The following is a 72,089-nucleotide window of genomic DNA, read 5'->3' on the forward strand; positions in this document are numbered from 1 at the left end:
GGATTGCTTTCTAATTATTAATAGATCTTAACCAGTGTCAGGACTTTCAAGGGCTTTTTGTTCCTCTCTTTCTTCATGCGTTCAATACTTTTATTACACATAATTTATGGACATCTATGGTGATTTCTTTGCCTGTGCAGATTGGATAGGTTGTTAACGCCATCTGGTGAGAATCTCTTTACTATTTTGTATGTTCCATGTTCCTGCAGCGCCACATTACGCTGTGCCTATTCATACAATGCGTTGTCTTTGTAATAATGGACAAGTCCTCCAGATAACAAGAGACGCCCTTTATAACCACTCTCCAAGAGAGGAAACTCCTGGAGATGAGACCTCCCGTCCCCTAACACAGAATGACCTAGTAGGGCACAGGGATCGCATGGACGGTTTATATTCTATTTATCTTTGTGCCAGAATGGCTTTTTTTGTGTGGAGTCCTAAGGAAGTTTATGTTCTTTAATAAATCTTTCTGTTGCATCGAGAGACTTTGTACCTGTATGAACGCTGCCAGCTGCCTGAAAGTGAGCAGATCCCTACAATGAGTTATATCATTTCCCATCTGACACTTTTATTAAAGTCATTTTCAGCCCTTTCTTTGTAGTTATTTGCTTTCTGACACAATTTACAGGGGCACTCAATGTCTGGCAACAATTACAAGGGCATTCAATATCTGAGAACATTCATTGGGTTCTCTAGGTCTGGTACTGTTAACCGGGGCATTCTCTGGCAAATACTGTTAACGGGGGCATTCTATTGTGATACTGTTAACCGCGGGGCATTCTCTGGCAAATACTGTTAACGGGGGGCATTCTGTTGTGATACTGTTAACTGGGGCATTCTATTGTGATACTGTTAACGGGGGCATTCTATTGTGATACTGTTAAGGGGGCATTCTATTGTGATACTGTTAACGGGGGCATTCTATTGTGATACTGTTAAGGGGGCATTATATTGTGATACTGTTAACGGGCATTCTATTGTGACATTTAACGGGGGCATTATATTGTGATATTGTATTGTGATATTGTTAATGGGGGTTTTATACCGTGATATTGTTAACGGGGGCATTCTATTGTGATACATACTGTCAACGGGGGCATTCTATTGTGATATTGTTAACGGGGGCATTATATTATACGGTCAACGGAAGCATTCTCTGGCTGATACTGTTAACGGACATTCTATTGTGATACTGTTAAAGGGGGCATTCTATTGTGATACTGTTAACGGGGGCATTCTATTGTGATACTCTTAATGGAGGCATTCTATTATGATACTGTTAATGGGGCATTCTCTCTCTGAGGCCACGGCCTCACTATCAGTATTTGGTCAGTATTCGGTCAGTATTTTTTCTCAGGTGTGGGAGCCAAAACCAGGTGAGGAACAATCAGAGAGAAGGTTTATTAGAAACAAGTCACCAATTCTGCATTTACTCCTGAGAAAAAATATTGACCGAATACTGATAGTGGGGCCGTGGCCTGATACTGTTGATAGGAGCATTCAATTGTGATACTGTTAACGGGCATTCTATTATGACACTGTTAACGGGCGTTCTATTATGACGCTGTTAACGGGCATTCTATTATGACACTGTTACGGGGATATTGTATTATGATACTGTTAACAGGGCATTCTCTCTCTCTGATACTGTTAATGGGGGCATTCTATTGTGATACTGTTAATGGGGGGCATTCATTGGCTCCTCATTTGTATCTATAGACAATCAGTGTCCCCCATGATAAACGATACTTACATTGGGCAGTGATAACTGGTCTGAACTATTAGAATCGTGGCCATAATTGCTGCGTGTAAACAATATTAGTAAAGTAGTGCACCCAATGTATAACAGTGTCACTTTTTGTTACTGAAAAAAAAGTTGAAGAAACCAGCTTCCAAAAGTGCAAATATTTATTGAAGCAAATCCACGCAGTTTAAAAATTTCAACTACCTCTTGAAGCTCATCAAGAGAATGCCAAGAGTGTGCAAAGCAGTCATCAAAGCAAAAGGTGGCTACTTTGAAGAACCTAGAATATAAGACATATTTTCAGTTGTTTCACACTTTTTTGTCAAGTATATAATTCCACATGTGTGAATTCATAGTTTTGATGCCTTCAGTGTGAATTTACAATTTTCATAGTCATGAAAATACAGAAAAATCTTTAAATGAGAACGTGTGTCCAAACTTTTGGTTTGTACTGTATATATATAAAAAAAGTTAGTGCATATCATTTTTGGGCATGTGTTTTACCAAGGTCTTAACTCTTTAAATCCCATTTTATCAAGAGCTTTGCAAACATAGTAAAACATGTATTAACATTAAAAAATAATCTGAATGAATCCAATTTAAAAAAAAAAAAATAAATTTTCCAATGTCATGTATAAAATTCATATGTCAGTAAAAAACTTTCTTCTTTTTTTTTTCCCCTTTTTTCTTTCTCTTTCCTTTCCTTTCTCCTTCTCTCTCTTCCCCTTTCCTTTCTCCTTCTCTCTCTTCACCTTTCTTCCCCCTTTAAAATATATATATATATATATACACACACACTGTGTTCCAAATTATTATTCAAATAATATTTTCTCCGATTTTCCCAAATTACCTATATGAATTGCAGTCATTGTAATTTTCCAGTCAAATAACTATTAGAGTACAATTTTGTACAAACTGCCTATGATAACAGTATATTTTTTAAAAAATAAAACACTCAAACTGCACTCAAAATGCATGTTCCAAATTATTATGCACAGCAGAGTTTTCAACTTTTTCATTTTAATAAAGAACAAAAAAATGGTCATTTTTGAAATTATAAGCATTAGCAGGTTTTTACAAACTGAAATCAAACAGTTTTCAACTCAAAACTTTATTCTAGGTGTTGTTACATTTGCACATAGGACCCTTTGTTCGAAAGGAGCTTCTGAACTCTCTCGTCCATTGAATTTGTCAGGTTTTTGATGGTTTCTGCTTCAATTGTTTTGCATGAGGACAGAATACCCTCCCAGAGCTGTTGCTTAGATGTGAACTGCCACCCGCCATCATAGACCCTCCTTTTGATGATGCTCCAGAGGTTCTCAATGGGGTTGAGGTCAGGGAAGCATGGGGGCCACACCATAAGTTTGTCCCCTTTTATGCCCATAGCAGCCAGAGATGCAGATGTGTTATGTGCAGCATGAGACAGGGCATTATCATGCATGAAAATGATCTTGCTGCGGAATGCACGGTTCTTCTTCTTGAACCATGGCAGGAAGTGCTGTTTGAGAAACTCAACATACATTATGGAGTTCATCTTTACCCCTTCAGGGATCCTAAAGGGGCCGACAATCTCTTTCCCCATGATTCCTGCCCAAAACATTACTCCACCTCCTCCTTGTTGGTGCCGTAGCCGTGTTTGCATGGGGTGTCCATCAACCAGCCATCCTCCACTCCATCCATCTGGACCATCGAGCGTTGCACAGCACTCATCGGTGAACAAAACAGTTTTGAAGTCAGCCTTCATGTATTGTTTGGCCCACTGGAGCCGTTTCTGCTTGTGTACAGTGGATAGAGGAGGTCAACAGGATGGCTTACGCACAGCTGCAAACCTCTGAAGGACCCTGCATCTTGTTGTTCGGGGGACGTTGGAGGCACCAGCAGCTTCAAAAACTTGTCTGCTGCTATGACAAGGCTTTTTTGCCGCTGCTCTTTTAACCTGACGTAATTGCCTGTAGGAAAGAGTCCTCAATTTTCCCTTATCAGCACGCACACGTGTGTACTGTGAATCAGCTACATACTTCTTGATTGTGCGATGATCACGATGAAGTGTCTTGGCAATGTTGATTGTAGTCATGCCTTGACCTAAACACTCCACAATTTGTTGCTTCTCAGCAGCCGACACATCCTTTTTCTTTCCCATTTTGGCAGAAAATGTAGGCTGCTTAATAATGTGGGACAGCCTTCTTAAGTAGTCTTGCCTTTCATTGGACACACCTGCCAAACTAATTAGCACAGCTGTCTGCAATTGCTTACAGTGATATAAAGAGCCCTGACACACATCACCATCAATGAGTTTAACTCACAAACAAAAAAATTCTTACCTTATTGTCACGCTGTCTCTGTATACTGGAGGTAGGGGCCTAAGCTGACCCTAAGCTGGGGCCCTGACTAATCCCTCAACCTGGAGGTACTGTTAAAGGTACAGAGGTCCAGGCCGCCAGCGTAACCCCTACCTCCTGAAGATCCCTACACCTCAGTAATCTAGTCCTGAGAAGGACCCCGATCACAACCAAAGGGAACAAGAAATAATATGCCCAAACACAGTATTTAGACGAACGAGACAGTACAAGGGAAAAACCAAAACCACCTTGCATACAACTACTCAACTACAACAGAGGGAAAACCAACGGGAAAGGAGATAAATGATAAAGCGAGGAAAGGGAAAAAACTCTTCCAAATACACTTATCTCAGCAACTCCAAACACCACGATCCGCTCTGTCAGTCTGAATGAAATGCTTTCACCGACACCTCCCAAACAGACCAGCAGGTATATGAAGGAGTCTCACTACAGAAGTATTGATTGCAGCTGGGCGAGGCTGGACCTCAACTAGCCCAGAGAGAGAGAATTAACTCCCTCACTGCCGAGAAACACAAAGCACCAACAAGTCAGCTGCGAGAAGTCAGGCTGTGTACTCGTGACGATCTTCGTGGCAACACACCCGTGACACTTATCACTCCTAAACACTTTTTGCATAATAATTTGGAACACAGTGTATATAAACTGTGTTCTAATATTCCATTTTTGGCATTGTACCTGTGGCCATTCATGCGGGCACGCAATGGTTGTGTAGTGCGGCCCACATATTGTAGTCCACAGGCACAGGTAATCACATATATGACATAGTCCTTATCACATGTTAAATTCTGTGTGATTTCATATGTCTCTCCAGTGCTGTAGGATGTAACGGATCTGCTATTATGTCCAATGATGTTACAACTACAGCATTTCTTAGAATCACATCTATACACCCTTGATTTTACATCCATATGTGTTTTAGAGAATTTTTTCTCTTTATTTATTAGTTTTTGTCCCTCGTTCGATGTTTTTCTGAGTTGCTTGGTGCTATAATATTCTTAACTGTATGACCCCTTTTAAAAATGATCCCGGGCTTCTCTGGTATACTATTTTTTAAAAATGGATCGTTCTTCAACAGATACCAATATTTGTTTAAAATATTTCTTATTTGGATGTTGTCACTGTTGAAGGCAGTAATAAAATTATATCGCCACTTCCCACTATTTTCCTCCCCTTTGTCATTTGTTTTTTGATATTCTTTAACCCCTTTCCTGCTGAGGCATTCATCCTGATTTTTTTCTAAATTGGATCTAAATGCCCCCATAACAAGTTTTTTAGGGAATTTTTTATCCATAAATCTATTATACAATATTTTAGATTGTTCTATATAGTCTTTATCATTGGTATTATTTCTTCTGATACGGCGAAACTGACTAAAAGGAATATTTTGTTTCCATTTAGGATCATGGGAACTGCGATAATCCAAAGAGCTGTTAGTATCAGTTTTTAAAAAAAAAAAGTTTTTGTAATGATTTTATTGTTTTGATGGCTAACTTCTAGGTCCAAAAAAATTATTTTTTCTTTGTTTAACTCTGCAGAGAAGGAGATCCCCCAGGTATTCATGTTCATTGCTCTAATGAACTCTCATGCCGCCTTCTCTTCACCCTTCCAAAATAGGATCAGATTGTCTTATAGCGGCGATAATATATAATATGATGGCAATAGGGCGGCTGGCAAATAGGCTATGTGGACTCGAAGTTCCCCATAAACAAATTTGCAAAACTTGGGGCTCCCCTAGTCCCCATTGCGGTGCCAAGCCGCTGTATATACTGATGTTCCTGAAAGGTGAACACATTATGCTCCAAAATGAACTTTAGACCATCCAACAAAAACACCCTTTGTTTTTCTGGCATATCAGTTATTTTTGATCAATAATATGCAACTGATTGTATACCCAAATCATGCTCTATATTAGAGTAGAGTGCATTAACATCCATGGTTATAAATATGCAGTCTTCCTCCCATATTACATTTCTTTTTTTTTAAATCAGATACATTTTTATTCATTAAAAGATAGCATAATAAAATACATCTTCAGTACAATAATTTCACATTTTCTTATTATCAAAAGGAACCCCTCACCCACCCTCCCTCCCCTTTTACGGACGACAATAAACCCTTATCGTTATATAACATATGTTTCAACATCTTATAATCATTACAATGTATTTTATAATGCAATGTAGTCATCGAATTCTTTCCTCCAAAAGCATTATCTTTAACACACCTTCCATGGTGCCCATAGGTTGTCACTGAGTTTGGCGTTTTTCCTTTTTAAATAAATTTTTTCCTCCATTCCTACCACATACTCCACCTGCCTTATATACTCCTGTTTAGAGGGAGGCTCCGGTCGCACCCAATATCTAGCTATTACTTTCCTAGCTGCATATAAGAGTCTGGCAATTGCCAGTTTTGTGACATCATTCCCCACATGTTCTTCCACATATCCCAGCAACCAAACTACTGGATCCCTAGGAATTATACAGTGATATCGTCCTTCAATTAGGCCTGTTACTTCAGACCAATAATTTGCAAGCCTTGGGCAACTCCACATAACATGTAATATATCAGTATTTTCTGACCCACATCTCGGGCATTCCGAATTCTCCCGTGCCCCTATCCTGAACAAAAAATCGGGTGATCTATATGCTCTATGTACAAGAAGTAACTGGGACATTCTGGCAGGTTCATTTAGAGACAACTTAGGAATATATTCCAAAATGGACTCCCACCTGTCAGTTTCAATGGTACCAACATCTGCTTCCCACCTCTCCCTCGCCAAAACAGGATATTTCAATAGAAAGGTGTGAAGCAGATCAGCATACACCCTAGATATGACGCCTGCTGTACATCCCCCCATACAAATATAGTCAATAACAATATCCTTTTGAACAGACAGGTTCTTGATTTTCCTTTGCTTAATAAACGCATGTTTAACCTGTGTATACTGATAACTGTGTCCGTCTAATAAATTAAATTCCTCTTTCAGCATCTCTAAGGTTTTGATGTTTTGATTATCCATCAGTTGGTAGATGTACTGTATACCCCTTACCACCCATCCTCTCAGCTCTCCTATCTTATAAAATTCACCTAAATTTTCGTTATCCCTAATAGGAGTATACATAGATATTCCCAATATACCTCTAATCCTCTTCACCCTCATCCACAGTTTATGGACTAAGCCACATGTCGGGTATGACCTGCCTTTCTTCCCAAAAAGTCCCGACTCTAGGCCCACCACCAATGGACTCTTTTTAAGATGAGCTTCCAAAACCGCCTGGATAGTTCCCTTAACCGCCTTCAGAGCCCACCCTCTAATATGCTGGGACTGTGCTGCCAAGAAGTATATCCACAGGTTTGGTAAGGCGAGACCCCCCTCTTCTTTCGGCCTCTGGAGAGTCTCCAGCTTAATCCTGGGTTGTCCTCCACCCCAAACCAGATCCCTAAATATTGAATTAATACGCTGGAACACCGACCGAGGGATCCACACAGGGGAGTTATGTAAAACATATAGCAATTTGGGCATCAGCACCATTTTAAGAAGATTGGTGCGTCCCACCACCGAGAGGCGCATTTTGCTCCACGTAGATGCTTTATCTTTTGATTTCCCAATTATCGAGTATACATTCAACTGAAGGTATTCCTTTACTGGTAGTGATATTGTAATTCCAAGATATTTAAACTCTCGTACTAATTTAAGTTGTGTACGTTCCACCTGTTCAACATCTAAGCCATCCAGGGTATCTATTTCCATAATATGAGATTTATCCCAATTAATTTGTAACCCAGATAACAGGCCAAATCTATTGATGACAGCTATTGCACCATGTAATGACGCTTGAGGGTCCTGTAGGAATAATAAAATATCATCTGCGTACAACGCTATCTTCTCCTCAACCATTCCATACCGAAATCCCTTTACCACGTCTGACTGTCTCATTAGGGAAGCCAATGGCTCTATAGCCATGGCAAATAACAGGGGGAGAGAGGGCAGCCCTGCCTGGTTCCTCTTGTCATATCAAATTTATCTGATCGTTCCCCATTTACTCTTATTCTAGCTACAGGGCGCGTATACAATAACTTTTTACCCAGGCCACAAAAACCGGACCAAATCCCATCAGCTGGAGAAGTCGCCAGAGATAGCTCCACTCCACACTATCAAAGGCTTTCCGTGTGTCCAGTGAGACTACAACTCTATGCCCATCATTGTCAGCGGCCAATTGCATGTTAACAAATTATCGCCTCAAGCTAATGGCCGTTGATCTATCCGGCATAAAACCTGACTGATCTGAGTGTATAATACTAGAAACTACACGGCTTAATCGGTTAGACAGTACTTTAGCTAAGATTTTGATATCAGCCGGTAGTAGAGATATGGGTCTATACGAATCTGGCTGTGTCCGGTCCTTATCTGCCTTGGGCAAAACCACTACTGTAGCCTCCCGCATTGACTCCGGTAATTCTCCCACCTCCAGGGCCTCCAGAAACACATCTTTCAATTTTGGCAATAATATATCTCTAAGATGTTTATAAAATTCTGTTGGAAGGCCATCTGCTCCTGGGGCTTTATAATTTGCCATTGAAGCCAGAGCCTCCTCCATCTCCTCCGCCGTCAGGGGGCCTTCCAAGCTATCCCTAGCCTCCTCACTAAGTTTAGATATCTGGGTTCCCCTTAAGGATTGGTCTATGTCATCTCCCTTATTACTTAACTTAGAATGATATAGATCACCAGAGAAGTCCCTAAACACCTTCAAGATATCTCGCGTTTCAGTGACTAAGGTGCCAGTTGGATCCAGGAGACCGTATATATATACCAGTTCTCTCTGCGCTGCCGCTATAATAGACAACAGGTGGCCAACTTTTTCACCTTCTTCATAAAAGGCAATTTTTTGAAATTCCCTCTTTTTTCCCCACTGGCTAGAAATATTTTATCCACCCCTTTTTGAGCTTCTCTCATGATTTGTTGCGCCTCTACGGTGGGGTTAAGCACCAATTCCTCCTCTGCCCTCTTCAGCGCAGCCAATGCCTCTCTTTCCTCCATTCTGTTCTGATTTTTAACTCTGGAAATATCTCGAATCAGCAAACCCCTAACATATGCCTTCATTGTGTCCCACACAGTTCCTATGGCTGTACTCCCCACGTTATTCTGGAAGAATTCCTCCACTTCTCCTGCTATTTTCTGAATATCCACCGTTTCCAGCCAAACTGGGTGAACCTTCCATTCCTTCCGCCCACCGCCCCCACATATACCGGACCTCAGCTCTACCAACAATGGACAATGATCAGAAAGTATCCTAGGTAGATATTCAATATGTATAACTTTTTGGTCAATCATCCCATTTCCAAGGGCTAGGTCTATTCTAGACATAGAGCCGTGTGTCGAAGAGTAGCACGAGTATGTCCTCACTCCCACATGTCTCAGTCTCCACAAATCTATCAGGCCCACCTCTGATACATACTTAGCAAAGGGTGTCTCCTCCTCTCCGTCATTTCTTTACGAATGCCTATTAGTTTTATCGCAAATTTTATTCATTATGTTGTTAACATCCCCAATCAGTAACATAGGAATCCCTATCCAATGCCTCGTGAGCTCTATAATCTCCAGCAGTTTCGTCCCAGTATATGGCGGTGGAAAGTACACTGCCACCACACAATATAATTTGCCATAAAGTCTGCAAACTAGAAAAACTTATTGCCCGTCTTTATCTATTTTAATCTCAACCTCCTCGAACGGAGTCCCCGCATGCACCAGGATAGAAACCCCCCTTGCATATGCAGAATAGGTAGAATGGTATGCTCTTTGGACCCACTTCCTCGCTAAAAAAACAATTTTGTCCCTTGTCAAGTGTGTTTCCATAAGGCAGATAAAGGAGGGTCCTTGAGCCGTAATATTTTGGAGAATCGTGGCTCGTCTCTTACGGTCCGCCAAACCATGTACGTTCCAGCTTAATACCTTAACCATACCCGCCATTGTTTATCAGATTCAATATCTGTGTATATAACCACATCATACAGTGCCTCCCATGCCGTCCGCCACCCCCACCCGTCTCCTTCCCCCACCCGTCTCCTTCCCCCTCACATACCCCAAACTAAAATCACTTCTAACTCTTTTAACCATCCCTGTCACCCCCAATCCTCCTCCCAATTTGTCGTTCCATTCTCTCTCTCTGTCCGAGAGTGGAATGAAACCGGCCTATTCCACCAGATGATTCCTCCCGCCTAAACTTCAAATAGACAAAAAACCGAATGAATTCCCCAAGGTCTCTCCCGCCTTATGGAAAACATATTAGATAACAGGTATATAAACTGTATGCGTCACCAGCACATCACCTTCATCCAGAATCAAATTTGTAGCCTGCAACAAGCAGTTAAATGCAGTCGAAAAAGGACTGCAAATGATAAGTATAAACACAAGCACAAAACATATATTCTGCCTCTCTTCAGCTGTCTTTGTATTCCGCACTCTTCTAGAGTTCTTTTCAATCCAGTCCAGAGCTTCTTCTGGAGATTGCAGAGAGTGTACTCTACCCAGTGCAACCAGTCTCAGCTTGGCCGGATACATCATAGAATACGCAAGTCCCATGTCTCTCAGTTTTTTCTTTACATCTCTGAAACTCATATTTAGTTTTTGCACCGTGGGTGAATAGTCTGAATAAAACGAGATATCTTGACCATCTATTGTTAACTCCTTAGTCTTTCTCGCCATACGCAGGATAGTGTCTCTGTCTCTATAATTTAAGATCCTCGCCAACATGGCTCGGGGAGCTGCTCCTGGAGGCTGGGGTCTCAGTGGAACTCTATGAGCTCGCTCTACAACAAAGACTTTTGATAGTTTATCAGCTCCAAATTTTTCCAACAGCAAATTCTCAATAAATTCTGTGGGGTTTGATCCTTCTGCTTTTTCCGGGACCCCCACTATCCTGACATTATTACGTCTCGACCTGTTTTCCAAATCGTCGTTTTTAGCAATGACATCAGTTAACAGCTTGTCCTGCTTTTTTTGAGCAGCTTGCACAGATATTATGGTGTCTTCAGCCGTGCTCACGCTTTCCTCTACCTCTCCTGTGCGGACATCAGCTTTCTGCATGGCAGCTTTAATATTAGTAATTTCTGCTTGCACTCCAGTAACCTGCTTTGACAGCTTAGTAAGCGTTTGTTTGCAATACGACACCACAGTGAACACATCTTTCAAAGTGGGTTCCCCCACATCAGGATCAACATCAGACTCCACATTTTTAGCCTGCTCATCATCTCCAGAGCCATCAGCCTCACCGTCCACTGTATCTATTGTACTCTCCTGGTCCTCTATATCATTTTCTGCCCCAGCCTCCCCCTCTGAGATTCCAGCTTTATTATCACTTGCTTCCACCCTCGCAAACTTCTCCAGGCATGCAGCTGCCGACATCCTCCTGGAGCACTCTGTGTTCTCTCTGGCCGTCTCCTTCTGAGGTACGGCGCCATCTTGGCCCCTACCTCCTCTTCCAGGGCCGGGATCCAGCTGCCTGGTGCGGGTCATTACGGCAGTCCTGCTTGTCGGGAACGCTCCCCAGGGCGACAGGAGACCCTCCCCCAGGATCCAGCGGTATTTCAAAGGCTTTGCGGTGCCCTGGCTCAGCGCACACAGCTACGGTCGGCGGGAGAGTTCCAGACCGCGTCCTCTCACATCGCTGGCTAGGCCACACCCCCCCCATATTACATTTCTACGTTCTGTGATAAGTTGACTAGAATCTAGCAGGAAAGATGGTAATTTCTTTACCTGTTCTTGTAAGAACAGATCTATGTAGTGTGACAGGTAACAGGTCAGAGATCCTATGCCTGATATAACTGGGCGCCCTGGTGGATTCAATAGGTCTTTATGGACTTTTGGTAGATGATAAAATAGGGCCTTATTTGGATGTTTATTTGTTAAAAATCGTTTTTCTTTTCTATTTAAAATGTTTTGTTTGAAGGCATTATTAATCAGGCTGTCATAATCCTCCTTAAAAATTTTTATGGGATCTATATCCAATTTCCCATAATATCTCTCATCCGAGAGTATATTGTATGCCTCTCTTAAGTAATCGGCACGATTTTGTATGACGATTCCTCCACCCTTATCAGCTTCCCTAATCACTGTTTCTTTATTCTCTTTTAACTGTTTAATTGCAATTTTTTCATCTCTAGAAATATTCTTTTTTCGTGGGTGTTTTTTTCTACGTACGGCTTTTCCTTTTAACAGTTTATTTTCTATCTTTTTATTTCCAGCTATATCTTTTTCTAGGTTCCGGAACTCTTCCGAAACTAGTGAGTAGAACGTATTCAAATTACTGCCACGATGATGCGTGGGGTTAAAACTTGATTTAGAACAAATATTTTTATGTACACAATTTGTTACTTTTGTCCTATCTGTTTCATCTGTAACCTCATTCCCATTTTGTTCTTTATAACCTGTTGTACGTTTTAGAATGGCAAAATGTCGTGCAAGTGTCAATTTACGCACATAACTGTTCAAATCAATGAATAGATCAAATGCATTTGCCCTCTGTGTCTTACAGAAGCCCAATCCTTTTTGTAGAATGCTTTTCTCAGATTCTTTTAATGAGTAATTGGATAGATTAAATATTTTTATTGTACTGTTTATACCATCCCTTTCTTTTTTAGATCTCAGATCCATTTTAATCTTTGATTTCTTGTTTTTTAGATAGCAAGGAGTTTTTTTCTGCCCCTTTCCTCTACAACCTTTAGTTTTCTTTTTCTTTTTATGGGCTGGGTAAGTTGTGGATGAAAATACTTCGTAATTAAATTTTTTGTCTTGTTTTTTTATTGGAGCGGCTCTTATAGAGTTGCTCTCTATCACAGGCAAAATTGTTTCTGTAGATGGTGCAGATCTCGGGACTATTTCTAAAAAAGAAATATTAGAATTAGCTGGAGAGGGAGAAGGTGCTTGCGTAACTGTGGTAAATAAATTGGAAGGTTCAGTAGTGTTGTGCACCGTAAAAATGCTATGGTTAATATCCAGTTCTGTTGTATTACTCAAAGATAATATAAGTTCTTGTGTATGGTTTGCTAAAACCACTGAGTTCAAGGAGGGAAATGAGAAAAGTGTATTACTCAATTGTTCTCCATCATCTTGATCTTTATTATCAGCATTACAGGCACTAATTGCTTCAGGGTTTGTCTCTTGGGACTTGGAATTATACTGTTAATGGGACTACGCCCGGTGTGGAGGATATAGGTATATTCTGCTGTTTTATTGAATTGGTATTTTTATTATTGTCTCGGAGGAGGGTAGATTTTTTTGGGATAGCACCTGCCTCAAACGCAGTATATTTTCTTATTGGTTTATTCAAACCTCTCACAAATGCATTATCAGTTTTAGAATTATAAAAGGTACTTAGTCCATTAACTATTTCATTGTGTTTTTTTGTAAATTTATAATTATTTTCCACAGATGTCTCTTTATAAAAGTTGGGGAGTATTTTTTTATTTGGCACTATGTCCCCATTCCCCTTTTTTCTAGATGATGGTAAATCTGGAACTACCTTCCTATACTTTTTTAGATCAAAAAGATCCCGACGTACTTTTTCTTAGTTTTAATTTCTATTAGATTATTTTCGTACATTTCCAGGTTTATATTAGTATCTCTATTTAGAGCCTCATAGATTGAGGAAGATTTAAACTTAGATAACTCTCCAAGATCTTTCTCACATAGTTGCGCAAATTTTTTTGCTAACACACAACGTTTCTTAACCAATAGTTTCATAAGATTATACGAACAATCGTCTAAAATGTCATACCATTTTTCTGTAAAGGCATTATCCTCTTTAAAAGTGCTAGTAAAGTGGATTCTTAGACCGTTTGGAATTATTTTTGCTGTAGACAGATTTCTAAAAAATCAGCGTACAGCTGGTGTCTGATTTCACTTTTCATATTCTTCTCCAAGCTGAAGAAAAGTCTCGAGATGTTTTTCTTAGTCTATTCATCAACATTGATAAGTGGAGTTTTATTTCCATCCTTTTTGGTATCCGTCAAAATAAGTGTTGATAGAATGTTTTTTCTCCTTTCAATTCTATTTTGGAAATGCTCCATACTAGATATCGCTGCTCCCTTCTTTCTATGGATACCAAGGAAGCCTCCCTCTCCTTGCTGTTTGGACTTGATCCCCGCAGCAAAGCGATAAAATATAAAATAAGAAAAGTGGAGAGAGGAGAGAGAGCGCAGAATCTAAGTGCAGAATCAAGATTCAAATATATATTAAATAAGTGCTGGTTGCACTCACCTTTTTAATGTCATAATAAACTTGTCAATAGTCCCACTGGGTGGGTTAGTTGTAGGTTCCTCCTGTTCACGGTTTGCAGTACAATCCTGGGCACTTGTGAAAGCACTCAAGGTGTTTCAATAGGAAACCACATATGTAATTATTCTCCAGGTGGTATGCGCTCCCGAAACACAGTAGGTAGGATGCGGTGATATATTGAATAACCAAATTTTATTAACGTAGCATATGACTCGCCCCCTGGGCCGTGGGGCACTCGGATCCGGGCAATAGGGGAACGATGGGGGTAGTAGTTGCTACCCGGTTCCGTGGCTCAGGGTGGTCACACCAGTGGTAGTCTGCGATGCGCTGTTGGTGTGTCCGACTACGCCACCCGTGGATTGCGGTCAGTGCGGACCGCCGCTGCCAGGTAGACCGCTGGGGCTGATGATGTATGCAGCTGGCATAGTGTGACTCCCCACGGGAAGAGTGCGGCCCCAGGGCAGTATAATGGAAGATGGGGGTGATGGTGTAGGGCGTCCCAGTACCGTTAGTGCTGGAGGAGCAAGGAGCACACAGACAACAGGTTGCAGTCCAGGGTCTTTACTAGAACAGGTGAACTGACCCACAAACAGTCCCGGCTAGGAGGGGACCTGGATGTCTGGGAGCAATTGGGAAATTGGCCCTGGTCAGGGTGAATGTGTAGGCCTACCGTGCTCTCTGCGCTCCTTCTGGCTATCTCCTCCTGGTAGGGTAACAGCCCACGGTCCCGAGCTCACCGTGTCTTCTCACCCGTATGGTTTGCAACGTGGGTTCCTTTCTACTCCCGGCCTGGTACGGCTCTGCTGGTCCCTTCTGGTGTGGCGGAGCCTCCGGGCTTCTTAGGCCAAGGAACATACAGTCCCCTGCGGACTGGTTATCTGCTGTAGGATGTGGAATCCTCACAGCCTCAGACGCCAAAGTCTGGTAAATTTGGTTCTTTATCTGCCAGGACAGGCATACTTCACCTATTGTCCCTGGCTTGTGGCTCTCCTACCGCCACACGTCCTCTTAGGGTGCAATACAACTGTCCCTCACTGCTCTGGGACACCTCTCAATCCTGAGACAGGTCGTCCAGTTCTCCCTAACCCTGCCCCCAGTTCCAGCTTTTATAGGGGCAGCCTGCTCCCCCTACTGGCCTGTGACAGGAGGTATTGCATGCTAATGTTCCCCTGACCAGAGAACCTCCCCCTTGCTCTCAGACACAGCTTTATTATATTTATGGCATCCAGGCCAGGGTGACACACATACAACGCGTTTCAGCTCTTTTGAGCCTTCTTCAGGTATTACATATAGGCTACTACTGCTTTGTGCATTTTATATATATATATATATATATATATATATATATATATATATATATAAAAGTCAGTGCATTTTTGGGCATGTGTTTTACCAAGGTCTTAACTCTTTAAATCCCATTTTATCAAGAGCTTTACAAACATGTATAAACATTAAAAACTAATCTGAATTAATCCAATTTAAAAAAATAAACAAAATAAAATTTCCAATGTCATGCATAAAATTCTTTTTTTTTTTTTAACAATGAGTTTTTATTCGAATTTTTCAAACATAACAAAGGAAAAAGGACATCAGATACATCACATACAATATTTAGTGTACAATATTGCTTCTGAGAGCAAGTAGCAAGGAAACTTTAATGTCATGAACCTGAGATACAAGAGAGGAAGGGAAGCAGGATATAAGCCAACCTCTCAATTATGGAAGGGAGAGGAGGGGGGGGGGCAGTAAACCAGGGAAGGGTATAGTCTCCAAAATGGATACCGTCAGGAATTATACATACAGAAGGAACTAAGTCCAGATTCTACAAAAGCAAGAAGTGTGGAGTAATGGTAATCATGAGCATACTATACTCAAGAATCTTGGTTATGAAAAAATGCTTTAACTTCCAGCCATGCAGACCACCGTTGTTGGGTCTTATATTTTTTTGAAACGTCCCATGACAGAATCATTTCATAGGAATTATATGAATCGACTCTCCACCAGATGTCATCCGTTGATGGCGCAGAGTGGGATTTCCACTTAGAGGCAAGGGCTAGTCTGGCCGCAGTTAATATAAAGGAACAGAGCCATCTATTTTTGTACGGGAGGTCGGTAATGCCTATGTTCAGTAAAGCTAATGCTGGATTCATTGGGATGTCAGTTCCAGCACAGTATGATAATATCTTATATACCTCCTTCCAAAAAGATATTTAATTTAGAGCAAGACCACCAAGAATGCAAGAGTGTACCTGTTTCTCCACAATTTTTCCAGCATAAAGGGGATGCTCCCTGGGATAGGTGAGCTATACGGTTTGGGGGTAAACACCAACGGAGTTGGGATTTTTTTTGCAATTTCTAGGTGGTTTATGCATGACAAACCTTTAATGGGCCAAGACAGAGCTAATTGCCATTGTTCATACGTGAATGAAGTGCCCAAATCTGATTCCCATTTAACCATGTACGGGAGCTTAGTATTGTCAGAAGGAGCATTGAGATAATTATATGCTACCGAGACACCCCTGGAGAATCTCTTCTTCCCTAAGATAAAATGTTGTATTGTGGATGGAGCCAGTCGAGACATAATTGCTGGAGAAGAGGATAAAAAACTCTTCAGTTGAATATAGGAAAAGAAAAGATTGCTGGGGAGTTGATATATGGAAGAAAGTTCATCAAACGTTTTGATAGAACTAGCTGAAAACATAGACTGCAAATTAGGAATACCGTGATCTTCCCAACGATGGAATTCGGAGAATGGGACCACCAAATCAATGCTCCTAAACGAGATATATTTTAAAGGGATGTGTATAATCCTTTTAAAAATCAACTCTCTCCGCATTTTACGAGCGTGTATCATTGTAGGGAGAGAGCAAGATTGAGACCCCGGGAGCAGAAATTCTGCTTCCAACATAAATCTAGTAGAATAAAGTTTAGTTTCTGATTTTTCCATTTGAACCCAGGAGAGATTGGACTTAGTGTCCCACCACTCTCTAAGAGCATGAATCGTGCATGCTTTATAGTAGAGGTGGATATTCGGTAGTCCCAAACCTCCCTCTCCCATTTTATAAAACAACAAAGAGCTTTGGAATCTGGGTTTTTTGCCACCCCAAATAAAACGAAATAGTAGAGCTTGGATTTCGTCTAGTTGTTTTTTTTGTATGGGAAGTGGAATACATCTTAACTGATATAGAATTTTAGGTAAAAATGTAATTTTACACGTTTGTATACGGGCTATCCAAGAAAATTCTAAAGTGCTCAGTCTTTTAAGTTCTGGTTTGATAGAGTTTAGTCATTCTGAAATATTTTTAGACTGAATTTTTAGAGGGGGATATTAGGTGAATGGAGTTTTTAGCCCACGTCAATGGCAGAATTTTTTTTAAGTCAGAAATTAATCTAGAGGGACAGCCAGTCGGGAGGGCCATTGATTTTGTGGAGTTCAATTTGTAGAGAGATACTTCTGAGAACTGAGAGAGAATGGATAGCAGTGCTCGGAGGGAAGTTTTGGGGTGTGTTACAGAAATACGCATACAGACCAATTGGGTGGGCTACGGATCCTATTTTTATTCCAGAAATATCTTCACAAGTACGAATCTTCTGCACCAAGGGCTCCGTTATCAATCCAAAAATTGCAGGTGACAACGGACAGCCCTGGCGAGTTCCATTCGAGATATGAAACCGTTTTGAGCTAAAGCCTGCTGCTAATACCTTCACACTCGGGGAGGAATATAACGCCATTATATCCTTTTGTATGTGTCCAATGAACCCAAATTTAGTCAAGACTGCTTTAAGATATCCCCAGTGTACTCGATCAAACGCTTTTTCTGCTTCCAGCGAAACGAGCACACTGGGGACTTAAGGTTTTTCTGCTCTATGGATCAAGTTTAAAACACGTCGCGTGGCGTCTCTAGTTTGTCTCCCCGGCACAAAACCCATTTGATCTGGTGCTATCAGTTGAGGAAGGACCGAATTAATTCTTTGAGCTAGGATCTTAGAGTACAATTTAAGATCTCAATTCAGTAGTGAGATAGGTCGGAAGTTCTCAGGTTTATTTGGGGGTTCGCCTTGTTTTGGAAGGGTAACTATAGTCACTTCCAAGAATAATGGATTAATTTTACCCTTGATTCTCCAGTCCAAAAATAATCGTTGTAAGTACGGGGATAACTGCTCCGAAAGCAGTTTATAAAATTCATTGGCAAAACCATCTGGCCCTGGAGTGGAGTGTAATTTAGAAGCTTTAATTGCACTTATTATTTCTCCAACCTGTATAGGTGAGTTCAAAGATTCAAGTTGGGATTGTGAGATTTTTTGTAGACCAATAGGTTTTAAAAATTGTTCTATATGTGGAGTCGAGAGATGTCGGGTGGCATGATCCGTATTCAGATTATATAACTGAGAGTAATAGTCCGCAAATGTGTTGGCAATTTCTGTTGGGTCATAAATTTTGTCCCCATTCGGCTGAAGCAAATGGTCAATCCTCCCCTTAGCAGTCAGTTTTTTCACTCTACGGGCTAATACGGCGCTTGCTCTATCCCCCAAAGCATAGTATTTTGCTTTAACACGTTTTAAATTATGCTCATAATTAAATAACAGGAGTTTCCGAAGATCATTTCTGCTTTCTAACAAAGCGCTATTAATTGCCGGAGTCTTGTTTTGTTTCTGGTTATTTTCCAAGATTTTAATTTTATTTATAAGTGATTGCACTTCGCATTCTCTGCTTTTCTTTTCTCGTGAGGCCAATTTTATACATAAACCTCTCATAAAAGCTTTTTGTGATAGCCATAAAGTCTCGTCGGAGACTTCTCCATTGTCATTAATTTCGAGAAAATGTTCCAGTTCATTAGAGAGATATTCCCTATTATGAGCAGATTTTAACAGAAAAGTGTTCAAACGCCAAGTAAATGCAGAGGATGGAGCGCCGCCATCAGCGAGTTCTAATATAATTGGGGCATGATCGGACCAGGTTATCGAACCTATATGTGAGGATTTACATAGTGATAAAGCTGTTCTATTTACTAAGAAGTAATCTATTCGAGAAAGTGATGAAAACCTAGGGGAAAAGTACGTATAGTCCCTTTCGTTGGCATGGTGATATCTCCAAACATCATGGAGAACTTCTTCTGATATAATTCCTTTTAGGTCCACCCGACCCGTAGATTGAGCTGAGTCTGTGTCTAAATCTCTAGATATAGGGGCGTTGAAGTCTCCACAAATTATCAATGGTCCCTGAATTGAATCTGCAGTATGTAGCATTTCATAAATTTATCAGTTTTGCCTGAACAGGCTTCATCAGGGGGCTAGAGCTACCACTTAAGAAACTAAAAAGCAAACATATGTAGCTCCCCCAACCAGTTTTGCCTATACAGGCTTCATCACGGGGCTAGAATTATACTGTGGGGGGAAGGCGGCACACATTACTCAATTTATGCTGTAGCAGTACCGACCCCAGGCAGCACTAGTCAGCTGCTTCAGGACCAGCCCATGGGGCATATGCCCCTCTGACCCCCAGCCCGCCCCTGTAAATAACAGTATTATAACACTATTAGTACTAAACCCTCCTATATATTCCCCCTGAGGTTCCACCACCTTCTGTACTAAATATTCTGTGACGATACATAATTGATTCAGATACACGGCTCAGATACACAGCTGCTAGATATTAATTGAATTCTTTATTAGCTTCATACAAAATATCACATGTAGAAGTTCCACAAGTCATGTGGGGCAATAGTCATGTGGCCCGGATGATGATGATGGGCCCTGGACTCATGGAGAGTCGTCCGTCAGCACTCAGAAGAGGAAAAAACCCCAGTGGAGGGTCTGCCCTTCCCCTGGGCGGTGCTGAATCATGGCAGCCTGTGCTGCCACATCATTGACTTGTCACAGCTGTCACCTCCATCTGTACCCCATCTTCATTGTGGGACTCCAGCACGCTTATAGTGATCTGCAGAAAGAGGAAACAGAACTGATCATGGAGCAGCCGAATATTACATATCAGAGACGTGCACACAATTTACTCCCAGTCACTGCCGCTTATTACACTCCTATTACCTGGATTATATTTGGTCCATGGTGATGACAGAAACACTGACACTTGTTATAGCCGCTTTGTGCTCTTTCTGAAACAAAGTAAAAGCAATAGATCAGATGCCCCCAATAATGGCAGCATGCCTCCTCCTATCATATTCATTGTGATGTCATCGAGGAGATGGTACAATCAGAGTTCCATGTACATTGTGACATCACAGTCATAATGTAGGTACGAACAAAATGAGAAAATCCCCTGCAGTAAGTAAATAAATGGTAATAGTACAAGTAAATAACATAGGGAACCTGGTCATCCCACCGCGACAAGTTGTACCCAATCAGGACGGTCACTGACTCTTTTAGTTCATCTCGCTATGTGTCAGCAGACTTCAAAATAGAGGGGGGTAGAGCAGGACCCAGACCTGACTGTTTTGCACCTGCCCGTGGAAAGCTATATGTACAAGATGCACAGCCTAAAAAGGGGAGCCATGTCTCTGTAAGAACATAGTGCAAAAAACTAAAGCAAAACCAAACAAATGAGCCGGAACCTATATTGATGTAAGTGTGATATGTATGAGCACGTTAACACTGTGGCCATTTAACCGAAAAAATAACTAAGACAAAAGCAAAATGAGCAAATACCATCCAGTAGTTGAAGACATTTCCTTAACCCTTTAAACAAGGAATTTACGTGATTTCGGGTTTGGTGAGGGCATCAAATGCGATCCATCTCTGGGCTTGGAAGTGATTTACTCGCTTCGTGCTTTTTCTGAAGCAAAAAGTAAAAACAATGAAGATCAGATGCCTCCAAAAATGGAAGCAGGCCGCCCATTATATTTATACATTCACTATATTGATGGAATTATGGAAAGTCCATGGTTACTTACTGGTGCAGACTAGTCTGTGGCCCTGGGTCGTGTCCGGTTGAAGGTTGGCGCGACCTCGTGGACTGTCATGGACTCTACATGCTGTTTATAGGCATGGAATCACTTCCTGACCTTTTTGGGGAATGCGCTGATCCTGCCGTTCTTCAGGCAGGATATTAGATGATTCCTCATCAACCGATGCCAGAACTCGGCACTGGGTTCACCGCCATCTGCCATAAGCTTATAGGCAAATGCTATGGCGAATAAGCCATAGTCATAGGAGTTCTTCTGCTGATCCACATCGATAAATCTCAGATGTTTCAGGGGCTCTTCAACCACGTCACTGTATGTGTTGATAATCTGTTCACGTATGGATTGAGACAGATTTCCAGAGTTGATGCTGTCCGCCACAAAGATTTGGCCATTTTTGTAGCAGGTGCTTAGCCAGTGCACCCTCTCCTCATCATAGTGGATTTGTACAGCATTCTTCAGTACACTATACCCTGGCACTAGAAGAGCGCAGGGGGGCTGCAGGCCATCAAAACCCTCAAACTGACTCTGTAGCAGGTCCTGGGCCATGATGACGATCTCGTCATCCATGAAGCCTTCCACCCTTTGCTCAGCAGGATGGTTAAGTGCTCTGGAGACAGGTTGTCTTTCTGGTCACAGATATTGGGCATCTCTACTTGTGGGGTATCCATCTCTGGGATTACCTCTCTGAGTAGATCAGAAAGGTTTTTTGTAGCAGCTCTCTTGGCCGGTGGCAGCATCTCAGGCTGACTGTCCTCGGAGGTTGGTATTTTTATTTTTATTTTTTTCCGGGGACTTGTTGGTTGCTGCCCCTCGTGTGCATCTTGTGCACATACTGGATTGTAAGAGGAAAGATTAGAACAGAGTATTAAGTCACCTAATACAAACAGGTGTAATACGCATCTATTATCCATATTGTAACCTTCTCTTTTAGGATATATATATCCGGCCATTCGTATAAACTACAATATATTGGGGAGTGCCGAAGCAGAAAAAAATGAACATATGGCCCATTTATAGAGAATTAGAAAAAAAAAATTTATTTAACAAAATCTTGCAGTACAGAGCTTAACCCCTTTAAAGCCCATGACGTACTAATACGCGTCAGTGACCCGTATTAGTACGTCATGGCAATCGCGCGCGCACACAGACTGTGCGGGCGCGATCGCCGCCGGGTGTCAGCTGATTGTCACAGCTGACACCCGGTACTATGTGCAGGGAGCGGTCCCTCACCGCTCCCAGCACATTAACCCCCGCAATGCTGCGATCGAAGTCGATCGCAGCATTGCGGAGGCAAGGGGAGGTGATCGCAATACTCACCTCCTATTCCGGCCTCCAGAGCTGTCTGCCGCGGCTTCCCGGGTGTTGCCATGACGAGCCGATGTCGTCATGACAACATCCGGGTCACCAGACAGCAGGAAGATTGTTTGGACATGCGCAGTGCATCTCCAAACTATCTTCTCCCTGTCCAGCGTTGACTTGCCTGCATGGCACAGGGATGGTGCTCCATCCCTATGCTGTGCAGGCGATCAGAATAAAAAAAAGTGAAAGTCCCATAGTGGGACAAAGTAAAAAAGTAAAAAAAACTCCCAAAAATTGAAAAAAATAAATAAAAAAAAATTGTAAAAATATAATAAAAAAAATAATGCACTAAAAATAAAAATATAATGTATCCATCAATAAATATTATTATGAAAAAAAAAAAAACAAACAATAAAAGTACACATATTTGGTATCGCCGCGTCCGTAACGACTTGGCCTATAAAACTGTTCCACTAGTTAACCCCTTCAGTGAATACGGTAAAAAAAAACAAAAACAAAGCAAAAAACAATGCTTTATCATCATACCGCCAAATAAAAAATGGAATAACACGCGATCAAAAAGACGAATATAAATAAAAATGGTACCGCTGAAAACGTCATCTCGTCTCGTAAAAAACAAGTCGCCATACAGCTCCATCATCCGAAAAATCAAAAAGTTACAGCTCTTAGAATAAAGCGATGCAAAAGAATAATTTTTTCTATAAAATAGCTTTTACTGTGTAAAAGCGCCAAAACATAAAAAACGATATAAATGTGGTACCGCTGTAAACGTACTGACCCGAAGAATAAAGCTACCTTATCAATTTTACCATACCCGGAGCAGAATAAAAAAATGTAAAAAAACACAATTCCTGAATTGTTGGTTTTTGTTTATTCTGCCTCCCAAAAATAGGAATAGAAAGCGATCAAAAAATGTCACGTGCCTGAAAATGGCACCAATAAAAACGTCAACTCATCCCGCGAAAAACAAGCCGTCACATGACTATCGGCCAAAATATGGCGATGCAAAAACTAGATTTTACAAAATATGTGTCTTTTAGTGTGTGACAGCTGTCAATCATAAAAACCCGATAAGATTCTGGTATCGCTGTAATCGCACCGACCCGAAGAATAAAGTAATCTCATCATTTATACTGCACGAGGAACGGCGTAAAAAATAAACGCTAGGGCTGGGGTTGGGGTTGTGCTAATGTTAGGGTTGGGGTCAGGGTTGGGCTAGGTTAGGGTTGGGGTTAGGGTTGTTTTTTTTTTTCAAAAGTAAAAAAAAAAAAGATGACGATATGGCGACTAGTGTTGAGCGCAAGTGCTCGCTACTTGAGGGTGCTTGGGTATGCACTGAGTATCGCGGGTGCTCGAGTCTCCTCCCCATATGCTTCGCGGCCAAAAAAACCTCGCGCATGTTTTTTGTGGGGTGTCTAATAACCGTGAAACATGCGGGCGGGGACTCGAGCATTTCACTTGAGCACCCGTGATACATGGTGCATACCTGAGTACCCAATGCAAACTCAAGTAGCGAGCACTTGCGCTCAAGAGTAATGACAACTTATTCAATATGATGACCTAATGTTATCAAATTCTGTGTCGTACCTCTGGGTTCAAAATGTTCACTATAACCCTTAATAAAATCCTTGAGGGGTATAGTTTCCAAAATGGGGTCACTTGTGGGGGAGCTCCACTGTTTAGGCACATCAGGGGCTCTCCAAACGCGACATGGTGTCCGCTAACAAATTGAATGGAAAATCGGCTCAAATTGTTAGCGGACACCATGTTGCGTTTGGAGAGCCTCTGTGTGCCTAAACATTGGAGCTCCCCCACAAGTGACCCCATTTTGGAAACTAGACCACCCAAGGCACCTATCTAGATGCATAGTGAGCACTTGGAACCCCCAAGTGCTTCACAAATTGATTCGTAAAAATAAAAAAGTGTTTTTTTTTCCACTTTTTCATTTTTACGAATCAATTTGTGAAGCACCTGGGGGATCCAAGTTCTCACTATGCATCTAGATAGGTGCCTTAGGGGGTCTAGTTTCCAAAATGGGGTCACTTGTGGGGGGTTTCCACTGTTTAGGCACATCAGGGGCTCTCCAAACGCAACATGGTGTCCGCTAACAATTTGAGCCGATTTTCCATTCAATTTGTTAGCGGACACCATGTCGCGTTTGGAGAGCCCCTGATGTGCCTAAACAGTGGAGCTCCCTCACAAGTTACCCCATTTTGGAAACTAGACCCCCCAAGGCACCAATCTAGATGCATAGTGAGCACTTGGAACCCTCAGGTGCTTCAGAAATTGATTCGTAAAAATGAAAAAGTGGAAAAAAAAATACTTTTTCATTTCTACGAATCAATTTGTGAAGCACCTAGGGGTTCCAAGTTCTCACTATGCATCTAGATAGGTGCCTTGGGGGCTCTAGTTTCCAAAATGGGGTCACTTGTGGGGGGTTTCCACTGTTTAGGCACATCAGGGGCTCTCCAAACGCAACATGGTGTCCGCTAATTATTCAAGCAAATTTTACAATCAAAAAGTCAAATGGCGCTCCTTCCCTTCCGAGCCCTGCCGTGCGCCCAAACAGTGGTTTTTCCCCACATATGGGGTATCTGCGTGCCCAGGGGAAATTGCACAACAAATTTTGGGGTCCATTTTTTCCTGTTACCCCTGCGAAAATAAAAAAAATTGGGTCTAAAGTAACATTTTTGTGAAAAAAGTTAAATGTTCATTTTTTTCTTCCAAATTCCAAAAATTCCTGTGAAGCACCTGAAGGGTTAATAAAGTTCTTGAATGTGGTTTTGAGCACCTTGAGTGGTGTAGCTTTTAGAATGGTGTCACTTTTGCGTATTTTCTGTCATAAAGACCTCTCAAAGTGACTTCAAATGTGATGTGGTCCCTAAAAAAATGGTTTTGTAAATTTTGTTGGAAAAATGAGAAATCGCTGGTCAACTTTTAACCCTTTAGCTCCCTAACAAAAAAAATGTTGGTTCCAAAATTGTGCTGATGTAAAGTAGACATGTGGGAAATGTTATTTATTAACTCTTTTGTGTGACATATCTCTCTGATTTAAGGGCATACAAATTCAAATTTTGAAAATTTCAAAATTATCGCCAAATTTCCGTTTTTTTCACAAATAAACGCAAGTGATATCGAAGAAATTTTACCACAATCATGAAGTACAATATGTCACGAAAAAACAGTCTCAGAATCAGGGGGATATGTTGAAGCGTTCCAGAGTAATTAGTTCATAAAGTGACAGTGGTCAGAATTGTAAAAATTTCCTGGTCATTAACATGCAAACCACCCTCGGGGGTAAAGGGGTTAAAGTGACGCGGCATGTGTCAAAAAATACATATAGAGTTTTAAAACATACTTAAAAACAAACAGGTATCACAAGAGTGTAGGTATCACATCCAAAAGGTGTCATTATATATAATATTACATCCCTTAAGATACTGAATTGGTGGATAGGGGGAGTGTAAACAACCCATCCATGTGCAAACAAAATTCAGTCCAAAAGACCATGTATATATATATAGCTCTGGATCGGCAAGATCCTCTCCACTTTCTGCAATGGTGGACGTGGAGTCAGTATCACCTACAATATAGGTTGGGCTCTTCTCACCGCTGTCTTGGCTGATGACGTTGTCTTTACGTCTTTTTTTAGCAACTGTAGAAAAACCTCGGCACACCACAAATGAATTTACTGGTTTAGTGTAGCAGTCCACAGCAAGAAACGTTTCGGTCTATACATTGGACCTTCGTCAGTGTACCACTTGCTTAGAAAAAGGACAGTGGAGAAAAGAGTGGGAAGCGTAGTATCCCAAATAGGGAATCCTTAGGCGCTGGAGTGGATTGCGTGGGGACCTTGGATTCGCGGTATCCACCGCTGATGGCTGGCCATTTTGATCAAGCGAGCTTTTGCCCTTCTGCTCCATGGGACGTTTCTGGCCTCCCTGAGCTCGCCTTAGGACACCTGCGTTACGGTTTTTTATAGCTACTGACCTGAAGCTCCTGACTGCCGTGATGATGGTGGATTTCGTTGCCAGGAAGGAATCCTTCAGCAGTGTTTTCCATTTGCAATCGGATTTCCTGAATCGGGCCAGAAGGCTAAAGCCAGTTGACTAGCAGGAAGAGAGAGCCTTGACCAGCAGCCGCTGGCCATAATGGGGACGTGCATGAATCCTCATGATGGCGTCACTTTCTTTCTTAGTTTTTCTGAAGATGCTTTCTTTCTCCTTCATATTCCTATAGCTTTGTGTATCCAATAGGGAGTCACACAAAAGACTGCCCCGTTTGTGCGCTCAGGCTTTATATAAGATTTACTCCCATTGTGATGTCATAGAGCAGATGATGACATCAGAGTTCCATGTAGATTGTGACATCACCGCCATGTCGATTTTGACATCACAGCTCCAGGCCCAGCTGCTAAGGGCACTTACTGCCATTGTGATGTCATCGAGTAGATGATGACAAAAAAAACTAAGACAAAAACAAAATGAGCAAATACCATCCAGTAGTTGAAGCCATTTCATTAACCCTATAAACAAGGAACTTTTGTAATTTCGGGTTTGGTGAGGGCATCAAATGCGATCCATCTCTGGGCTTGGAAGTGACGGCCGGATTTACTCGCTTCGCACTTTTTCTGAAACAAAAAGTAAAAACAATGATGATCAGATGCCTCCAATAATGGCAGCAGGCCCCCCCATCATATTTATACATTCTCTATATTGAGGGTATTATGGAAAGTCCATGGTTACTTACTGGTGTAGACGAGTCTGTGGCCCTTGGTCAAGTTCGGTTGAAGGTTGTGGCGATCTCGTGGTCTGTCATGGACTCTACATGCTGTTTATAGGCATGGAGTCACTTCCTGACCTTTTTGGGAAATGCGCTGATCCTGCCATTCTGCAGGCAGGATATCAGATGATTCCTCATCAACCGATGCCGGAACTCGTCTCTGGGTTCACCGCCATCTTCCATAAGAACGTGGGCAAATGCTATGGCGAATAAGCCACAGTCATAGGTAGGTCTTCTGCTGATCCACATCGATAAATCTCAGATGTTTCAGGGGCTCTTCAACCACTTCACTGTACATGTTGATAATCTGTTCACGGATGGATTGAGACAGATTTCCAGAGTTGATGCTGTCCCCCACAAAGATTTGGCCATTTTTGTAGCAGGTGCTTAGCCAGTGCACCCTCTCCTCATCATAGTGGATTTGTACAGCATTCTTCAGTACACTATACCGTGACGCAGGGGGGCTGCAGGCTATCAAAACCCTCAAACTGACTCTGCAGCAGGTCCTGGGCCATGATGACGATCTCGTCATCCAGGAAGCCTTCCTCCCCTTTGCTCAGCAGGATGGTTAAATGCTCTGGAGACAGGTTGTCCTTCTGGTCACAGAGGTGTTGTGCTGGATAGTGTTTAGGACCAACTGGAGGTGATAATTGTGAAGGTTCCTTAGTATGAACCTGCGTAGATAAGTAGGTAAGGTAAGTACTTGTGATAATGGTCAGGTCAAGTGGATAATGTTGAAATAAAGAAAGTTACTTGCTTTCAAGGAGAGCTATGTGCCAGACATTGCACATGTAAATCCCCCGTTAGAGGTAGTAAAGCGTGATTCGATCAGTCTGGCTGTATTCTAGAGAGAGTTTTCCCTGAGGGTACAGTTGTGACCTTATTGGTAGATAAGTATTTATCAGTGTGGTCAGGTCAGGTTGGTAGGTTTCGGAGCCAGTGGGGATTTGCCTGTAATGAAGAGAGGATGAGGTGTCAGAGGCAGCAGTGTGCAACACTGCAATGTAGGGCACCCAGATAAGTAAAATATAAGGCTTGGCTTTGTTGGAGGTAGCACTCTAGGAGAGATGTGCCTTAAAGTTCCTGTTATGGGTAACGGAGATTTGACAGCTTACCTCCGTTCCATGATGCTGTGGAGAGCTTTGTCTTGAGGATGCAGTGGTGGGTACGGAGATGTGTATCTTACCTCCGTTCACTTGGACTTGTCTCCTCCAGGTGAGTAGGTCAGCGGTAGAGGGGAGTGAGGAGTGGAGGAGCAGAGTCCCGGCCGGTGACTTGTGCTCCGCGATGAACTCGGGTAGTGGTGCGGCGATGGTGCAGGGCCTTTCAGGACCTGACGTGACGTGACGTCACGATCACGTGTGGCGCACGTGATTTAGTTAGATACAGTGTGGCAGAAGGACCAATTCCGACGCGTTTCGAAAGCGACGGCTTTCTTCATCAGGGATGGTGCAACTTCTGCCTGTAGTCCTTTATATAGTTGATGTCCATTAGTTTTAATTGATAAGTCCATCCTTATTGGTAGTTCACTTGATCAGTCATCGTTAGTCATTAAAAGCAAAGATTTCAATCTCAGTGTTGAGTCCGCTTGGTGTCAATATCTAAAAGTTTTCCCTCCGTGACATGCTTTTTATATAATTGCCTTTTCTCCAGTTTTTTGGTACAGTTTGTATACTCATTATCTGGGTGCCTGCTACGTTGCCCCCCATGTATTTCTGAATAATGTACAGAAAGGGGGTGTCCAGAAAAGTGTTTTTTTAATATTCCTTAGGTGTTCATTGATGCTTTTATACATGGGGCGTTTGGTACGTCCTATGTATATCTTTCCACATGGGCATTTTAAACAATAAGTAACGCCAGTTGTGGAACAAGTAATAAAGTCAGTAATGGGGTATTCTTTTTGCGGTTTTATAATAGTTCTTTGTTTGGAGGTTAATGAATGTTTGCAAGCCTTGCATTTTCTGCATGGAAAAAAGCCTTTCAGGATTTTTGTGAATATGCTGGAAGTATTGTTGTGCTTGGATGGGTTTCTTACTGATGGGGCGATTAAATTCCCCAAATTTTGAGCCTTCCTAAAAACAAATCTCTGATTTGGTGCTAATTTGCCCCCCAGAGTCTTGTCATCATTAAGTATAGCCCAATGTTTTTTCACAATTTTACGGATTAGGTGGATATTCAAATTGTGTTGTAGAATTATTAGGATATCTATAACGATTTCTTTACATGTAGGGTTGGGCTTAGCATTCTTGTCTGTTAGTAACCGGTTCCTAGGAATTTTCTGGACTTTATTTTTTGTTGATTCCAGGTAGGAGGCTTGATAGCCTTTCTCTAAGAATTTGTTTGTGAGAATGCTTGCTTCCATTTCAAAATCTTGAGGAAGTGAGCAGTTGCGGTGGAGTCTGGTATATTGGCTGCGGGGTATGTTTAATAGCCATTGGGGTAAATTGCAACTGTCCAATGGGATAAAGCTGTTTGCATCCGTTGGTTTTGAATAGTTGCGGGTCTGTATGTGCACTTTTTCTATATATACAGTACAGACCAAAAGTTTGGACACACCTTCTCATTTAAAGATTTTTCTGTATTTTCCTGACTTTGAAAATTGTACATTCACACTGAAGGCATCAAAACTATGAATTAACACATGTGGAATTATATACTTAACAAAAAAGTGTGAAACAACTGAAAATATGTATTATATTCTAGGTTCATCAAAGTAGCCATCTTTTGCTTTGATGACTGCTTTTCACACTCTTGGCATTCTCTTGATGAGCTTCAAGAGGTAGTCACTGGAAATGGTTTTCACTACACAGGTGTGCCCTGTCAGGTTTAGTAAGTGGGATTTCTTGCCTTATAAATGGGGTTGGGACCATCTTTTATGTTGTGCAGAAGTCAGGTGGATACACAGCTGATAGTCCTACTGAATAGACTGTTAGAATTTGTATTATGGCAAGAAAAAAAGCAGCAAAGTAAGGAAAAAAGAGTGGCCATTATTACTTTAAGAAATGAAGGTCAGTCAGTCCGAAAAATTGGGCAAACTTTGAATGTGTCCCCAAGTGCAGTTGCAAAAACCATCAAGGGCTACAAAGAAACTGGCTCACATGAGGACCGCCCCAGGAAAGGAAGACCAAGAGTCACCTATGCTTCTGAGGATACGTTTATCCAAGTCACCAGCCTCAGAAATCGCAGGTTAACAGCAGCTCAGATTAGAGACCAGGTCAATGCCACACAGAGTTCTAGCAGCAGACACATCTATACAACAACTGTTAAGAGGAGACTTTGTGCAGCAGGCCTTCATGGTAAACTAGCTGCTAGGAAACCACTGCTAAGGACAGGCAACAAGCAGAAGAGAATTGTTTGGGCTAAAGAACAAAAGGAATGGACATCAGACCAGTGGAAATCTGTGCTTTGGTCTGATGAGTCCAAATTTGAGATCTTTGGTTCCAACCACCGTGTCTTTGTGCGACGCAGAAAAGGTGAACGGATGGACTCTACATGCCTGGTTCCCACCGTGAAGCATGGAGGAGGAGGTGTGATGGTGTGGGGGTGTTTTGCTGGTGACACTGTTGGGGATTTATTCAAAATTGAAGGCATACTGAACCAGCATGGCTACCGCAGCATCTTGCAGCGGCATGCTATTCCATCCTTTTTGTGTTTAGTTGGACCATCATTTATTTTTCAACAGGACAATGACGACCATCATTTATTTTTCAACAGGACAATGACCCCAAACACACCTCCAGGCTGTGTAAGGGCTATTTGACCAAGAAGGAGAGTGATGGGGTGCTACGCCAGATGACCTGGCCTCCACAGTCACCAGACCTGAACCCAATCGAGATGGTTTGGGGTGAGCTGGACCGCATAGTGAAGGCAAAAGGGCCAACAAGTGCTAAGCATCTCTGGGAACTCCTTCAAGATTGTTGGAAGACCATTTCCGGTGACTACCTCTTGAAGCTCATCAAGAGAATGCCAAGAGTGTGCAAAGCAGTCATCAAAGCAAAAGGTGGCTACTTTGAAGAACTTAGAATATAAGACATATTTTCAGCTGTTTCACACTTTTTTGTTAAGTATATAATTCCACATGTGTTAATTCATAGTTTTGATGCCTTCAGTGTGAAAGTACAATTTTCAAAGTCAGGAAAATACAGAAAAATCTTTAAATGAGAAGGTGTGTCCAAACTTTTGGTCTGTACTATATGTTTAGGTCCAAAAAGTTAATTTGGTTGGGGCTGGTGTGGGATGTGAATTCAAGATGAAAGTCGTTTTTGTTGATATCTGCCAAAAAGTGATTAAGTGAATTTTGGTCACCTGACCAGATGAATAGAATATCATCGATAAATCTTTGCCAAAGGACCAGGTTCGTGTGTAGAGCTCCCCCGGGGTAGATGGCAGATTGTTCCCATCTACCCACGTATAGGATTGCGCAACTAGGAGCGAACCTGGTCCCCATAGCAGTGCCCCATTGCTGGGTGTAGTAGTGCCCGTCATGTAGGAAGAAGTTATGAGTCAGGATGAAATGCATACAGTCCTTTAAGAACAAGGTTTGCTTACTGGTGCAGACTAGTCTGTGGCCCTGGGTCGTGTCCTGTTTAAGGTTGGGGCGATCCCGTGGACTGTCATGGACTCTACATGCTGCTTATAGGCATGGAGTCACTTCTTGACCTTTTTGGGAAATGTGCTGATCCTGCCGTTCTGCAGGCAGGATATTAGATGATTCCTCATCAACTGATGCCGGAACTCGGCTCTGGGTTCACCGCCATCTGCCATAAGCTCGTAGGCAAATGCTATGGCGAATAAGCCACAGTCATAGTAGTTCTTTTGCTGATCCACATCGATAAATCTCAGATGTTTCAGTGGCTCTTCAACCACTTCACTGTATATGTTGATAATCTGTTCACGGATGGATTGAGACAGATTTCCAGAGTTGATGCTGTCTGCCACAAAGATTTGCCCATTTTTGTAGCAGGTGGTCAGCCAGTGCACCCTCTCCTCATAGTGGATTTGTACGGCATTCTTCAGTACACTATACCCTGGCACTAGAAGAGCGCAGGGGGGCTGCAGGCCATCAAAACCCTCAAACTGATTCTGTAGCAGGTCCTGGGCCATGATGACGATCTCGTCATCCAGGAAGCCTTCTTCCCCTTTGCTCAGCAGTATGGTTAAGTGCTCTGGAGACAGGTTGTCCTTCTGGTCACAGATATCGGGCATCTCTACTTGTGGGGTATCCATCTCCGGGGTTACCTCTCTGAGTAGATCAGAAACTTTTTTTGTAGCAGCTCTCTTGGCCGGTGGCAGCATCTTGGGCTGACTGTCCTCGGAGGTTGGTGTTTTTCTTTTTAGATTTTTCCGGGGAATTGTTGGTTTGTGCCCCTCGTGTGCATCTTGTGCACATACTGGATCGGCAAGATCCTCTCCACTTTCTGCAATGGTGGACGTGGAGTCAGTATCACCTACAGTGTAGGTTGGGCTCTTCTCACCGCTGTCTTGGCTGATGACGTTGTCTTTACGTCTTTTTATAGCAACTAACCTGAAGCTCCTGACTGCCATGATGATGGTGGATTTCGTTGCCAGGAAGGAATCCTTCAACAGTGTTCTCCATTTGCGTTCAGATTTCCTGAATCGGGTCAGAAGGCTATAGCCAGTTACTTGCAAGAAGAGAGAGCCTTGACCAGCATCTGCTAGCCATAATGGGGAAATCCATGAATCCTCATGATGGCGTCACTTTCTTTCTTCGTTTTTCTGAAGATGCTTTCTTTCTCCTTCGTATTCCTATAGCTTTGTGTATCCAATAAGGAGTCACACAAAAGACAGCCCCGTTTGTGTGCTCAGTCTTTATATAGCTATCAAAAAGCAGTGGCGCTGGTAGGTGGTCAATTGGGTTTGCAGCAAATTTGGAACAAGAGCTACTACTTGTCCAGATAGTGTCAACGATTGATACCAAGAGTAGAAATATGTTAGGTAAATTCGCGCTGCCCTAAAAACCAAGGTTTGGGTCAATTAAAGAACCCTAAATGAAACACTTGCTAAGTTGCATGGATCAAAGAATGTTAATTTTAAAAGGTCAGTTTCTTGAATATAGGTTTAAAAAGATAAAAACATAGAGTAAGATCATAAGACTGAAAATGGAGATAAAATTAACAAAGATAAGGATGAAATCCTGGTTGAGATCCACTTTTGTCTGATAGTTTTAGAGGGGTGCACCAATTTGTTGTGGTGGTGGGAGACTTCTGCTAGAGAGAGAAAGATAAGGAGGAGATGAGTTAGTGGATGTGGTAGTTATTGCTATTGTTGCTAAGAGTTAGGGGACCGGCGATAGTTACCTGGCGGTTTAGTGGTTCTAGTATAATCACACAGGTAGCGGGGTCATCCACGAGTGCTGCAGGAAGATGCTAGTTGAAGTCAATAGAGCATTAATTAGGTATCACATGTCACCAGTTAGAGTGGATAGTATACTGTATATACAGTTTTACTCTTTACCGGTTACTGGATTGAAAGAGGTCCTGGTTGAGGTGTTGTGCTGGATAGTGTTTAGGACCAACTGGAGGTGATAATGGTGTAGGTTCCTTAGTATGAACCTGTGAGAATGGTCAGGTCAAGTGGATAATGTTGAAATAAAGAAAGTTACTTGCTTTCAAGGAGAGCTATGTGCCAGACATTGCACATGTAAATCCCCCTTTAGAGGTAGTAAAGCGTGATTCGATCAGTCTGGCTGTATTCTAGAGAGAGTTTTCCCTAAGGGTACAGTTGCGACCTTATGGGTAGATAAGTATATGGTCAGTTCAGGTTGGTAGGTTTCTGAGCCAGTGGGGATTTGCCTGTAATGAAGAGAGGATGAGGTGTCAGAGGCAGCAGTGTGCAACACTGCAATGTAGGGCACCCAGATAAGTAACATATAAGGCTTGGCTTTGTTGGAGGTAGCACTCTAGGAGAGATGTGCCTTAAAGTTCCTGTTATGGGTAACGGAGATTTGACAGCTTACCTCCGTTCCATGATGCTGTGGAGAGCTTTGTCTTGAGGATGCAGTGGTGGGTACGGAGATGTGTATCTTACCTCCGTTCACTTGGGACTTGCCTCCTCCAGGTGAGTAGGTCAGCGGTAGAGGGGAGCGAGGAGTGGAGGAGCAGAGTCCCAGCCTGTGACTTGTGCTCCGCGATGAACTCGGGTAGTGGTGCGGCGATGCCGCAGGGCCTTTCAGGACCTGACGTGACGTCACGATCACGTGTGGAGCACGTGATTTAGTTAGATACGGTGTGGCAGAAGTACCAATTCCGACGCGTTTCGAAAGCGACAACTTTCTTCATCAGGGATGGTGCAACTTCTGCCTGTAGTCCTTTATATAGTTGATGTCCATTAGTTTTAATTGATAAGTCCATCCTTATTGGTAGTTCACTTGATCAGTCATCGTTAGTCATTAAAAGCAAAGATTTCAATCTCAGTGTTGAGTCCGTTTGGTTTCAATATCTAAAAGCTTTCCCTTCGTGACATGCTTTTTATATAATTGCCTTTTCTCCAGTTTTTTGGTACAGTTTGTATACCCATTATCTGGGTGCCTGCTACGTTGCCCCCATGTATTACTGAATAATGTACAGAAAGGGGGTGTCCAGAAAAGTGGTTTTTAATATTCCTTAGGTGTTCATTGATGCTTTTATACATGGGACGTTTGGTACGTCCTATGTATATCTTTCCACATGGGCATTTTAAACAATAAATAACGCCAGGTGTGGAACAAGTAATAAAGTCAGTAATGGGGTATTCTTTTAGCGGCGTTATAATAGTTCTTTGTTTGGAGGTTAATGAATGTTTGCAAGCCTTGCATTTTCTGCATGGAAAAAAGCCTTTCAGTTTTTTTGTGAATATGCTGGAAGTATTGTTGTGCTTGGATGGGTTTCTTACTGATGGGGCAATTAAATTCCCCAAATTTTGAGCCTTCCTAAAAACAAATCTCGGGTTTGGTGCTAATTTGCCCCCCAGAGTCTTGTCATCATTAAGTATAGCCCAATGTTTTTTCACAATTTTACGGATTAGGTGGATATTCAAATTGTGTTGTAGAATTATTAGGATATCTATAACGATTTCTTTACATGTAGGGTTGGGCTTAGCATTCTTGTCTGTTAGTAACCGGTTCCCAGGAATTTTCTGGACTTTATTTTTTGTTGATTCCAGGAAGGAGGCTTGATAGCCTTTCTCTAAGAATGATAACACCTCTATATACAGTAAATGACACAGGATCCACCATTCACAATAGGTGAGATCACAGCTCACCTCCTCCTCCTGTATAATGATTGATAACAACTCTATGTACAGTAGGTAACACAGGATCCACCATTCACAATAGGTGATATCACAACTCACCTCCTCCTCCTGTACAATGACTGATAACACGTCTATATACAGTAGATAACACAGGATCCACCATTCACAATCAGTGATATCACAGCTCACCTCCTCCTCCTGTACAATGAATGATAACATCTCTATATACAGTAGATTACACAGGATCCACCATTCACAATAGGTGATATCACAGCTCAACTCCTCATCCTGTACAATGACTGATAACACCTCTATATACAGTAGATGACACAGGGGACCCTCCATTCACAAGAGGTGATGTCACAGCTCACCTCCTCCTCCTGTACAATGACTGATGAAACCTCTATATACATTAGATAACACAGGATCCACCATTCACAATAGGTGATATCACAGCTCACCTCCTCCTCCTGTACAATGACTGATAACACCTATATATACAGTAGATAACACAGGATCCACCATTCACAATAAGTGATATCACAGCTCACATCCTCCTCCTGTACAATGACTGATAACACCTCTATATACAGAAGATAACACAGGGGACCCAACATTCACAAGCTATATAAAGCCTGAGCACACAAACGGGGCTATCTTTTGTGTGACTCCTTATTGGATAAACAAAGCTATAGGAATACGAAAGAGAAAGAAAGCATCTTCAGAAAAACGAAGAAAGAAAGTGACGCCATCATGAGGATTCATGGATTTCCCCATTATGGCTAGCGGATGCTGGTCAAGGCTCTCTCTTCTTGCAAGTAACTGGCTATAGCCTTCTGACCCGATTCAGGAAATCTGAACGCAAATGGAGAACACTGCTGAAGGATTCCTTCCTGGCAATGAAATCCACCATCATCATGGCAGTCAGGAGCTTCAGGTTAGTTGCTATAAAAAGACGTAAAGACAACGTCATCAGCCAAGACAGCGGTGAGAAGTGCGCAACCTACATTTTAGGTGATACTGACTCCACGTCCACCATTGCAGAAAGTGGAGAGGATCTTGCTGATCCAGTATGTGCACAAGATGCACACGAGGGGCAGCAACCAACAAGTCCCCGGAAAAATTTAAAAAGAAAAACACCAACCTCCGAGGACAGTCAGCCCAAGATGCTGCCACCGGCCAAGAGAGCTGCTACAAAAAAACTTTCTGATCTACTCAGAGAGGTAATCCCAGAGATGGATACCCCACAAGTAGAGATGCCCGATATCTGTGACCATAAGGACGACCTGTCTCCAGAGCACTTAACCATCCTGCTGAGCAAAGGGGAGGAAGGCTTCCTGGATGACGAGATCGTCATCATGGCCCAGGACCTGCTGCAGAGTCAGTTTGAGGGTTTTGATGGCCTGCAGCCCCCCTGCGCGAGGGTATAGTGTACTGAAGAATGCTGTACATCCAGTATGATGAGGAGAGGGTACACTGGCTAACCACCTGCTACAAAAATGGCCAAATCTTTGTGGCGGACAGCATCAACTCTGGAAATCTGTCTCAATCCATCCGTGAACAGATTATCAACATATACAGTGAAGTGGTTGAAGAGCCCCTGAAACATCTGACATTTATCGATGTGGATCAACAGAAGAACTACCTATGACTGTAGCTTATTCGCCATAGCATTTGCCCACGTTCTTATGGAAGATGGTGGTGAACCCAGAGCCGAGTTCCGGCATCGGTTGATGAGGAATCATCTGATATCCTGCTTGCAGAATGGCAGGATCAGCGCATTTCCCAAAAAGGTCAGGAATTGACTCCATGCCTATAAACAGCATGACAGTCCATGACAGTCCACGAGATCGCCACAACCTTCAACCGAACTCGACCAAGGGCCACAGACTCGTCTACACCAGTAAGTAACCATGGACTTTCAATAATACCCTCAATATAGAAAATGTATAAATATGATGGGGGGGCCTGCTGCCATTATTGGAGGCATCTGATCATCATTGTTTTTACTTTTTGTTTCAGAAAAAGCACGAAGCGAGTAAATCTGGCAGTCACTTCCAAGCCCAGAGATTGATCGCATTTGATGCCCTCACCAAACCCGAAATCACAAATGTTCCTTGTTTATAGGGTTAAGGAAATGGCTTCAACTACTGGATGGTATTTGCTCATTTTGTTTTTGTCTTAGTTTTTTTTTCATCATCTACTCGATGACATCACAATGTGAGTAAAGTGCGCTTAGCAGCTGGGCCTGGAGCTGTGATGTCAAAATCGACATGGCGGTGATGTCACAATCTACATGGAACTCTGATGTCATCATCTGCTCTATGACATCACAATGGGAGTAAATGCTATATAAAGCCTGAGCGCACAAAGGGGCTGTCTTTTGTGTGACTCTCTATTGGATACACAAAGCTATAGGAATACAAAGTTGAAAGAAAGCATCTTCAGAAAAACGAAGAAAGAAAGTGACGCCATCATGAGGCTTCATGGACGTCCCCATTATGGCCAGCAGCTGCTGGTCAAGGCTCTCTCTTCCTGCAAGTCAATTGGCTTTAGCCTTCTGACCCGATTCAGGAAATCCCATCGCAATTGGAGAACACTGCCAAAGTATTCCTTCCTGGCAACGAAATCCACCATCATCATGGCAGTCAGGAGCTTTAGGTCAGTTGCTATAAAAAGACGTAAAGACAACGTCATCAGCCAAGACAGCGGTGAGAAGAGCCCAACCTACACTGTAGGTGATACTGACTCCACGTCCACCATTGCAGAAAGTGGAGAGGATCTTGCCGATCCAGTATGTGCACAAGATGCACACGAGGGGCACAAACCAACAATTCCCCGGAAAAATCTAAAAAGAAAAACACCAACCTCCGAGGACAGTCAGCCCAAGATGCTGCCACCGGCCAAGAGAGCTGCTACAAAAAAACTTTCTGATCTACTCAGAGAGGTAACCCCGGAGATGGATACCCCACAAGTAGAGATGCCTGATATCTGTGACCAGAAGGACAACCTGTCTCCAGAGCACTTAACCATACTGCTGAGCAAAGGGGAGGAAGGCTTCCTGGATGACGAGATCGTCATCATGGCCCAGGACCTGCTACAGAATCAGTTTGAGGGTTTTGATGGCCTGCAGCCCCCCTGCGCTCTTCTAGTGCCAGGGTATAGTGTACTGAAGAATGCCGTACAAATCCACTATGATGAGAAGAGGGTGCACTGGCTAACCACCTGCTACAAAAATGGCCAAATCTTTGTGGCGGACAGCATCAACTCTGGAAATCTGTCTCAATCCATCCGTAAACAGATTATCAACATATACAGTGAAGTGTTTGAAGAGCCACTGAAACATCTGAGATTTATCAATGTGGATCAGCAAAAGAACTACTATGACTGTGGCTTATTCGCCATAGCATTTGCCTACGAGCTTATGGCAGATGGCGGTGAACCCAGAGCCGAGTTCCGGCATCGGTTGATGAGGAATCATCTAATATCCTACCTGCAGAACGGCAGGATCAGCGCATTTCCCAAAAAGGTCAGGAAGTGACTCCATGCCTATAAACAGCATGTAGAGTCCATGACAGTACACGAGATCGCCCCAACCTTAAACAGGACACGACCCAGGGCCACAGACTAGTCTGCACCAGTAAGCAAACCTTGTTCTTTTAGGACTGTATGCATTTCATCCTGACTCATAACTTCTTCCTACATGAGGGGCACTACTACTACCAGCAATGGGGCACTGCTATGGGGACCAGGTTCGCTCCCAGTTACGCAAACCTATACGTGGGTAGAGGGGAACAATCTGCCATCTACCCCGGGGAAGCTCTACACACGAACCTGGTCCTTTGGCAAAGATTTATCGATGATATTCTATTCATCTGGTCAGGTGACCAAAATTCACTTAATCACTTTTTGGCAGATATCAAGAAAAATGACTTTCATCTTGAATTCACATCCCATACCAGCCCCAACCAAATTAACTTTTTGGACCTAAACATATATAGAGAGAAAGGGCACATAGAGACCCGCACCTATTCAAAACCAACGGATGCAAACAGTTTTATCCCATTGGACAGTTGCCATTTACCCCAATGGCTATTAAACATACCCAGCAGCCAATATACCAGACTCCACCGCAACTGCTCACTTCCTCAAGATTTTGAAATGGAAGCAAGCATTCTCACAAACAAATTCTTAGAGAAAGGCTATCAAGCCTCCTTCCTGGAATCAACAAAAAATAAAGTCCAGAAAATTCCTGGGAACCGGTTACTAAAAGACAAGAATGCTAAGCCCAACCCTACATGTAAAGAAACTGTTATAGATATCCCGATAATTCTAAAATACAATTTGAATATCCACCTAATCCGTAAAATTGTGAAAAAACATTGGGATATACTTAATGATGACAAGACTCTGGGGGGCAAATTAGCACCAAACCCGAGATTTGTTTTTAGGAAGGCTCAAAATTTGGGGAATTTAATTGCCCCATCAGTAAGAAACCCATCCAAGCACAACAATACTTCCAGCATATTCACAAAAAAACTGAAAGGCTTTTTTCCATGCAGAAAATGCAAGGCTTGCAAACATTCATTAACCTCCAAACAAAGAACTATTATAACGCCGCAAAAAGAATACCCCATTACTGACTTTATTACTTGTTCCACACCTGGCGTTACTTATTGTTTAAAATGCCCATGTGGAAAGATATACATAGGACGTACCAAACGTCCCATGTATAAAAGCATCAATGAACACCTAAGGAATATTAAAAACCACTTTTCTGGACACCACCTTTCTGTACATTATTCAGAAATACATGGGGGCAACGTAGCAGGCACCCAGATAATGAGTATACAAACTGTACCAAAAAAATGAAGAAAAGGCAATTATATAAAAAGCATGTCACGGAGGGAAAGCTTTTAGATATTGAAACCAAAGGCACTCGACACTGAGATTGAAATCTTTGCTTTTAATGATTAACGATGACTGATCAAGTGAACTACAAATAAGGATGGACTTATCAATTAAAACTAATGGACATCAACTATATAAAGGACTACAGGCAGAAGTTGCACCATCCCTGATGAAGAAAGCCGTCGCTTTCGAAACACGTCGGAATTGGTCCCTCTGCCACACCGTATCTAACTAAATCACGTGCTCCACACGTGATCGTGACGTCATGTCAGGTCCTGAAAGGCCCTGCACCATCGCCGCACCACTACCCGAGTTCATCGCGGAGCACAAGTCACCAGCCGGGACTCTGCTCCTCCACTCCTCACTCCCCTCTACTGCTGACCTACTCACCTGGAGGAGGCAAGTCCAAGTGAACGAAGGTAAGATACACATCTCCGTACCCACCACTGCATCCTCAAGACAAAGCTCTCCACAGCATCATGGAACGGAGGTAAGCTGTCAAATCTCCGTTACCCATAACAGAAACTTTAAGGCACATCTCTCCTAGAGTGCTACCTCCAACAAAGCCAAGCCTTATATGTTATTTATCTGGGTGCCCTACATTGCAGTGTTGCACACTGCTGCCTCTGACACCTCATCATCTCTTCATTACAGGCGAATCCCCACTGGGTCCGAAACCTACCAACGTGACCTGACCACACTGATAAATACTTATCTACCAATAAGGTCACAACTGTACCCTCAGGGAAAACTCTCTCTAGAATACAGCCAGACTGATCGAATCACGCTTTACTACCTCTAACGGGGGATTTACATGTGCAATGTCTGGCACATAGCTCTCCTTGAAAGCAAGTAACTTTCTTTATTTCAACATTATCCACTTGACCTGACCATTATCACAAGTACTTACCTTACCTACTTATTTACGCAGGTTCATACTAAGGAACCTTCACAATTATCACCTCCAGTTGGTCCTAAACACTATCCAGCACAACACCTCTGTGACCAGAAGGACAACTTGTCTCCAGAGCACTTAACCATCCTGCTGAGCAAAGGGGAGGAAGGCTTCCTGGATGACGAGATCGTCATCATGGCCCAGGACCTGCTGCAGAGTCAGTTTGAGGGTTTTGATAGCCTGCACCCCCCTGCGTCACGGTATAGTGTACTGAAGAATGCTGTACAAATCCACTATGATGAGGAGAGGGTGCACTGGCTAACCACCTGCTACAAAAATGGCCAAATCTTTGTGGCGGACAGCATCAACTCTGGAAATCTGTCTCAATCCATCCGTGAACAGATTATCAACATATACAGTGAAGTGGTTGAAGAGCCCCTGAAACATCTGAGATTTATCGATGTGGATCAGCAGAAGAACTACCTATGACTGTGGCTTATTCGCCATAGCATTTGCCCACGTTCTTATGGAAGATGGTGGTGAACCCAGAGCCGACTTCCGGCATCGGTTGATGAGGACTCATCTGATATCCTGCCTGCAGACCGGCAGGATCAGCGCATTTCCCAAAAAGGTCAGGAAGTGACTCCATGCCTATAAACAGCATGTACAGTCCATGACAGACCACGAGATCGCCACAACCTTCAACCGAACTTGACCAAGGGCCACAGACTCGTCTACACCAGTAAGTAACCATGGACTTTCCATAATACCCTCAATATAGAGAATGTATAAATATGATGGGGGGCCTGCTGCCATTATTGGAGGCATCTGATCATCATTGTTTTTACTTTTTCTTTCAGAAAAAGCACGAAGCGAGTAAATCCGGCCGTCACTTCCAAGCCCAGAGATGGATCGCATTTGATGCCCTCACCAAACCCGAAATCACAAAAGTTCCTTGTCTAAAGGGTTAAGGAAATGGCTTCAACTACTGGATGGTATTTCCTCATTTTGTTTTTGTCTTAGTTTTTTTTTCATCATCTACTCGATGACATCACAATGGGAGTAAAAGTGCCCTTAGCAGCTGGGCCTGGAGCTGTGATGTCAAAATCGACATGGCGGTGATGTCACAATCTACATGGAACTCTGATGTCATCATCTGCTCTATGACATCACAATGGGAGTAAATGCTATATAAAGCCTGAGCGCACAAACGGGGCTGTCTTTTGTGTGACTCCCTATTGGATACACAAAGCTATAGCAATACGAAGGAGAAAGAAAGCATCTTCAGAAAAATGAAGAAAGAAAGTGACGCCATCATGAGGATTCATGGACGTCCCCATTATGGCCAGCGGCTGCTGGTCAAGGCTCTCTCTTCCTGCAAGTCAATTGGCTTTAGCCTTCTGACCCGATTCAGGAAATACCATCGCAATTGGAGAACACTGCCGAAGTATTCCTTCCTGGCAACGAAATCCACCATCATCATGGCAGTCAGGAGCTTTAGGTCAGTTGCTATAAAAAGACGTAAAGACAACGTCATCAGCCAAGACAGCGGTGAGAAGAGCCCAACCTACACTGTAGGTGATACTGACTCCACATCCACCATTGCAGAAAGTGGAGAGGATCTTGCCGATCCAGTATGTGCACAAGATGCACACGAGGGGCAGCAACCAACAAGTCCCCGGAAAAATCTAAAAAGAAAAACACCAACCTCCGAGGACAGTCAGCCCGAGATGCTGCCACCGGCCAAGAGAGCTGCTACATAAAACCTTTCTGATCTACTCAGAGAGGTAACCCCGGAGATGGAGACCCCACAAGTACAGATGCCCGATATCTGTGACCAGAAGGACAACCTATCTCCAGAGCACTTAACCATACTGCTGAGCAAAGGGGAGGAAGGCTTCCTGGATGACAAGATCGTCATCATGGCCCAGGCCCTGCTACAGAGTCAGTTTGAGGGTTTTGATTGCCTGCAGCCCCCCTGCGCTCTTCTAGTGCCAGGGTATAGTGTACTGAAAAATGCCGTACAAATCCACTATGAGGAGAGGGTGCACTGGCTGACCACCTGCTACAAAAATGGGCAAATCTTTGTGGCAGACAGCATCAACTCTGGAAATCTGTCTCAATCCATCCGTGAACAGATTATCAACATATTTTTTTTACTAAGAGAAAAACAGAGTCATCATGGTTTTTTAGAAAAAGACACATATTTTATTAACAATCAGTTAAGACAAATGTTATAATCAGAAAAACAAAAGAAAATTGATGAAGAACAAGTGAAAAGGCAAGGTGGGCAATGAATTATCCACATAAGCCCAAACAGACCTGCCCCAATATTAGATGCTATAATCAGAAGTAAGCACAACTCTTGTGGCTAAAAATAAGAGGGGATTTCTCCACGAAAATATGGAAAAACCCGCTGCACCTAGAATTTTCAACCAATACGATTAAAATAGCATAAATGATGGACCAATAATTTATCTCAATGGAATAACAAGATTGAGGGACTGTCATTAAATTTAAACGCCTAGTGGCGCCCTATAGTATAATGAAAAACAGGCATCAAGGACAGACCCATCAATTAAGGTGCAGCATGCATATTAATGTAAACTGTAGAGTTGGACAAATAAAAGAGCATCTCCACATATTCCCTCCCATCCCCCAATCACCCACTCCTACAAAATAAAAGGAGGGGAGAGTGACCTCTTAGACATTTCAACATAAAGTGCCATAAAGGGCATGACACTCAGTAAACAATGGGGGAGATGTTATTCTTACCAGGGGTGGTGGTGGTGGTGGGCAGTCAATGGGCTTTGGGACAGATAGTACGTCCCCCGACGCGCGTTTCGCGGCGATTACGGCCGCTTTCTCAAGGGGCAGTGCAGATAATGAGGGACAAGCACCCTTTTTAAATCATTAGTGCCGGTCACGTGAGCGATCACGTGACCGGTCACATGTGTGATGGGGGCATGCACTGGTGCCCTAGCGACGCGACGCCGACGCCCGCCGTAACCCGCGCCAGGCCACGCCCCCAAGCCGTCAAGACATCATCGCGCACGCGCGGGCACGCCGCTCATAGAGCGGAGGTGCCCGACCGTGCGCGGACGTCATAATGACAGCCGGAGGCGCGCCCACCAGCAGGGAGGCCGGCGCATGCGCACCACGACCCAGGGCAGCAGTGCATACAACAGAGTAAATGTACACAAGAACCAAGGAAGGCAAGGCAGGAATTAAACAGGAAATTTCCTATCATGACACCATATCCATGACAATTTATCCATCAGGCCCTTTTCTTTGTCTTTTTCCATATTTCTGTCATCCCATCCTTAAATTCTATGGAACATCTGCATCACATAATTATATTGAAATAAATGAAGATTGATCCGATAGGGTGCTAAGAGAGGAGTTATATTGTTATCTAAAAGAAAACTGAGAAATGTATACAGTTAAAAACACAAAATTGATTTAAAACCAAACAAAAAAAGAAAAAACATGAAGACAAATATAACCCCAGACAAACATATATATCCCTCGAACACAGTGAGGGTAACAGGGAGAGGGTAAATTGTATGAATTAAAATTATCCAGAAAAGACCAACATCACAAAAAGGAGGAAAAAGAGAGGGACTCATTAAGTCCACGGGGCGACAATGTCCCAAGTGTCACTATCCACTTAGCTTCAACCTGCGCCAAAATCTTTTTGACATTGCCGCCCCGTGAACCCAAATGTATCACGTCTATCCCCCGCACTTTAAAACAGCGAGGGTCGCAATTATGGACAGCCCTAAAATGCCTAGGAATACTTTTAAGTTCGCTAACATCGGTCGCTGTCCTGGCCGCACCAATGTCGCGCACGTGCTCACGCACACGTATTCTCAGTTCTCTGGAAGTAAGGCCAATATAGATTAGGGGGCAATCACATATGGCATAATAGATGACATTACTAGTGCCACATGAAATATAGTGTCTTATTTTAAAGAGTCTGTTGCCATCTGAGGACGTAAACGTGTTGCAGCGCGCGACATTGGTGCAGGCAAGACAACGACCGCAGGGAAAGGTTCCAAGGGTCGGTCCACGAGAGCCAAAGGGATTTGGTTGTGTCGGAACATAGTGGCTCGACACTAAAAAATCTTTAAGATTCTTGGCCCGTCTCGGTGTCATAAGGGGACGATCCCCAAGAATTGGTCCCAGGGAGGGGTCGGTTGCCAAAATGTCCCAATGCTTGGTCATAATCCTCCTCATATTCTCCCACTCGTGGTTATAATTCGAAATATACCGAATTTTTGCCTGTCCGGTCTCCGATCCTCTAATAACGTTGGAATATAATAAGTTGTTGCGTGGGGTTCGTCTGGCCCTGTCATATCCATGCTTGATACATCTGTTACTGTACCCACGTTGTTTAAATCTGAGCCTCAAATCCACGGCCTGACGCTCAAATCTAAGGTCAGAGGAGCAGATCCGCCTCGCCCTCAGGAATTGCCCGACGGGGACGGCCCTTATAGTGGTAGGATGGTGGGCTGTATCAGCGTGTATTAGGGCATTAACTGACGTAGACTTTCTAAAAATGTCGGTCTGGAGGCACCTCCCACCATCAACCTCCAGCTCGACATCCAGAAAGTCAATTTTAGTAGTATGAAATCTATATGTCAGTTTAATGCCCCATGTATTCTGGTTCAATTGGACCATAAATTCATCGAGCTCCTGCACCGTCCCTCGCCAAAAAAACAAAATATCATCAATATAGCGGAGCCAGCATAAAATTTGGTCCGTGGCCCCCGCGCCCTCATCGCCAAAAACTTGTCTTTCCCATGCCCCTAAAAAAAGGTTAGCATACGAGGGCGCGCAGGCCGCCCCCATCGCTGTGCCCCGCCTTTGCAGATATACTGCATCTTTAAACAAAAAATAATTATGGGTCAGGACAAATTGCAAGAGCTCGATGATTAACCCACACAAAGGGCCGCCCAGGTCGGACGCCCCGAGGAAGAGACGGACCGACTCCAGACCAATGGTATGCTCAATGCAGGTGTACAGACTTTCAACATCTGCTGTAACAAGCAAAACCCCACTGTCCAAAAGGACACCATCGACCCGCGTAAGGACGTCCGCCGTGTCTCTGATGTACGAAGGAAGCGTCTCAACAATTGGCTTCAAATAAAAGTCAATAAATCTGCATATGGGTTCACATAGACCACCCAGACCTGACACGATCGGACGTCCCGGCGGGTCGACGGGGTCCTTATGGATCTTGGGTAAAAGGTAAAGGGTCGGTGTTTTTGGAAACCGGACAGTCAGGGCCTCCACCGTTTTCTTATCTACAATCCCACCCTCACAGGCATTGGCTAAGATCAACTGGAGTGCCGCGGAGAAGGAGGTTGTGGGGTTATAACAAAGTTTGGAATAGGTGTTAGCATCCTTAAGTTGACGGAATGCTTCTTTCTCATATTTCTTGCAAGGCCAAATCACAATATTTCCCCCTTTGTCCGCTGCCTTGATTACAATGTCACTATAGGACTGCAGAGTGCTAATTGCTTTCCGTTGAGATGCTGTAAGATTGTCAAATCTCCTAGAGGTAGACAGCCTTCCAAAGTCCTCAGATACAAGCCTCGAGAAAATTTCCACGGCCGGACACAAGGACAAAGGGGGAAAGCGTGTAGATTTAGGCCTTGCACATGGGGGTAACCCACCTCGTTGGAGAGATCCTTGTTCCTGCAATAAATCCTCCAAATTTGAAATTGCCTCCTGCTCCGCAGAACTCCAGGATTCACAAGGTGCCATGCTCCTCGAGTGTAGTTTATGGAGGATGAGTTTGCGTGTAAAAAGGTGAAGGTCCTTTAAAGCTGTAAAATAATTAAAACCATTAGTGGGAGAGAAGGACAATCCCTTGCTTAGAACCTCCAACTGCTCTGCAGAGAGAACATGAGAGGACAAATTGACAACCTGTAACTCCCCCCGGGACCCACTCACCCGTTGTTGCGATGAGCCTTTGTTTTTACTAGTCTGTCGGGTCTGGACCCTTCTAGAGTTCTGTCCCAGAGCACCCGGGTTATCCAAAAATTGCGTTTTTTCGTGAGGGTCCTCCACAGACGTGGTGGATGACATAGACGTTGATCTTGATCTTGAAAAAGAGCCTCCTCTCTGTTGAGGTCGAGACCGTCTATTTGAATGTCCCCATCTATACATACGTTGTAATTGCTTATCTTGTAAATCACGTGAGAATTTCTTAGACTTAAACGTCTGGACCTCATTAGCCAGTTCCTGAGCTAGAGTTTCAATGTCTTCATTAAATTTTTTTAAAGATTCGTTAGACATCTCCTTCTTCAATATGAGCTGTAATTGCTCAATTTCGGTCTCGATTGATGTTAGAGATTTCTGGTTCATCTCAATAAGTAAGTGCATGTATCCAATTGAGCATATGTTGGAATGCTGTTCCCATCTAGTCTTGATAGAATCATCCTCTACATGAAAGGAGGGAAAGATCTGTACTCTCAGACCCCGGGGTATAAGACCCCTCTCAATATATTTTTTTAGGAAAGCCACATTCCACCATAGCCGTGTTCTCTTTCTGATGAGATCCTTAAATTTGTTGGTGTGTTCATTAACACAAATCCCCCCCCCTACATTACTATCATTGTCCTCCTTGCATGCATCATTAAGTTGTGAGAGCCAGGTTCCGTCCCGGGCTCGGAAGTCCATAGCAGGCCTGAAATAAACTGTGTAAGCCACAGAAATAAATATAATTAGAAAAATAGCCCAAATACTATAAATTGAGCGTGGGCAAGGGAAAATAATCCCCCCCAACACCCTCAAATACCGACTCCAAGGCAACATTTTTTTACTAAGAGAAAAACAGAGTCATCATGGTTTTTTAGAAAAAGACACATATTTTATTAACAATCAGTTAAGACAAATGACGGGCACTACTACACCCAGCAATGGGGCACTGCTATGGGGACCAGGTTCGCTCCTAGTTGCGCAATCCTATACGTGGGTAGATGGGAACAATCTGCCATCTACCCCGGGGGAGCTCTACACACGAACCTGGTCCTTTGGCAAAGATTTATCGATGATATTCTATTCATCTGGTCAGGTGACCAAAATTCACTTAATCACTTTTTGGCCGATATCAACAAAAACGACTTTCATCTTGAATTCACATCCCATACCAGCCCCAACCAAATTAACTTTTTGGACTTAAACATACAGTACAGACCAAAAGTTTGGACACACCTTCTCATTTAAAGATTTTTCTGTATTTTCCTGACTTTGAAAATTGTACATTCACACTGAAGGCATCAAAACTATGAATTAACACATGTGGAATTATATACTTAACAAAAAAGTGTGAAACAGCTGAAACAGCTGAAAATATGTCTTATATTCTAAGTTCTTCAAAGTAGCCACCTTTTGCTTTGATGACTGCTTTGCACACTCTTGGCATTCTCTTGATGAGCTTCAAGAGGTAGTCACCGGAAATGGTCTTCCAACAATCTTGAAGGAGTTCCCAGAGATGCTTAGCACTTGTTGGCCCTTTTGCCTTCACTATGCGGTCCAGCTCACCCCAAACCATCTCGATTGGGTTCAGGTCTGGTGACTGTGGAGGCCAGGTCATCTGGCGTAGCACCCCATCACTCTCCTTCTTGGTCAAATAGCCCTTACACAGCCTGGAGGTGTGTTTGGGGTCATTGTCCTGTTGAAAAATAAATGATGGTCGTCATTGTCCTGTTGAAAAATAAATGATGGTCCAACTAAACACAAAAAGGATGGAATAGCATGCCGCTGCAAGATGCTGCGGTAGCCATGCTGGTTCAGTATGCCTTCAATTTTGAATAAATCCCCAACAGTGTCACCAGCAAAGCACCCCCACACCATCACACCTCCTCCTCCATGCTTCACGGTGGGAACCAGGCATGTAGAGTCCATCCGTTCACCTTTTCTGCGTCGCACAAAGACACGGTGGTTGGAACCAAAGATCTCAAATTTGGACTCATCAGACCAAAGCACAGATTTCCACTGGTCTAATGTCCATTCCTTTTGTTCTTTAGCTCAAACAATTCTCTTCTGCTTGTTGCCTGTCCTTAGCAGTGGTTTCCTAGCAGCTAGTTTACCATGAAGGCCTGCTGCACAAAGTCTCCTCTTAACAGTTGTTGTAGAGATGTGTCTGCTGCTAGAACTCTGTGTGGCATTGACCTGGTCTCTAATCTGAGCTGCTGTTAACCTGCGATTTCTGAGGCTGGTGACTTGGATAAACGTATCCTCAGAAGCATAGGTGACTCTTGGTCTTCCTTTCCTGGGGCGGTCCTCATGTGAGCCAGTTTCTTTGTAGCCCTTGATGGTTTTTGCAACTGCACTTGGGGACACATTCAAAGTTTGCCCAATTTTTCGGACTGACTGACCTTCATTTCTTAAAGTAATGATGGCCACTCTTTTTTCCTTACTTTGCTGCTTTTTTTCTTGCCATAATACAAATTCTAACAGTCTATTCAGTAGGACTATCAGCTGTGTATCCACCTGACTTCTGCACAACACAACTGATGGTCCCAACCCCATTTATAAGGCAAGAAATCCCACTTACTAAACCTGACAGGGCACACCTGTGTAGTGAAAACCATTTCCAGTGACTACCTCTTGAAGCTCATCAAGAGAATGCCAAGAGTGTGAAAAGCAGTCATCAAAGCAAAAGATGGCTACTTTGATGAACCTAGAATATAATACATATTTTCAGTTGTTTCACACTTTTTTGTTAAGTATATAATTCCACATGTGTTAATTCATAGTTTTGATGCCTTCAGTGTGAATGTACAATTTTCAAAGTCAGGAAAATACAGAAAAATCTTTAAATGAGAAGGTGTGTCCAAACTTTTGGTCTGTACTGTATATATAGAAAAAGGGCACATACAGACCCGCAACTATTCAAAACCAACGGATGCAAACAGCTTTATCCCATTGGACAGTTGCCATTTACCCCAATGGCTATTAAACATACCCCGCAGCCAATATACCAGACTCCACCGCAACTGCTCACTTCCTCAAGATTTTGAAATGGAAGCAAGCATTCTCACAAACAAATTCTTAGAGAAAGGATATCAAGCCTCCTACCTGGAATCAACAAAAAATAAAGTCCAGAAAATTCCTAGGAACCGGTTACTAACAGACAAGAATGCTAAGCCCAACCCTACATGTAAAGAAATCGTTATAGATATCCTAATAATTCTACAACACAATTTGAATATCCACCTAATCCGTAAAATTGTGAAAAAACATTGGGCTATACTTAATGATGACAAGACTCTGGGGGGCAAATTAGCACCAAATCAGAGATTTGTTTTTAGGAAGGCTCAAAATTTGGAGAATTTAATCGCCCCATCAGTAAGAAACCCATCCAAGCACAACAATACTTCCAGCATATTCACAAAAATCCTGAAAGGCTTTTTTCCATGCAGAAAATGCAAGGCTTGCAAACATTCATTAACCTCCAAACAAAGAACTATTATAAAACCGCAAAAAGAATACCCCATTACTGACTTTATTACTTGTTCCACAACTGGCGTTACTTATTGTTTAAAATGCCCATGTGGAAAGATATACATAGGACGTACCAAACGCCCCATGTATAAAAGCATCAATGAACACCTAAGGAATATTAAAAAAACACTTTTCTGGACACCCCCTTTCTGTACATTATTCAGAAATACATGGGGGGGCAACGTAGCAGGCACCCAGATAATGAGTATACAGACTGTACCAAAAAACTGGAGAAAAGGCAATTATATAAAAAGCATGTCACGGAGGGAAAACTTTTAGATATTGACACCAAGCGGACTCAACACTGAGATTGAAATCTTTGCTTTTAATGACTAACGATGACTGATCAAGTGAACTACCAATAAGGATGGACTTATCAATTAAAACTAATGGACATCAACTATATAAAGGACTACAGGCAGAAGTTGCACCATCCCTGATGAAGAAAGCCGTCGCTTTCGAAATGCGTCGGAATTGGTCCTTCTGCCACACTGTATTTAACTAAATCACGTGCTCCACACGTGCTCGTGACGTCACGTCAGGTCCTGAAAGGCCCTGCACCATCGCCGCACCACTACCCGAGTTCATCGCGGAGCACAAGTCACCGGCCGGGACTCTGCTCCTCCACTCCTCACTCCCCTCTACCGCTGACCTACTCACCTGGAGGAGACAAGTCCAAGTGAACGGAGGTAAGATACACATCTCCGTACCCACCACTGCATCCTCAAGACAAAGCTCTCCACAGCATCATGGAACGGAGGTAAGCTGTCAAATCTCCGTTACCCATAACAGGAACTTTAAGGCACATCTCTCCTAGAGTGCTACCTCCAACAAAGCCAAGCCTTATATGTTACTTATCTGGGTGCCCTACACTGCAGTGTTGCACACTGCTGCCTCTGACACCTCATCCTCTCTTCATTACAGGCAAATCCCCACTGGCTCCGAAACCTACCAACCTGACCTGACCACACTGATAAATACTTATCTACCAATAAGGTCACAACTGTACCCTCAGGGAAAACTCTCTCTAGAATACAGCCAGACTGATCGAATCACGCTTTACTACCTCTAACGGGGGATTTACATGTGCAATGTCTGGCACATAGCTCTCCTTGAAAGCAAGTAACTTTCTTTATTTCAACATTATCCACTTGACCTGACCATTATCACAAGTACTTACCTTACCTACTTATCTACGCAGGTTCATACTAAGGAACCTTCACAATTATCACCTCCAGTTGGTCCTAAACACTATCCAGCACAACACCTCTGTGACCAGAAGGACAACCTGTCTCCAGAGCATTTAACCATCCTGCTGAGCAAAGGGGAGGAAGGCTTCCTGGATGACGAGATCGTCATCATGGCCCAGGACCTGCTGCAGAGTCAGTTTGAGGGTTTTGATAGCCTGCAGCCCCCCTGCGTCACGGTATAGTGTACTGAAGAATGCTGTACAAATCCACTATGATGAGGAGAGGGTGCACTGGCTAAGCACCTGCCACAAAAATGGCCAAATCTTTGTGGGGGACAGCATCAACTCTGGAAATCTGTCTCAATCCATCCGTGAACAGATTATCAACATGTACAGTGAAGTGGTTGAAGAGCCCCTGAAACATCTGAGATTTATCGATGTGGATCAGCAGAAGACCTACCTATGACTGTGGCTTATTCGCCATAGCATTTGCCCACGTTCTTATGGAAGATGGCGGTGAACCCAGAGACGAGTTCCGGCATCGGTTGATGAGGAATCATCTGATATCCTGCCTGCAGAATGGCAGGATCAGCGCATTTCCCAAAAAGGTCAGGAAGTGACTCCATGCCTATAAACAGCATGTAGAGTCCATGACAGACCACGAGATCGCCACAACCTTCAACCGAACTTGACCAAGGGCCACAGACTCGTCTACACCAGTAAGTAACCATGGACTTTCCATAATACCCTCAATATAGAGAATGTATAAATATGATGGGGGGGCCTGCTGCCATTATTGGAGGCATCTGATCATCATTGTTTTTACTTTTTGTTTCAGAAAAAGTACGAAGCGAGTAAATCCGGCCGTCACTTCCAAGCCCAGAGATGGATCGCATTTGATGCCCTCACCAAACCCGAAATTACAAAAGTTCCTTGTTTATAGGGTTAAGGAAATGGCTTCAACTACTGGATGGTATTTGCTCATTTTGTTTTTGTCTTAGTTTTTTTTGTCATCATCTACTCGATGACATCACAATGGCAGTAAGTGCCCTTAGCAGCTGGGCCTGGAGTTGTGATGTCAAAATCGACATGGCGGTGATGTCACAATCTACAAGGAACTCTGATGTCATCATCTGCTCTATGACATCACAATGGGAGTAAATCTTATACAAAAGCCTGAGGGCACAAACGGGGCAGTCTTTTGTGTGACTCCCTATTGGATACACAAAGCTATAGGAATATGAAGGAGAAAGAAAGCATCTTCAGAAAAACTAAGAAAGAAAGTGACGCCATCATGAGGATTCATGCACGTCCCCATTATAGCCAGCGGCTGCTGGTCAAGGCTCTCTCTTCCTGCTAGTCAACTGGCTTTAGCCTTCTGGCCCGATTCAGGAAATCCGATTGCAAATGGAAAACACTGCTGAAGGATTCCTTCCTGGCAACGAAATCCACCATCATCACGGCAGTCAGGAGCTTCAGGTCAGTAGCTATAAAAAACCGTAACGCAGGTGTCCTAAGGCGAGCTCAGGGAGGCCAGAAACGTCCCATGGAGCAGAAGGGCAAAAGCTCGCTTGATCAAAATGGCCAGCCATCAGCGGTGGATACCGCGAATCCAAGGTCCCCACGCAATCCACTCCAGCGCCTAAGGATTCCCTATTTGGGACACTACGCTTCCCACTCTTTTCTCCACTGTCCCTTTTCTAAGCAAGTGGTACACTGACGAAGGTCCAATGTATAGACCGAAACGTTTCTTGCTGTGGACTGCTACACTAAACCAGTAAATTCATTTGTGGTGTGCCGAGGTTTTTCTACAGTTGCTAAAAAAAGACGTAAAGACAACGTCATCAGCCAAGACAGCGGTGAGAAGAGCCCAACCTATATTGTAGGTGATACTGACTCCACGTCCACCATTGCAGAAAGTGGAGAGGATCTTGCCGATCCAGAGCTATATATATATACATGGTCTTTTGGACTGAATTTTGTTTGCACATGGATGGGTTGTTTACACTCCCCCTATCCACCAATTCAGTATCTTAAGGGATGTAATATTATATATAATGATACCTTTTGGATGTGATACCTACACTCTTGTGATACCTGTTTGTTTTTAAGTATGTTTTAAAACTCTATATGTATTTTTTGACACATGCCGCGTCACTTTAACCCCTTTACCCCCGAGGGTGGTTTGCATGTTAATGACCAGGAAATTTTTACAATTCTGACCACTGTCACTTTATGAACTAATTACTCTGGAACGCTTCAACATATCCCCCTGATTCTGAGATTGTTTTTTCGTGACATATTGTACTTCATGATTGTGGTAAAATTTCTTCGATATCACTTGCGTTTATTTGTGAAAAAAACGGAAATTTGGCGATAATTTTGAAATTTTCAAAATTTGAATTTTTATGCCCTTAAATCAGAGAGATATGTCACACAAAAGAGTTAATAAATAACATTTCCCACATGTCTACTTTACATCAGCACAATTTTGGAACCAAAATTTTTTTTGTTAGGGAGCTATAAGGGTTAAAAGTTGACCAGCGATTTCTCATTTTTCCAACAAAATTTACAAAACCATTTTTTTAGGGACCACATCACATTTGAAGTCACTTTCAGAGGTCTTTATGACAGAAAATACGCAAAAGTGACACCATTCTAAAAGCTACACCACTCAAGGTGCTCAAAACCACATTCAAGAACTTTATTAACCCTTCAGGTGCTTCACAGGAATTTTTGGAATTTGGAAGAAAAAAATGAACATTTAACTTTTTTCACAAAAATGTTACTTTAGACCCAATTTTTTTTATTTTCGCAGGGGTAACAGGAAAAAATGGACCCCAAAATTTGTTGTGCAATTTCCCCTGGGCGCGCAGATACCCAATATGTGGGGAAAAAACACTGTTTGGGCGCACGGCAGGGCTCGGAAGGGAAGGAGCGCAATTTGACTTTTTGATTGTAAAATTTGCTTGAATAATTAGCGGACACCATGTTGCGTTTGGAGAGCCCCTGATGTGCCTAAACAGTGGAAACCCCCCACAAGTGACCCCATTTTGGAAACTAGAGCCCCCAAGGCACCTATCTAGATGCATAGTGAGAACTTGGAACCCCTAGGTGCTTCACAAATTGATTCGTAGAAATGAAAAAGTATTTTTTTTTCCACTTTTTCCTTTTTACGAATCAATTTGCGAAGCACCTGAGGGTTCCAAGTGCTCACTATGCATCTAGATTACTTGGGGGGTCTAGTTTCCAAAATGGGGTAACTTGTGAGGGAGCTCCACTGTTTAGGCACATCAAGGGCTCTCCAAACGCGACGTGGTGTCCGCTAACAAATTGAATGGAAAATCGGCTCAGATTGTTAGCGGACACCATGTTGCGTTTGGAGAGCCCCTGATGTGCCTAAACAGTGGAAACCCCCCACAAGTGACCCCATTTTGGAAACTAGACCCCCTAAGGCACCTATCTAGATGCATAGTGAGAACTTGGATCCCCAGGTGCTTCACAAATTGATTCGTAAAAATGAAAAAGTGGAAAAAAAAACACTTTTTTATTTTTACGAATCAATTTGTGAAGCACTTGGGGGTTCCAAGTGCTCACTATGCATCTAGATAGGTGCCTTGGGTGGTCTAGTTTCCAAACTGGGGTCACTTTTGGGGGAGCTCCAATGTTTAGGCACACAGGGGCTCTCCAAATGCAACATCGTGTCCGCTAACAATTTGAGCCGATTTTCCATTCAATTTGTTAGCGGACACCATGTCGCGTTTGGAGAGCCCCTGATGTGCCTAAACAGTGGAGCTCCCCCACAAGTGACCCCATTTTGGAAACTATACCCCTCAAGGATTTTATTAAGGGTTATAGTGATCATTTTGAACCCAGAGGTACGACACAGAATTTGATAACATTAGGTCATCATATTGAATAAGTTGTCATTACTCTTGAGCGCAAGTGCTCGCTACTTGTGTTTGCATTGGGTACTCAGGTATGCACCATGTATCACGGGTGCTCAAGTGAAATGCTCGAGTCCCCGCCCGCATGTTTCACAGTTATTAGACACCCCACAAAAAACATGCGCGAGGTTTTTTTGGCCGCGAAGCATATGGGGGGGAGACTCGAGCACCCGCGATACTCAGTGCATACCCAAGCACCCTCAAGTAGCGAGCACTTGCGCTCAACACTAGTCGCCATATCGTCATCTTTTTTTTTTTACTTTTGAAAAAAAAAAACAACCCTAACCCCAACCCTAACCTAGCCCAACCCTGACCCCAACCCTAACATTAGCACAACCCCAGCCCTAGCGTTTATTTTTTACGCCGTTCCTCGTGCGGTATAAATGATGAGATTACTTTATTCTTCGGGTCGGTGCGATTACAGCGATACCAGAATCTTATCGGGTTTTTATGATTGACAGCTGTCACACACTAAAAGACACATATTTTGTAAAATCTAGTTTTTGCATCGCCATATTTTGGCCGATAGTCATGTGACGGCTTGTTTTTTGCGGGATGAGTTGACGTTTTTATTGGTGCCATTTTCAGGCACGTGACATTTTTTGATCGCTTTCTATTCCTATTTTTGGGAGGCAGAATAAACAAAAACCAACAATTCAGGAATTGTGTTTTTTTACATTTTTTTATTCTGCTCCGGGTATGGTAAAATTGATAAGGTAGCTTTATTCTTCGGGTCAGTACGTTTACAGCGGTACCACATTTATATCGTTTTTTATGTTTTCGCGCTTTTACACAGTAAAAGCTATTTTATAGAAAAAATTATTCTTTTGCATCGCTTTATTCTAAGAGCTGTAACTTTTTGATTTTTCGGATGATGGAGCTGTATGGCGACTTGTTTTTTACGGGACGAGATGACGTTTTCAGCGGTACCATTTTTATTTATATTCGTCTTTTTGATCGCGTGTTATTCCATTTTTTGTTTGGCGGTATGATGATAAAGCATTGTTTTTTGCTTTGTTTTTTTTTTTTTTTACCGTATTCACTGAAGGGGTTAACTAGTGGAACAGTTTTATAGGCCAGGTCGTTACGGACGCGGCGATACCAAATATGTGTACTTTTATTGTTTGTTTGGTTTTTTTTCATAATAATATTTATTGATGGATACATTATATTTTTATTTTTAGTGCATTATTTTTTTTATTTTTTTTTTAATATTTTTACAATTTTTTTTTATTTATTTTTTTCACTTTTTGGGAGTTTTTTTTACTTTTTTACTTTGTCCCACTATGGGACTTTCACTTTTTTTTATTCTGATCGCCTGCACAGCATAGGGATGGAGCACCATCCCTGTGCCATGCAGGCAAGTCAACGCTGGACAGGGAGAAGATAGTTTGGAGATGCACTGCGCATGTCCAAACAATCTTCCTGCTGTCTGGTGACCCGGATGTTGTCATGACGACATCGGCTCGTCATGGCAACACCCGGGAAGCCGCGGCAGACAGCTCTGGAGGCCGGAATAGGAGGTGAGTATTGCGATCACCTCCCCTTGCCTCCGCAATGCTGCGATCGACTTCGATCGCAGCATTGCGGGGGTTAATGTGCTGGGAGCGGTGAGGGACCGCTCCCTGCACATAGTACCGGGTGTCAGCTGTGACAATCAGCTGACACCCGGCGGCGATCGCGCCCGCACAGTCTGTGTGCGCGCGCGATCACCATGACGTACTAATACGGGTCACTGACGCGTATTAGTACGTCATGGGCTTTAAAGGGGTTAAACTCTGTACTGCAAGATTTTGTTAAATAAATTTTTTTTTTCTAATTCTCTATAAATGGGCCATATGTTCGTTTCTTTCTGCTTCGGCACTCCCCAATATGTTGTAGTTTATACGAATGGCCGGATATATATATCCTAAAAGAGAAGGTTACAATATGGATAATAGATGCGTATTATACCTGTTTGTATTAGGTGACTTAATACTCTGTTCTAATCTTTCCTCTTACAATCCAGTATGTGCACAAGATGCACACGAGGGGCAGCAACCAACAAGTCCCCGGAAAAAAATAAAAATAAAAATACCAACCTCCGAGGACAGTCAGCCTGAGATGCTGCCACCGGCCAAGAGAGCTGCTACAAAAAACCTTTCTGATCTACTCAGAGAGGTAATCCCAGAGATGGATACCCCACAAGTAGAGATGCCCAATATCTGTGACCAGAAAGACAACCTGTCTCCAGAGCACTTAACCATCCTGCTGAGCAAAGGGGAGGAAGGCTTCCTGGATGACGAGATCGTCATCATGGCCCAGGACCTGCTACAGAGTCAGTTTGAGGGTTTTGATGGCCTGCAGCCCCCCTGCGCTCTTCTAGTGCCAGGGTATAGTGTACTGAAGAATGCTGTACAAATCCACTATGATGAGGAGAGGGTGCACTGGCTAACCACCTGCTACAAAAATGGCCAAATCTTTGTGGCGGACAGCATCAACTCTGGAAATCTGCCTCAATCCATACGTGAACAGATTATCAACACATACAGTGAAGTGGTTGAAGAGCCCCTGAAATATCTGAGATTTATCGATGTGGATCAGCAGAAGAACTACTATGACTGTGGCTTATTCGCCATAGCATTTGCCTATAAGCTTATGGCAGATGGCGGTGAACCCAGAGCCGAGTTCTGGCATCGGTTGATGAGGAATCATCTAATATCCTGCCTGAAGAACGGCAGGATCAGCGCATTCCCCAAAAAGGTCAGGAAGTGATTCCATGCCTATAAACAGCATGTAGAGTCCATGACAGTCCACGAGGTCGCGCCAACCATCAACCGGACACGACCCAGGGCCACAGACTAGTCTGCACCAGTAAGTAACCATGGACTTTCCATAATCCCATCAATATAGTGAATGTATAAATATAATGGGCGGCCTGCTGCCATTTTTGGAGGCATCTGATCTTCATTGTTTTTACTTTTTGCTTCAGAAAAAGCACGAAGCGAGTAAATCACTTCCAAGCCCAGAGATGGATCGCATTTGATGCCCTCACCAAACCCGAAATCACGTAAATTCCTTGTTTAAAGGGTTAAGGAAATGTCTTCAACTACTGGATGGTATTTGCTCATTTTGCTTTTGTCTTAGTTATTTTTTCGGTTAAATGGCCACAGTGTTAACGTGCTCATACATATCACACTTACATCAATATAGGTTCCAGCTCATTTGTTTGGTTTTGCTTTAGTTTTTTGCACTATGTTCTGACAGAGACATGGCTCCCCTTTTTAGGCTGTGCATCTTGTACATATAGCTTTCCACGGGCAGGTGCAAAACAGTCAGGTCTGGGTCCTGCTCTACCCCCCTCTATTTTGAAGCCTGCTGACACATAGCGAGATGAACTAAAAGAGTCAGTGACCGTCCTGATTGGGTACAACTTGTCGCGGTGGGATGACCAGGTTCCCTATGTTATTTACTTGTACTATTACCATTTATTTACTTACTGCAGGGGATTTTCTCATTTTGTTCGTACCTACATTATGGCTGTGATGTCACAATGTACATGGAACTCTGATTGTACCATCTCCTCGATGACATCACAATGAATATGATAGGAGGAGGCATGCTGCCATTATTGGGGGCATCTGATCTATTGCTTTTACTTTGTTTCAGAAAGAGCACAAAGCGGCTATAACAAGTGTCAGTGTTTCTGTCATCACCATGGACCAAATATAATCCAGGTAATAGGAGTGTAATAAGCGGCAGTGACTGGGAGTAAATTGTGTGCACGTCTCTGATATGTAATATTCGGCTGCTCCATGATCAGTTCTGTTTCCTCTTTCTGCAGATCACTATAAGCGAGCTGGAGTCCCACAATGAAGATGGGGTACAGATGGAGGTGACAGCTGTGACAAGTCAATGATGTGGCAGCACAGGCTGCCATGATTCAGCACCGCCCAGGGGAAGGGCAGACCCTCCACTGGGGTTTTTTCCTCTTCTGAGTGCTGACGGACGACTCTCCATGAGTCCAGGGCCCATCATCATCATCCGGGCCACATGACTATTGCCCCACATGACTTGTGGAACTTCTACATGTGATATCTTGTATGAAGCTAATAAAGAATTCAATTAATATCTAGCAGCTGTGTATCTGAGCCGTGTATCTGAATCAATTATGTATCGTCACAGAATATTTAGTACAGAAGGTGGTGGAACCTCAGGGGGAATATATAGGAGGGTTTAGTACTAATAGTGTTATAATACTGTTATTTACAGGGGCAGGCTGGGGGTCAGAGGGGCATATGCCCCATGGGCTGGTCCTGAAGCAGCTGACTAGTGCTGCCTGGGGTCGGTACTGCTACAGCATAAATTGAGTAATGTGTGCCGCCTTCCCCCCACAGTATAATTCGAGCCCCGTGATGAAGCCTGTATAGGCAAAACTGGTTGGGGGAGCTACATATGTTTGCTTTTTAGTTTCTTAAGTGGTAGCTCTAGCCCCCTGATGAAGCCTGTTCAGGCAAAACTGATAAATTTATGAAATGCTACATACTGCAGATTCAGGGACCATTGATAATTTGTGGAGACTTCAACGCCCCTATATCTAGAGATTTAGACACAGACTCAGATCAATCTACGGGTCGGGTGGACCTAAAAGGAATTATATCAGAAGAAGTTCTCCATGATGTTTGGAGATATCACCATGCCAACGAAAGGGACTATACGTACTTTTCCCCTAGGTTTTCATCACTTTCTCGAATAGATTACTTCTTAGTAAATAGAACAGCTTTATCACTATGTAAATCCTCACATATAGGTTCGATAACCTGGTCCGATCATGCCCCAATTATATTAGAACTCGCTGATGGCGGCGCTCCATCCTCTGCATTTACTTGGCGTTTGAACACTTTTCTGTTAAAATCTGCTCATAATAGGGAATATCTCTCTAATGAACTGGAACATTTTCTCGAAATTAATGACAATGGAGAAGTCTCCGACGAGACTTTATGGCTATCACAAAAAGCTTTTATGAGAGGTTTATGTATAAAATTGGCCTCACGAGAAAAGAAAAGCAGAGAATGCGAAGTGCAATCACTTATAAATAAAATTAAAATCTTGGAAAATAACCAGAAACAAAACAAGACTCCGGCAATTAATAGCGCTTTGTTAGAAAGCAGAAATGATCTTCGGAAACTCCTGTTATTTAATTATGAGCATAATTTAAAACGTGTTAAAGCAAAATACTATGCTTTGGGGGATAGAGCAAGCGCCGTATTAGCCCGTAGAGTGAAAAAACTGACTGCTAAGGGGAGGATTGACCATTTGCTTCAGCCGAATGGGGACAAAATTTATGACCCAACAGAAATTGCCAACAAATTTGCGGACTATTACTCTCAGTTATATAATCTGAATACGGATCATGCCACCCGACATCTCTCGACTCCACATATAGAACAATTTCTAAAACCTATTGGTCTACAAAAAATCTCACAATCCCAACTTGAATCTTTGAACTCACCTATACAGGTTGGAGAAATAATAAGTGCAATTAAAGCTTCTAAATTACACTCCACTCCAGGGCCAGATGGTTTTGCCAATGAATTTTATAAACTGCTTTCGGAGCAGTTATCCCCGTACTTACAACGATTATTTTTGGACTGGAGAATCAAGGGTAAAATTAATCCATTATTCTTGGAAGTGACTATAGTTACCCTTCCAAAACAAGGCAAACCCCCAAATAAACCTGAGAACTTCCGACCTATCTCACTACTGAATTGAGATCTTAAATTGTACTCTAAGATCCTAGCTCAAAGAATTAATTCGGTCCTTCCTCAACTGATAGCACCAGATCAAATGGGTTTTGTGCCGGGGAGACAAACTAGAGACGCCACGCGACGTGTTTTAAACTTGATCCATAGAGCAGAAAAACCTTAAGTCCCCAGTGTGCTCGTTTCGCTGGAAGCAGAAAAAGCGTTTGATCGAGTACACTGGGGATATCTTAAAGCAGTCTTGACTAAATTTGGGTTCATTGGACACATACAAAAGGATATAATGGCGTTATATTCCTCCCCGAGTGCGAAGGTATTAGCAGCAGGCTTTAGCTCAAAACGGTTTCATATCTCGAATGGAACTCGCCAGGGCTGTCCGTTGTCACCTGCAATTTTTGCATTGATAATGGAACCCTTGGTGCAGAAGATTCGTACTTGTGAAGATATTTCTGGAATAAAAATAGGATCCGTAGCCCACCCAATTGGTCTGTATGCGTATTTCTGTAACACACCCCAAAACTTCCCTCCGAGCACTGCTATCCATTCTCTCTCAGTTCTCAGAAGTATCTCTCTACAAATTGAACTCCACAAAATCAATGGCCCTCCCGACTGGCTGTCCCTCTAGATTAATTTCTGACTTAAAAAATATTCTGCCATTGACGTGGGCTAAAAACTCCATTCACCTAATATCCCCCTCTAAAAATTTAGTCTAAAAATATTTCAGAATGACTAAACTCTATCAAACCAGAACTCAAAAGACTGAGCACTTTAGAATTTTCTTGGATAGCCCGTATACAAACGTGTAAAATTACATTTTTACCTAAAATTCTATATCAGTTAAGATGTATTCCACTTCCCATACAAAAAAAACAACTAGACGAAATCCAAGCTCTACTATTTCGTTTTATTTGGGGTGGCAAAAAACCCAGATTCCAAAGCTCTTTGTTGTTTTATAGAATGGGAGAGGGAGGTTTGGGACTACCGAATATCCACCTCTACTATAAAGCATGCACGATTCATGCTCTTAGAGAGTGGTGGGACACTAAGTCCAATCTCTCCTGGGTTCAAATGGAAAAATCAGAAACTAAACTTTATTCTACTAGATTTATGTTGGAAGCAGAATTTCTGCTCCCGGGGTCTCAATCTTGCTCTCTCCCTACAATGATACACGCTCGTAAAATGCGGAGAGAGTTGATTTTTAAAAGGATTATACACATCCCGTTAAAATATATCTCGTTTAGGAGCATTGATTTGGTGGTCCCATTCTCCGAATTCCATCGTTGGGAAGATCACGGTATTCCTAATTTGCAGTCTATGTTTTCAGCTAGTTCTATCAAAACGTTTGATGAACTTTCTTCCATATATCAACTCCCCAGCAATCTTTTCTTTTCCTATATTCAACTGAAGAGTTTTTTATCCTCTTCTCCAGCAATTATGTCTCGACTGGCTCCATCCACAATACAACATTTTATCTTAGGGAAGAAGAGATTCTCCAGGGGTGTCTCGGTAGCATATAATTATCTCAATTCTCCTTCTGACAATACTAAGCTCCCGTACATGGTTAAATGGGAATCAGATTTGGGCACTTCATTCACGTATGAACAATGGCAATTAGCTCTGTCTTGGCCCATTAAAGGTTTGTCATGCATAAACCACCTAGAAATTGCAAAAAAAATCCCAACTCCGTTGGTGTTTACCCCCAAACCGTATAGCTCACCTATCCCAGGGAGCATCCCCTTTATGCTGGAAAAATTGTGGAGAAACAGGTACACTCTTGCATTCTTGGTGGTCTTGCTCTAAATTAAATATCTTTTTGGAAGGAGGTATATAAGATATTATCATACTGTGCTGGAACTGACATCCCAATGAATCCAGCATTAGCTTTACTGAACATAGGCATTACCGACCTCCCGTACAAAAATAGATGGCTCTGTTCCTTTATATTAACTGCGGCCAGACTAGCCCTTGCCTCTAAGTGGAAATCCCACTCTGCGCCATCAACGGATGACATCTGGTGGAGAGTCGATTCATATAATTCCTATGAAATGATTCTGTCATGGGACGTTTCAAAAAAATATAAGACCCAACAACGGTGGTCTGCATAGCCGGAAGTTAAAGCATTTTTTCATAACCAAGATTCTTGAGTATAGTATGCTCATGATTACCATTACTCCACACTTCTTGCTTTTGTAGAATCTGGACTTAGTTCCTTCTGTATGTATAATTCCTGACGGTATCCATTTTGGAGACTATACCCTTCCCTGGTTTACTGCCCCCCCCCCCCTCCTCTCCCTTCCATAATTGAGAGGTTGGCTTATATCCTGCTTCCCTTCCTCTCTTGTATCTCAGGTTCATGACATTAAAGTTTCCTTGCTACTTGCTCTCAGAAGCAATATTGTACACTAAATATTGTATGTGATGTATCTGATGTCCTTTTTCCTTTGTTATGTTTGAAAAATTCGAATAAAAACTCATTGTTAAAAAAAAAAAAAGAATTTTATGCATGCCATTGGAAATTTTATTTTGTTTATTTTTTTAAATTGGATTAATTCAGATTAGTTTTTAATGTTTATACATGTTTGTAAAGCTCTTGATAAAATGGGATTTAAAGAGTTAAGACCTTGGTAAAACACATGCCCAAAAATGCACTGACTTTTATTTATATATATATATATATATATATATATATATATATATATATATATATATATATATATAAAATGCACAAAGCAGTAGTAGCCTATATGTAACTGAAGAAGGTTCATAAGAGCTGAAACGCGTTGTATGTGGTATGTGTGTCACCCTGGCCTGGATGCCATAAATATAATAAAGCTGTGTCTGAGAGCAAGGGGGAGGTTCTCTGGTCAGGGGAACATTAGCATGCAATACCTCCTGTCACAGGCCAGTAGGGGGAGCAGGCTGCCCCTATAAAAGCTGGAACTGGGGGCAGGGTTAGGGAGAACTGGACGACCTGTCTCAGGATTGAGAGGTGTCCCAGAGCAGTGAGGGACAGTTGTATTGCACCCTAAGAGGACGTGTGGCGGTAGGAGAGCCACAAGCCAGGGACAAGAGGTGAAGTATGCCTGTCCTGGCAGATAAAGAACCAAATTTACCAGACTTTGGCGTCTGAGGCTGTGAGGATTCCACGTCCTACAGCAGATAACCAGTCCGCAGGGGACTGTATGTTCCTTGGCCTAAGAAGCCCGGAGGCTCCGCCACACCAGAAGGGACCAGCAGAGCCGTACCAGGCCGGGAGTAGAAAGGAACCCACGTTGCAAACCATACGGGTGAGAAGACACGGTGAGCTCGGGACCGTGGGCTGTTACCCTACCAGGAGGAGATAGCCAGAAGGAGCGCAGAGAGCACGGTAGGCCTACACATTCACCCTGACCAGGGCCAGTTTCCCAATTGCTCTCAGACATCCAGGTCCCCTCCTAGCCGGGACTGTTTGTGGGTCAGTTCACCTGTTCTAGTAAAGACCCTGGACTGCAACCTGTTGTCTGTGTGCTCCTTGCTCCTCCAGCACTAACGGTACTGGGACGCCCTACACCATCACCCCCATCTTCCATTATACTGCCCTGGGGCCGCACTCTTCCTGTGGGGAGTCACACTATCCCAGCTGCATACATCATCAGCCCCAGCGGTCTACCTGGCAGCGGCGGTCCGCACTGACCGCAATCCACGGGTGGCGTAGTCGGACACACCAACAGCGCATCGCAGACTACCACTGGTCTGACCACCCTGAGCCACGGAACCGGGTAGCAACTACTACCCCCATCGTTCCCCTATTGCCCGGATCCGAGTGCCCCACGGCGCAGGGGGCGAGTCATATGCTACGTTAATAAAATTTGGTTATTCAATATATCACCGCATCCTACCTACTGTGTTTCGGGAGCGCATACCACCTGGAGAATAATTACATATGTGGTTTCCTATTGAAACACCTTGAGTGCTTTCACAAGTGCCCAGGATTGTACTGCAAACCGTGAACAGGAGGAACCTACAACTAACCCACCCAGTGGGACTATTGACAAGTTTATTATGACATTAAAAAGGTGAGTGCAACCAGCACTTATTTAATATATATTTGAATCTTGATACTGCACTTAGATTCTGCGCTCTCTCTCCTCTCTCCACTTTTCTTATTTTATATTTTATCGCTTTGCTGCGGGGATCAAGTCCAAACAGCAAGGAGAGGGAGGCTTCCTTGGTATCCATAGAAAGAAGGGAGCAGCGATATCTAGTATGGAGCATTTCCAAAATAGAATTGAAAGGAGAAAAAACATTCTATCAACACTTATTTTGACGGATACCAAAAAGGATGGAAATAAAACTCCACTTATCGATGTTGATGAATAGACTAAGAAAAACATCTCGAGACTTTTCTTCAGCTTGGAGAAGAATATGAAAAGTGAAATCAGACACCAGCTGGACGCTGATTTTTTAGAAATCTGTCTACAGCAAAAATTATTCCAAACGGTCTAAGAATCCACTTTACTAGCACTTTTAAAGAGGATAATGCCTTTACAGAAAAATGGTATGACATTTTAGACGATTGTTCGTATAATCTTATGAAACTATTGGTTAAGAAACGTTGTGTGTTAGCAAAAAATTTTGCGCAACTATGTGAGAAAGATCTTGGAGAGTTATCTAAGTTTAAATCTTCCTCATTCTATGAGGCTCTAAATAGAGATACTAATATAAACCTGGAAATGTACGAAAATAATCTAATAGAAATTAAAACTAAGAAAAAGTACGTCGGGATCTTTTTGATCTAAAAAAGTATAGGAAGGTAGTTCCAGATTTACCATCATCTAGAAAAAAGGGGAATGGGGACATAGTGCCAAATAAAAAAATACTCCCCAACTTTTATAAAGAGACATCTGTGGAAAATAATTATAAATTTACAAAAAAACACAATGAAATAGTTAATGGACTAAGTACCTTTTATAATTCTAAAACTGATAATGCATTTGTGAGAGGTTTGAATAAACCAATAAGAAAATATACTGCGTTTGAGGCAGGTGCTATCCCAAAAAAATCTACCCTCCTCCGAGACAATAATAAAAATACCAATTCAATAAAACAGCAGAATATACCTATATCCTCCACACCGGGCGTAGTCCCATTAACAGTATAATTCCAAGTCCCAAGAGACAAACCCTGAAGCAATTAGTGCCTGTAATGCTGATAATAAAGATCAAGATGATGGAGAAGAATTGAGTAATACACTTTTCTCATTTCCCTCCTTGAACTCAGTGGTTTTAGCAAACCATACACAAGAACTTATATTATCTTTGAGTAATACAGCAGAACTGGATATTAACCATAGCATTTTTACGGTGCACAACACTACTGAACCTTCCAATTTATTTACCACAGTTACGCAAGCACCTTCTCCCTCTCCAGCTAATTCTAATATTTCTTTTTTAGAAATAGTCCCGAGATCTGCACCATGTACAGAAACAATTTTGCCTGTGATAGAGAGCAACTCTATAAGAGCCGCTCCAATAAAAAAACAGACAAAAAATTTAATTACGAAGTATTTTCATCCAGAACTTACCCAGCCCATAAAAAGAAAAAGAAAACTAAAGGTTGTAGAGGAAAGGGGCAGAAAAAAACTCCTTGCTATCTAAAAAACAAGAAATCAAAGATTAAAATGGATCTGAGATCTAAAAAAGAAAGGGATGGTATAAACAGTACAATAAAAATATTTAATCTATCCAATTACTCATTAAAAGAATCTGAGAAAAGCATTCTACAAAAAGGATTGGGCTTCTGTAAGACACAGAGGGCAAATGCATTTGATCTATTCATTGATTTGAACAGTTATGTGCGTAAATTGACACTTGCACGACATTTTGCCATTCTAAAACGTACAACAGGTTATAAAGAACAAAATGGGAATGAGGTTACAGATGAAACAGATAGGACAAAAGTAACAAATTGTGTACATAAAAATATTTGTTCTAAATCAAGTTTTAACCCCACGCATCATCGTGGCAGTAATTTGAATACGTTCTACTCACTAGTTTCGGAAGAGTTCCGGAACCTAGAAAAAGATATAGCTGGAAATAAAAAGATAGAAAATAAACTGTTAAAAGGAAAAGCCGTATGTAGAAAAAAACACCCAAGAAAAAAGAATATTTCTAGAGATGAAAAAATTGCAATTAAACAGTTAAAAGAGAATAAAGAAACAGTGATTAGGGAAGCTGATAAGGGTGGAGGAATCGTCATACAAAATCGTGCCGATTACTTAAGAGAGGCATACAATATACTCTCGGATGAGAGATATTATGGGAAATTGGATATAGATCCCATAAAAATTTTTAAGGAGGATTATGACAGCCTGATTAATAATGCCTTCAAACAAAACATTTTAAATAGAAAAGAAAAACGATTTTTAACAAATAAACATCCAAATAAGGCCCTATTTTATCATCTACCAAAAGTCCATAAAGACCTATTGAATCCACCAGGGCGCCCAGTTATATCAGGCATAGGATCTCTGACCTGCTACCTGTCACACTACATAGATCTGTTCTTACAAGAACAGGTCAAGAAATTACCATCTTTCCTGCTAGATTCTAGTCAACTTATCACAGAACGTAGAAATGTAATATGGGGGGGGTGTGGCCTAGCCAGCGATGTGAGAGGACGCGGTCTGGAACTCTCCCGCCGACCGTAGCTGTGTGCGCTGAGCCAGGGCACCGCAAAGCCTTTGAAATACCGCTGGATCCTGGGGAAGGGTCTCCTGTCGCCCTGGGGAGCGTTCCCGACAAGCAGGACTGCCGTAATGACCCGCACCAGGCAGCTGGATCCCGGCCCTGGAAGAGGAGGTAGGGGCCAAGATGGCGCCGTACCTCAGGAGGAGGCGGCCAGAGAGAACACAGCGTGCTCCAGGAGGATGTCGGCAGCTGCACGCCTGGAGAAGTTTGCGAGGGTGGAAGCAAGTGATAATAAAGCTGGAATCTCAGAGGGGGAGGCTGGGGCAGAAAATGATATAGAGGACCAGGAGAGTACAATAGATACAGTGGACGGTGAGGCTGATGGCTCTGGAGATGATGAGCAGGCTAAAAATGTGGAGTCTGATGTTGATCCTGATGTGGGGGAACCCACTTTGAAAGATGTGTTCACTGTGGTGTCGTATTGCAAACAAACGCTTACTAAGCTGTCAAAGCAGGTTACTGGAGTGCAAGCAGAAATTACTAATATTAAAGCTGCCATGCAGAAAGCTGATGTCCGCACAGGAGAGGTAGAGGAAAGCGTGAGCACGGCTGAAGACACCATAATATCTGTGCAAGCTGCTCAAAAAAAGCAGGACAAGCTGTTAACTGATGTCATTGCTAAAAACGACGATTTGGAAAACAGGTAGAGACGTAATAATCTCAGGATAGTGGGGGTCCCGGAAAAAGCAGAAGGATCAAACCCCACAGAATTTATTGAGAATTTGCTGTTGGAAAAATTTGGAGCTGATAAACTATCAAAAGTCTTTGTTGTAGAGCGAGCTCATAGAGTTCCACTGAGACCCCAGCCTCCAGGAGCAGCTCCCCGAGCCATGTTGGCGAGGATCTTAAATTATAGAGACAGAGACACTATCCTGCGTATGGCGAGAAAGACTAAGGAGTTAACAATAGATGGTCAAGATATCTCGTTTTATTCAGACTATTCACCCACGGTGCAAAAACTAAATATGAGTTTCAGAGATGTAAAGAAAAAACTGAGAGACATGGGACTTGCGTATTCTATGATGTATCCGGCCAAACTGGTTGCACTGGGTAGAGTACACTCTCTGCAATCTCCAGAAGAAGCTCTGGACTGGATTGAAAAGAACTCTAGAAGAGTGCGGGAATACAAAGACAGCTGAAGAGAGGCAGAATATATGTTTTGTGCTTGTGTTTATACTTATCATTTGCGGTCCTTTTTCGACTGCATTTAACTGCTTGTTGCAGGATACAAATTTGATTCTGGATGAAGGTGATGTGCTGGTGACGCATACAGTTTATATACCTGTTATCTAATATGTTTTCCATAAGGCGGGAGAGACCTTGGGGAATTCATTCGGTTTTTTGTCTATTTGAAGTTTAGGCGGGAGGAATCATCTGGTGGAATAGGCCGGTTTCATTCCACTCTCGGATAGAGAGAGAGAATGGAACGACAAATTGGGAGGAGGATTGGGGGTGACAGGGATGGTTAAAAGAGTTAGAAGTGATTTTAGTTTGGGGTATGTGAGGGGGAAGGAGACGGGTGGGGGAAGGAGACGGGTGGGGGGGCGGACGGCATGGGAGGCACTGTATGATGTGGTTATATACACAGATATTGAATCTGATAAACAATGGCGGGTATGGTTAAGGTATTAAGCTGGAACGTCCGTGGTTTGGCGGACCGTAAGAGACGAGCCACGATTCTCCAAAATATTACGGCTCAAGGACCCTCCTTTATCTGCCTTATGGAAACACACTTGACAAGAGACAAAATTGTTTTTTTAGCGAGGAACTGGGTCCAAAGAGCATACCATTCTACCTATTCTGCATATGCAAGGGGGGTTTCTATCCTGGTGCATGCGGGGACTCCGTTCGAGGAGGTTGAGATTAAAATAGATAAAGACGGGCAATAAGTTTTTCTAGTTTGCAGACTTTATGGCAAATTATATTGTGTGGTGGCAGTGTACTTTCCACCGCCATATACTGGGACGAAACTGCTGGAGATTATAGAGCTCACTAGGCATTGGATAGGGATTCCTATGTTACTGATTGGGGATGTTAACAACATAATGAATAAAATTTGTGATAAAACTAATAGGCATTCGTAAAGAAATGACGGAGCGGAGGAGACACCCTTTGCTAAGTATGTATCAGAGGTGGGCCTGATAGATTTGTGGAGAGTGAGACATGTGGGAGTGAGGACATACTCGTGCTACTCTTCGACACACGGCTCTATGTCTAGAATAGACCTAGCCCTTGGAAATGGGATGATTGACCAAAAAGTTATACATATTGAATATCTACCTAGGATACTTTCTGATCATTGTCCATTGTTGGTAGAGCTGAGGTCCGGTATATGTGGGGGCGGTGGGCGGAAGGAATGGAAGGTTCACCCAGTTTGGCTGGAAACGGTGGATATTCAGAAAATAGCAGAAGTGGAGGAATTCTTCCAGAATAACGTGGGGAGTACAGCCATAGGAACTGTGTGGGACACAATGAAGGCATATGTTAGAGGTTTGCTGATTCGAGATATTTCCAGAGTTAAAAATCAGAACAGAATGGAGGAAAGAGAGGCATTGGCTGCGCTGAAGAGGGCAGAGGAGGAATTGGTGCTTAACCCCACCGTAGAGGCGCAACAAATCATGAGAGAAGCTCAAAAAGGGGTGGATAAAATATTTCTAGCCAGTGGGGAAAAAAGAGGGAATTTCAAAAAATTGCCTTTTATGAAGAAGGTGAAAAAGTTGGCCACCTGTTGTCTATTATAGCGGCAGCGCAGAGAGAACTGGTATATATATACGGTCTCCTGGATCCAACTGGCACCTTAGTCACTGAAACGCGAGATATCTTGAAGGTGTTTAGGGACTTCTATGGTGATCTATATCATTCTAAGTTAAGTAATAAGGGAGATGACATAGACTAATCCTTTAGGGGAACCCAGATATCTAAACTTAGTGAGGAGGCTAGGGATAGCTTGGAAGGCCCCCTGACGGCGGAGGAGATGGAGGAGGCTCTGGCTTCAATGGCAAATTATAAAGCCCCAGGAGCAGATGGCCTTCCAACAGAATTTTATAAACATCTTAGAGATATATTATTGCCAAAATTGAAAGATGTGTTTCTGGAGGCCCTGGAGGTGGGAGAATTACCGGAGTCAACGCGGGAGGCTACAGTAGTGGTTTTGCCCAAGGCAGATAAGGACCGGACACAGCCAGATTCGTATAGACCCATATCTCTACTACCGGCTGATATCAAAATCTTAGCTAAAGTACTATCTAACCGATTAAGCCGTGTAGTTTCTAGTATTATACACTCAGATCAGTCAGGTTTTATGCCGGATAGATCAACGGCCATTAACTTGAGGCGATTATTTGTTAACATGCAATTGGCCGCTGACAATGATGGGCATAGAGTTGTAGTCTCACTGGACACACGGAAAGCCTTTGATAGTGTGGAGTGGAGCTATCTCTGGCGACTTCTCCAGCTGATGGGATTTGGTCCGGTTTTTGTGGCCTGGGTAAAAAGTTATTGTATACGCGC

Source organism: Phyllobates terribilis, unplaced genomic scaffold, assembly GCF_046119375.1.
Source record: "Phyllobates terribilis strain yellow unplaced genomic scaffold, ASM4611937v1 Scaffold_3__8_contigs__length_932513732, whole genome shotgun sequence".
Taxonomy (NCBI): Eukaryota; Metazoa; Chordata; class Amphibia; order Anura; family Dendrobatidae; genus Phyllobates; species Phyllobates terribilis.